The 72,089-nt window shown below is 39.0% G+C and overlaps 1 protein-coding gene across 1 annotated transcript; it reads left to right on the top strand.

Moving 5' to 3' along the window:
- Nucleotides 1-43,605: 43,605 nt before the first annotated feature.
- LGSN (lengsin, lens protein with glutamine synthetase domain) lies at nucleotides 43,606-71,882 on the top strand (the record flags this gene model as incomplete). The annotated part of the gene is made up of 4 exons (XM_081094154.1): nucleotides 43,606-43,635; nucleotides 58,128-58,257; nucleotides 65,670-65,836; nucleotides 70,677-71,882. 4 exons carry the CDS (start codon nucleotides 43,606-43,608, stop codon nucleotides 71,880-71,882), a joined length of 1,533 nt encoding a protein of 510 aa, XP_080950280.1.
- Between the last annotated feature and the right edge of the window lie 207 nt (nucleotides 71,883-72,089).

The following is a 72,089-nucleotide window of genomic DNA, read 5'->3' as shown; positions in this document are numbered from 1 at the left end:
TCTATACCATTCCACTTAAAAAAACTACATGTGTGCACATATACTAGCATACAGCTATAGTTATAAAGAGGGACGATGAAATGTTAATAGTGATTACCCTGATTTATGAGATTATCATTAATACAATGTAAGTTCAGTTGCAGGTAAAAAAAAGATATTCTAGAAAGAAAATTTATACGAGAAGTATGTGCTTACAAGATTATTGTAAAGGCTAAAGAAGCAGGCTGTTGACTGGGTTTCCAGAAATGACTCTCAGACTTGCCAGGTTGGCTGTTTTCTCTGCCATGATCTAGAAGCTGTTGCCATGATTGCTGGCTCCAGGACCAAGTTACCTCAGCTGAGATTCACACCAGCAAAATGGTACAGTGACTAAGCCAGGGAACAGACATTGTCATCTCTGTTACACTGAAGCAGAAAGACTAACACCAGCGGGACTGTGCTGGACAGCAGAGAGCAGAAGTGCAGACACGACCTCTTTCCTTCTTCCAAATATGTGTGGGCACATCTGCTTGGTGGAAGTGAAGCTATACATGGACACTGAACTCAATGAGCCTTCTAGTCCTCAGCTGTCCATCCTCAAAAATGCTGCAGGGTAGCTACAGGGGATTGGAATGGAGTTGTAAACCATTATGTGGTAGTGGACCCAAAGGCTGATTTCAGTCTCATCCTTTGTAATTTGATGTTTTCTAACTTTTTCATCAATGAGCATATATTATCTTTGTGATTGGAAAAATAGTAAAAGTTTATATTAGGAAGTTTCAGTGTTATTACACCGATTTGACAACCATTACTTTTGATAGCTACTTGCTTGGTTCTCCATTGGACAAAAAAATTCCATCTTTTTCCTCCTGCAAAGTGAGATCTATTTCCAAATAGGGTTTCTGTGTTGACATGAAGTTACTGAAAATATTTAAATGTGTATGAAATGCAAAGCAAAAAACTTAACATGTAAAAGGCAAATAGAACTTGAGACAGCTAGAATGAAGATAAAGGGCACACATATTTAGGGAAAAAAAAGAATACAGCTATTTTTCATCTTGGTGCAACAATAAAACACAATTTTACCTTGGTGGCCAACCTGACATATAAAAATACCCCTGCTGGGGAGCACATGAGACTTGGTTGGAAAGTTGGTAAAGAGGACATTCTGAGAAAAGGAAAGCGTTGGAAGGCCACCTGCCTGTTTATCCGAATTCTGACTTAGGGGAGTGTCGAAGGCGGTGCCCCTAATTATTCCTTGAACTTTCCAAACAAATCTGTGCACATGCAGACTCCTAGGTGTTTACTGGAATCTTTATACTTAATCTTTGGGTTTCCTTGCTTAAGGGACATTATAAAAACATGTGTCCTCTCAATATTACTCACCCTACTGATTATATCTGAAAGATAAACTTTATCTCAAACTGCTGCTACAATAAAAGTCTAACAAATCAGGCAATTGAGGCTGCCTGGTTCCTTTAGCCAGGATGTCCCTTAGCCCTCTCTTTCACAGCAAATGCTGTGTCAGAGTAATCCATTCACCTGTCATTCAGGGTCTGCTGGTCAGCTCTGGCATACCCCCTCCATAACTTCCCCATGAGGGCTGAGAAAGTGTGTCTAAAAAGTGAATCTTCTCAAATCAATCACATAAGACTACCTGTCAAACAGTAGATTCAGCTTGGTGATGCTTATGACACCGTCTACCAAAAGACAATAACTTGAATATAAAAATAGGTTTGTGCCCTAGGGAAAAATGCTTTTTCTTTCCTTGTGAGATCTGTATCAGACTCATCTCTATCCAGAATACCAGTTCAGTTTGATTGTGCTGCTTTCTATTCTGTATTTTTGAGATGTCTGCTGAGTGCCTCCCCCTGTGCAATGTGGCACAGAAATTCAATAGTGGGGAGGTAAGCTCTCTGGTTCTTGGGAGAGGTAAGTTGAGACACCCCACATTTACATAATGAGAAAAACTGCAAATGACTAAAAGTCATAGTGGCTTTGCAGATAGAAAATAATTGCATGGTGGATTATTCCTACATTCACTAGATGCAGCGGTTCTCAACCTGTGGGTCACGACCCCTTTGGTGGTCGAACAACCCTTTCACAGGGGTCGCCTAAGACCATCCTACATATCAGATATTTACATTATGATTCATAACAGTAGCAACATTACAGTTATGAAGTAGCAATGAAAATAATTTTATGGTTGGGTTACAACATGAGGAACTGTATTTAAAGGGCCAGAAGGTTGAAAAACCACTGCACTAGAGCAACATACTCCAAGCCTGGCAAATTAAAAATAATACAGCTTTATAGGTCCTACTCCTAGAATTGATTCAGTAAATTGAGTGCATAATTGAGGGCTTTGTATTTTTTAAAAAATCTTCGGAGGAGTTTCTGATAACCAACTAGATATTGACCACAGGACAAGAGGACCTGCTATCATCTGCTTAGACACATTTCTGTTAATGTCAGTCATTGAGAAAATGGAAAAGACATGGTTTTATTGGCAATGTAAATAAAGAAATGACATTAACTACTTATCCATTCTCCCTCCAATTTTCCCTCCCATATGCAAGCAGTTACTTCTGAGGGGTTTGTGACTGACTGTGGATGCTATGCTGAGGCCCTTCTTTAACTGTGATCTGATGGCATGGGGTGTCTACTGGATGTCTAGAGGAAAGGAATGGACATGCCAATAACAGTAGTTTCTCTTTATATTCAGAGCTCAGGACCCATGGTGTCTCCTTCATTTAGTTCTATTTAACAAAGCATGTCTGTGCATGACTGAGCCATCTTTCCCAAAGCTGCTGCATCATAAGTAGGAGCTCAGTTTTTATTGGGGCATTTGCTCTACAAGGCACTCAAAAGCATATGTTTTTTACTGAGGGATGAAGTAAAATCAGTTGTTCTCCTGTGGATCTTAATTCCCGATTAGCTTTCCTTCCATGGTGACTACTCTGAACAACCCCTGTCCAATTAGAGGAGAGGTGAGAAAAAGAAGGGCCAATGGGCCAATGGGGCAGGAAACCCTGCAGTGCTATAAAATAAAGATAAAAATATGAACCCTTGATTATCTTGCTCAAAATTCTTCATTGGCTCTTCATTGCCCTCAGAACAAATCACAAACTATGGAAATATGACTTACAAAGGCCATCAATATCATGACTATACCAGAGACACAGCTCGTATAAACATTCTATCTGCTTTCCTAGATTTCTAGGTCCTTATAATTTTGGGTGGGGGTGGGAGTGGTGTTGGGAAGCGTGTAACTAGTGCTAGCCAATAAGCTGTGGGTATAAGTAATGTATATCACTTCTAGGCTGAAATATATGAGACCATCAGATGTCTCTTTCTGTGCTAAGGTGACCAGGAAAGCCAGGCATTCCAGGTATTACAGCTATGAGATGGTGAGTCTCCATCATCCTACATCCCTAAGTAGCTGTGTGCACCCCACCACTACTAGCTTGACTCCAACTTACAATGGATATGTATCTTGAGTGAGAGATAGCCAGTTATGTCAAATCACTGATATTTTAGCATTTAGTTGCTAACTGAGAATAACCTAGATAATTCTGATTAATATGTAGAACTTGCCTATACTTCTCACTCGTCTTTTGCTGCTCTTTTCCTTACACTTGAGGCTGTGCAGCCAAACTGAATTTTAGGTCCTTTGACCATGCCTACCTCTCAGCCTTTGTACATACTGTTCCCTTTCTAGATTGCTTTTCCAGTTTTTCTTCATTTGTCATCCTTCTTTTCTCAGCCAGGACATCATTTCTTCCAGGAAGCTGTTTTTGATTTAAAAAGTTTCATCCCACACAGTGGGTTCCATGGAGAATTAGATAGATACGCTTTCTAATTAGGTGACCTAATTAGGTCTTCCTAACATGCTATCATCAGCTACTTGAATTTCTCCTGTACTTATCACACCATAAAGTAATTCCCTGATTAGTTATCCTGGTGTTCCTTTGGGCTACAAACAAGTGTGGACAGACACTATATCTGTTTTGACTACCATTGTATTCCTAACATGGAGCCTAGTACCAGCCACATGGTAAGTTCTCAACAAAAATTTATTAACTATTTATCTTATTAAAAATATTTTTATTGATTTCATAGAGGAAGGGAGAGAGATAGAAACATCAATGATGAGAGAGAATCATTGATCGGCTACCTCCTGCACGCCCCACACTGAGGATCGAGTCCACAACCGGGCATGTGTCCTGACCGGGAACTGAACCATGACCTCCTGGTTCATAGGTCGATGCTCAACCGTTGAGCTATGCCAGCTGGGTTGTTGACTATTTATTGAGAACAGGAGGTATGAGTTCTAGAAATGCCAAAAAGAAAATATCATTTTTGGCGGATTATGCATTATGATCTCATACCAGTCAATTCTGGAACATTGCCAACATTTATTATGTAAAGTTACTTGAAATCAGGTATATAATTTATTTTTTTGTTGACATAGAAGGGTTGGATTAAAATATCTGTATTTTTATTTGATTTAATAAAAAATAGTTGAATAAGCGATTGAATGAACAAACTCACCCAGGCTGAGTTCTGGGAGCCAGGACAAAAGGCAGACTGAGGGGATAGCATGGCAGCAATTGGAAGGCTGATGAAAAATTGCCCCCGGGGCACATGGATGATGGTTATCCTTCTCTGCTCTGCTGCCTGCTTTTTTGCTGGGCCTCCGGCTCCCCCCAATTTGCTCTTTCCCTGTTGGCTTGCCATCATTTATCAGAGATGTGTTAGTGTCTATTGGCAAAGATTAAAAAATCCAACTGGTTCCTGAATCCTAAGTGGCAAATGTTTACTATAAGCCAGATGAAGACAGCCTGTTCCCTTAGCAGTATTTTGCTTCTAAGTAAGAGGAAAATTACTCTAAAATTTGATTGCTATAATGTAAAAAAAAAAAAAAAAGAATCAGTGAATATCTGTCTGCTTCATTTTGAAGTATCCTTTGCACTCCAAGTAATTTTCTTAAAATGGGAGCAGTCTGTTCCAGATTAGAAAAGCTGAAAGAAGGCACCACACATAGTATATTTTTCTATTGTTCTGTTTTCTTCAGGGTTTGGCAATCCAGGAACATAATTTCTCCTGCCAAGTGATGTTTCAATAAAAATAGTGGTCATTTCTGAATGTACACAGTGGTTGAAATGCACCCTGTGTATTTTAATGAGTTGTTATCCCAGCAATCTTGTTTTAGCCAGCAAACTCAGCAAACTGATTCAAATGCTGAAAGTAGATGGGTTGATAAAAAAAAACCCCCACACCAAACAAACACCAAATTTCCCACTTTCCCCTTCATTTAAAGCCTATTCTCTAATGTTTTTTTTTTTTTCATATTTAAAATTCTATTGGGCTCAAGTAAGAGACAGGCAGATCATTAGAAAAGTAATTAAAGAGAAGTGCAATGGATAGATGTTTTTTTAGAAGCTCAGAAAAGGCTGAGTGTATCTATTACCATTTACTTGAGTCTATTAGGGAGTTATATTGCAGAATATTGAATACAAGCCTTGTGATTTTTCTAGATGCCAGAGGGCTTGTTCTTCATCAAGACAATCTTTACCCTTCATCAGCTAGCCCTGAATAAATAGAAAGTACTGATGAACAGGAGTGAGGATGGGATTATTTTTGCTGTTTCTTAGGTTTCAAATAGTACTCTTGGGTGCTTGTTATTTGCATCACTCTTTGCGGAGAGCCCCAAGGGTGCGTCTTCAGAAATGCTCTGTGGTTTGCCCTTAGTAATAAGACCTTTGGGTAAGTGAAAATGAAAGATAAAACTTCTTCTCAGCCTTTGAGAAGTATCTGAATTATTACAGAGGCAACACCTAGAAAATTCAAGCATAAGTAGAAAGCAGCAGAGGAAATGGGCAAGATAATTGGGTATAAAGTAGGGCCTGTGGAATAAAGAATCATATAATGCAAAGAGAACATAGCTCAGTGTTTCTGAAATCACTTAGAATGAATGAATTCATAATTTAGAATTAATTACTCACTAACTTAGAATTAATTTATTTCCAAATTCAGTACCTTCTACACCTTTTAAAACTCAAAGTCAATTAATGATATTATTAAAATAACGTACCTGCCAAGTGCAGAGTGCCTTAAATACATTACCTACTTAATCTTCCAAAAGCTTATAAAGTTGGTACTATATGCAAACTAATATGTACATATCCACACAAATGAATGTTTGTATATTTTGTTCCATGTATCAACCTAAAGAATATGAATAAAAATTTTTCTAAGTCCTCAACCTCGTCCATAGGTTCTGTGACTTCATGCAAAATGATGCATAATGAAGCCAATTTTACCATAGGCTAATTGATATAAACAAGAATTAAATTCCTATGATGTCAGGCATTCTTCTAATGTGTGTGTGCATGTGTTAATTTAATATAATTACAGAAAGTCTATACTAACCATGAGTATCACCAACAACCTACAGCACATTTATTGACTTTTTGGGAACATTTCTTTAAGAATTTCTTAATTACTAGCATTTGTATCGTTGGGTCATCTTAATGGTGAAAAAACACACACAACTAAATTATTACTTCTCAGCAACATGTCTCTTTATTGCCCGGCAAATTCAACAATAATAACAATGGAGCCTCAATCAAAAAATGAGCAAAGGACCTAAATAGAATCTTTTCGAAAGAGGACACTCAGAAAGCCAAGAGACACATGAAAACATGCTCAAAGTCACTAATCATCTGAGAGATGCAAATCAAAACGACAATGCGGTACCACCTCACACCTGTCAGAATGGCTATCATCAACAAATCAACAAATGACAAGTGCTGAAGAGGATGCAGAGAAAAAGGAACCCTCCTTCACTGCTGGTGGGAATGCAGACTGGTGCAGCCACTGTGGAGAACAGTATGGCATTTCCTCAAAAATTTAAAAATGGAACTCCCATTTGATCCAGTAATACCACTTCTAGGAATATATCCCAAGAAACCAGAAACACCAATCAGAAAGGATATATGCATCCCTATGTTCATAGCAGCACAATTTACAATAGCTAAGATTTGGAAACAACCTAAATGCCCATCAACAGATGAGTGGATTAGAAAACTATGGTACATCTACACAATGGAATACTACGCTGCTATAAAAAAGAAGGAATTCTTACCATTTACAGCAGCGTGGATGGAACTGGAGAGCATTATGCTAAGTGAAATAAGCCAGGAAGTGAAAGAAAGACACCACATGATCTCACTCATTTATGGATAATAAAGAACATTGTAACCTGATGAACAAAAAGATAGATACAGAGGCAGAGAAGCATGGAACAGACTGTCAAATTACAGTGGGAAGGCTGTGGAGTGTTGTGTGTGTGTGGGAGAGGTAAGAGATCAACCGAAGGACTTGTATGCATGCTTATAAGCATAACCAATGGACATAAGATACTGTGGGGGTGGGGTGAGGGTATGTGCCAGGGGGTAGGGGAGGCTGGAGGAAGGTCAATGGTGGGGGGGAGGAAAGGAGACATATGTACTACTATCTGTAATACTTTAAACAATAAAATTAAAAACAAAACAAGCAAACAAACAAAAAAACAATAGAGCCTCAACAGAGCTCCCATGAAATACTTATTCCAAAGCGTCATATTGTCTTCCTTGAGAGATTAGGTCTTCCTGACATGCTATCATCAGCAACTATTTTTTTTTTCTAAATTTCCAATCACAAGTTTCTGTTACTCACAAGGTCATATGTTTGTTCAGCAATATTTCTTTAAATGAGAGATTGAGAAATCAAGGAGGAACACATGTAATACCCCAGCCATGTGAGGTTTGAGCAAATGATTGAATTGATATCCCCTCCCCTGGGAACTGACCTTTTGACCACTTCACAACCAACATAAGTAGGACTTGTTGACAGAGATACAGTGGCAGGTAGAATAATGGGAAGCGCCCACCAGCCAAGGGATGTAGGCTGAGGAATGTGAGAAAAAGGATTTTCCCCTATAGTCTCTGGAAGGAATGCAGCCCTGAGGATTCATTTTGGATTCTGATTTCCAGACCTGTAAGATGATAAATTTGTGTTGTTTTTAGCCGACTACGTCTGTGGTAAGTAGTTTGTTGCAACAGCAACAGGAAACAGATACAGATACTAAATGGGAAAACCATCATTTGCTTATATCTGGTCTCTCCATTTGGTTATTTTAACTAAAATAGGTCCCTGAAACTAAGATGCACATTTTCCCCATTTTAGCTTTTTAGAGGTTGTGATGCATCTTAAACTCAATGATATCTCACAATTGCTGTCAGCCAGGTAGCAAAGGGTGTGTTAGTCAGACATTACCCACTCTTTTGGGGATCTAAAAGCACCATCAATAATACTTGCAGAATGAGGGCCAACCACTTGAAAGAAAATGCCAGAGAAACATTTTTATTTTGAAATAATTTCACACTCTCAGAAGAATGGAATAAAGAATTCCCATATAAGTTTGATCCTGATTCCACAAAGGTTAACATGTTACCACATTTGCTTTACCCATCCATTTTTATGTAATAATATATGTGGGTTTTTTTTATGGTTTGAGAGTAAACTGCAGACATGAAGACATGATTCCCTTTACCACTAAATAATACTTCAATGTGTATGTTATAAAAATAAGGCCATTTTCTTATGTAACTGTAGCACAGCTACCAAAAAGAGTCCCTTAGCATTGATAACATATTTTACGTACCACCACCATCATCCTGGACATGAGAAATTACATTGCCCAATTACAGGAACTAAAAAGACCAAAAGTCATTAGCATTGCATCATAGCAACACAAATCATTCCATATTTGGCTAACACGTCTTTAGACTGTATTGTTTTGAATGCTGGTTCTCATTTACAGGTGATGTAGAAAAAATGTTAGTGACTACTTCAGCAGCTGCAGGGAAGAAAGAATTATTACTTCCTTCCTTTTTTAGTTCTTTTGAGTTCTCAGGAGGTACAGCAGACAAATCAACACCAGATGGCTTGAAAGGAGATTACATTGATTTTTAAAATTTATGCCCTATTTCTAAAAAGAATTTCCAGAGTAGAAACTCCTAATTGTTCTGGATATAAGTCTCCCTAGGGCAGGGGTGGGGACTGTCTGGCCTGCAGGCCGTATAAGGCCTGAGAAATCGTTTGGCCTGGCCCTGCCATGGCATTAGGGGTGAGTTAATTAAATGTTTGAACAAATACAGCAGGCTAATTTTTAAGTTGATAATTTTATATGGCCCTCCAATGATATTATAAATATCCAAATGGCCCTTGGCAGAAAAATAAAAACGGTTCCCCACCCCTGCCCTAAGGGGGAATATAATTTCCATTGATTTACAAAGCAAACCTTTTAATTTGGTGATTTATAGATGTAGTTTGGTCCTTATATAACAAGGCCCTCTGACTTTGATTGCTGTGGCAGAGACCCACCCTGTCCTGCTCCAAAACACTTAGAACATAGAAATTATTGACCCAGCTGGCTTGAGCATTGACCTATGAACCAGGAGGTCACGGTTTGATTCCCTGTCAGGGTACATGCCTGGGTTGTGGGTTCAACCCCCAGTGTGGGGGGTGCAGGAAGCAGCCAATCAATAATTCTCTCTCACCATTGATGTTTCTAAAACTCTCTTTCTCTGTTGTCCTCTCTGAAATAAATATATATATTTTTAAAAATAGAAAATATTAGAAGAAAAGCATCCAAGACATGTTCTAGGTTATCCTCTAATTTTTTAGAGAAGTCTGGATAGACATGTGCCCACTAGTAGTTTAACAACTTGCATTGTTGAAAAGAAACAATTGAAAAAGATGAAGAGAATGAACTAAAAATTTTGAGAAGTTTCCTAATCTTTCCACTCTGACAGAATCAATCTATTTATCTCATGTTTTCTTTCTGCTGTTTGCACAAAACTTATGTCCAATAAAAATTGATGTCTCACAAGCAGGGACAGCTATATAACTTGCAGAGCCCAATGTAAAATAAAAATTCAGGCTCCTCATTCAAAAAGCAGAGGAAATGTGTTATCTTATTTCCCCAAGGTTTCTTTCTCTACCTGTCATAGTCCCTTGACCTATGTTACCTACAGATCCTGCTGAATCTTGGGTGGAATAACTAGAAAATCGCTGGGTCAAGCTCTCCGAGTTTTATCCATGCAAGTTAGCTCATCATAAGACAGCAGACTTGAATTGCGCTTCCCCTTTTTATTAAGACTTCAGGACACACCCTCACCTGTATAAAAACAAATATATGAGCAACACCATTTTGAACAATTTCTCTGAATTTCCCACAACTGTAATTGAAGATAGTGCTCATTGTGTTAATAGTCAGTTGTGGCCCATCTGGGACAAGCTGATGCCTTTTAATCAACTCTTCTTTAGCACAGATACAGGGGTTGCTGATTGATTGTAAGTTTATTTATTTATTATCATTATTTTTAATCCTCACCCGAGGATGAGAATATTTTTTCCATTGATTTTTAGATAGAGTGAGAGGGGAGTGAGAGAAAGAAAAACATTGATGTGAGAGAGACACATGGGTTGGTTGCCTCTCTCTTGTGTCCCGACCAGACATAGGAATTGAACCTGCAACTGAGGTACATGCCCTTGACCAGGAATCAAATCTGAGACTCTTCAGTCCACGGGCCGGTGTTCTAACCACTGAGTAAACCAGCGAGGGCTGATTGATTGTAAATTTAAATGATCTTTAAACAAACATTCATTTTGCAGTTAATCTGTGCAAGGCATGCTTCTCATGCCAGAGGACATGGGAGTAAATAAAAAAATATAAAAATCTTTGCTTTCACCCAGCCAGTGTGGCTCAGTGTGATTGAGCATCCACCTTTGAACCAGGAGGTCATGGTTCAATTTGAGGTCACTGCTTGATTCCCAGTCAAGGGCACATGCCTGGGTTTCCGGCTCAATCCCTAGTAGGGGGTGTGCAGGAAGCAGCCGATCAATGATTCTCTCTCATCATTGATGTTTCTATCTCTCTCTCCCTCTCCCTTCCTCTCTGAAATCAATACAAATATATATATATATATATATATATATATATATATATATATATATATACACACACAAATATATAAAAATAAATGAGTTAAACATTAGATTGTGATATGCTTTGGAGACAAGAACACAGAGAAGGGGAATAAGGACAGTGGAGGTAGCTGCAGGGTGCAGGGGGTGGGGGTTAATTTAAAATGGGGTAACTGGGAAAGGCTTACTGAGAAGGCAACATTTTAGAAAACACTTGAAAAAAGTGAAGCAGCTCGACAAGAAGGCAAGAGGTGAGATAGGGGCTGGGTGGAGGAGGGCAAAGGGTGACGGGAAATGGAGGACATCTGAAATGATTTTTTTAAAAAGCTATGTTGAAGCCCTAAACCTCAGTACCTCAGATTGTGACCTTATCTGTAAATATGGTCTTTGTAGCTATAGCCAAGTTAACATGAGATTATTAGGGTGGGTCCTAGTCCAACTATGACTGGTGTCTTTATAAAAGGGGAGATGTGGACACAGACATAGATATACATAGAGGGAAGGGCATGCGAGGAGACACAGAGAGAATGCCATGTGAAGATGGAGGATTGGACTTTACACAGACAAGCCAAGGAGTGCCAAGGATTGCTAGCAAATCTCCAGAAACTAGGAGAAGGCAAGGCAGATTCCTCTACTGGTTTCAGAGGGAGCAGGGCCCTGCAGAACCCTGGTTTTTGATTTCTAGCCTCCAGAACGGTGAGGCAATACATTTCTGTTACTGTCAGTCACCCGGTGGCGGTATGTTGTTGTAGCAGCTCTAGGGAACAGACACCACACCACTTGACACAATATACCATTCTATTGTTTAATTTCTGCTGGCTCCTACCACATTCCACCTTCCATGAGGAAAGGGACGTGATCTGCTATGTTTACTTTTGTACCCAAAGTACTTAGGACAGTGCCTGGTATTCAATAAATATTTGCTGAAAGAATGTAGGGATAAAATATTTTACTTTACCCCTTCTTTTCTTGGCCACTATTTTTTTTTTCTCTCTCTCTCTAAAGATAAAGTGAACTCCAGGATTAATAAAATAGGAAAAAAAATTCAGTAATTGTAAAAGAATATAGTGGGAAATTTCACTTTAGATTCTTTATAGTTCCCTAAAACATACTTCTGTGGTAGTAACCAATTCTCTGGCAGGGGGAGTCTTAAACATCTGAGCCTGTCCAGGAAGGCACTCTGACCAGGGATGGAGATGTTGTGTGCCCTGGGGACCCTGTGGGGCCCTTAGGATTAGGCTATCGTGTGTGTGTGTGTGTGTGTGTGTGTGTGTGTGTGTGTGTGTGAGCCTCTTGCCTGTGGATTGTGTAACTCCAAGAAAGCCACAGCAAGTCCTGGCCGATTGCTCCATTTCCTTCCCTTTGCTGTGACTGACCTCTGCTGTCACAGCGTAGCGCCTCCGCCCGCCTCCAGGGCTACTCTCTGATTTCCAACCTGGAAAACATTCAATCACAAACCTCATCATTCTGGAAAAGAAAAACACCCCTCAGTGACGTCTGCTCTTTATCTCCAAAAATGGCTTCGTAGGTTTGGCAGTTCATGGCCAGAACCGCGCACAGGGTCCCAGGTCCTCCGCCTCCAGCGCTGCTGAGAGGGGCAGATGTGGGGTGTGTGTGTGTGTGTGTGTGTGTGTGTGTGTGTGTGTGTGCTCCCCAGAGAAAAGGAAACTCAGGCAGCTTCCGCCTGCTCTGGACCACGGGATGTGCCTTCTTCTTCAACTTGCGGCAAACTCTAGTTATCGAGGTCACGCTACAGCTTTTTATTTATTTTTAAACATTAAAAAAAAATGTATGCATGGCTCAATTAATCCTCACCCTTATCTAATTCAACCACTTCCTCTGGCCAATTCCTGTGAGGGAAAATGATTCTGTCCCTTCATTTAGATGAGCAATCTAATATGACTCATGAATAAAACATTGTAAAGATTAATGATCTCAGCGAAGGCCTTCTGATACGGTAGCAGCACGATAGTCTAAAATAGAATAAAAACAAAGAACGTGTCCGTGCATAAATATTGCTCCTGATTCGTGAGTTTTGGAAAGTCCCATATTTCATGAATCATTAGCCTGTTTTATCTTGATGTTATACAATCATTTCAAAAAATAAGACTGTGTAGATGTTGCCACCTACTGTTTGCCTGGAAATATACTATTATAGTTCACTTTATATAACAACGCTCTTTCCTCTAACTGCATTTCTTTTTCCGCAGTCACCATCTTTATCTCAATTCCTTTTTAGAAAGTAATTCATTTACTTACTCTTAAGTACTCCATCTACAAGGTCATTATAAGAAATTCTTCCACTGATCTACTGGAAAATCCTAAGGATTTGTCTTAAATCTTCCCCAATATGGTGAAATCATTTTCAGGATTGAAAAGACAACAGTATATGTAAATTTTTAATTTTTACGACCCCATTTTAAAAATACACTGGTCTCCAATTGAATTCAAAGAAGTTAAGACAAAATAGATTTCTTTTAGTTTAAAGATTCAAATTCAAGATATTTATGAGGAAAATATCTACTTTTCCCCCCTGTAAATATATTTGTCAGTGGTTGCATGCCAAGCTTTTACTGTTAGGATAAAATACTGCTTACTTTACTTACCAATTGGTTTTCTGAATTGTTTACTTTGTAATCCTGCGATATGTATGGACCACTATTTTAACTATGCTGTTGATTCAAACCAGAAATAAAGTAAAATTTGTAAAATCTTTGAAACCATATTTCAGGCTACTTTAAATGCCCTGAGATAAACAACTATGACTAGACCCAGTAATAATCATCATTGAAATCTGCGAACTACTTGACAGTTTATATATGTCTTTGTATATTTTTGTAAGTTTGGTAATAGTCACAATACTACGAAGTAATTAGTACAGTAATCATTTCCATATTACAGGTACATAGCTATAAAGGAAGTGAGACTAAAAGAAATCAAGGCACTTGTTAAGTATTACATGGTCAAAATAACTCTAAATGTAGTTATCTTAATTCCAAAGCTTATTTACTTTTTAAAAATATTTCTTATGAATTAGTTGAAATTACATGATACTTGACTCTAAACTTTTGCTTGTTGAGTGAATAATTTCAAAGTGTTTTAAAATAACAAGCCATTCACTTCTAAATGTTTGGGCGGGTCTCTAATAACTGAAATGGATTGAAATGTTATTCTTACCTTATTCTTATCCAAGCAGGCCCCCAAATGTTGCCCTTTCTAAGTCCACACTGCATACTTGGTTTAGTAAAAAGCAGGTGCTTTAAGATGATATAAAGTACATTGATATACATTTCATTACTGTTACTATTTCTATTGCTGCTAACAAATTACCACAAACTCGGAGGCTTAAAGTCACACAAAAATATGACATCTCAGCTTCTGTGGGTCAGGTGCCCTGGCAGGATGTCCTGTGCTCAAGGTACGGCAAGGCACTGGGCAGGCTGACTGCTTGCATGAGGACTCTGAAAGCAATCCACTCCCACACTCATGCAGGCTGTCTGCAGAATTCAGCCCCCTTTCGCTGTATGACTGAGGTTCCCATTTCCTTGGGGACAGTTGACTGTGGGCCATTATCAGCTTCCAGAGGACACTCACACTCCTTAACTCCTCTGTTTTCAAAGCCAGTGATAGAAGACTATTTCCCTTTGTCTAACCCCCTCTCATGCTTTGAATCTAACTTCCCTGGCTCTTACCTCTGGCCACAGATTTAAAGGATTCACGTAGTTGGGTCAGGCACTCCTAGATGATTTCTTTATCTCAAGGGCAACTCATTTTGGACCTTAATTACAGCGCAAAATTCCTTCATGGCAACACCCAGAGTAGTGCTTGACTCGATAACTGGAGAAGGTCTGTGTACACCAAGGCCTGGGAATGTGGGCGCTGGTTTAGAATTCTGCTGACCATGCTTCTCATCTGGGCAGCTATGAACATTTTCCGATTCGGCCTTAATATGCCCATGAATTCACAAATCAAAGTGGGCCCCCCAATAAATCTTTCTAAAGCACAGCTCTGATTACATTTAATATCTTGCTTAAATCAATAACAAAACAAGCAACACTTTGAAGGCCTCTTCTTGCATTCAGGAAGGTCTTTGAAAATCAAGATCTGTCCCCCCCGGTTTCTCTCTACCTTCCCTCAGACGTCATTAAATTGAGAAACCACCGTGTGTCCTGTGCACAGCCAGCTCAGGGCTTTCACTCCTCCCCCTTATCCTTCCCTCATTTTCACAAGTGCAAATCCCAATGTTATTTCAAGGCTGCATTCCAATGCTAACTCCTCCAAAGACCTTTGTACTAACCTCTTCTCCTTTAGAAGCTTTTGTTCAATTTTGTTTTAAAAATCTGTATCTCCACCTTGGGTTAAGGTAATTAATAAATGCCACCTTGCTCCTATCAAACGGTGGATTCTTCTAGGCCCGATTGGGATTTGATTCATCTTTGTCTCTCTGCCACCTCCAGGAGTACCATGTAAAGATTTTATGTTTAAAAATATTTGTTGCACCATTAACTCAAAATCAAAATAGAAACCAGAATGTGCCCAGAGTTCAGAGCTCTTCATTGGGAATGCTTAATTACAGTTCCACCTCTTTTGCAGTTCAGGTTGATAGTCTGTGTTCTTTCTTTTGTGGCTTACATTCTTCAAGGTCGTTGATTCCAGAGCTGCTGCTTTAAGTTTCGTTACGGGATTCCAGGGCAGGAGGAATAGGGAAACTGAAGCAGGAAAGTTAAAACAAGGCCAAACCATGTGGGCAATTTACAGCCAACTTGTAAGTAACAAGCCATTATCTTCCCCACCCAAGGACATGAGAGCAGCAGTTAAACAAACAACAACTCCCTAATGAGAGAATGGAGAAAGGGAGGCGGGAAAGGGAAAGGGAAGAAGGGCAGTTTTACTTCCTAAGCCGAGAAGCCAGCAGTACCAAAGTTTGGCAAGATAAAATCGCCAGGTGCTTCTCATGATTTTCTGGGAAGGCCGCAACCAAGTAAAAAGGGGCCTTGAGACTTAATCTGTACCAAAATATTCAGCAGAGGACTCCTGCGATGTATAGACAGGAGGATATGCAATGCCTCAAATCCCCACCCAACTTGCTCTTCAGATGAGCCGAGAGCCTGTCTGCACTTCATAAGCCAAATGTATAGAGTTGCTTGTTTTGCTTTTTCAATAAAGTTGGAAAAGCATGCTTTAATAAATTGGCTTTTCACAGTGCAGCCAAGATGCCTCCTATAAATTCATTTACATGAGAAAACAAGGATCAAGGTTGGCGGCAGCCCTCTCCACTGGCTCAGGTGGCTGTCCTGTCTGGTAACACCTCCCTGGTGTCAGTGAGAGGTGCTTACAACAATAAGACCAAATTCTTCAGTGCTTAGCTAATCACTTTTGAGTTGCAATCAATTGCATGATCAACTCACTTATCTTTTCTTCTATAATAAATGTTTTTTGTTATCTCCTGGAGAAAAATGTTTTCTGTTTAAATTTAAGACAACTTTCAAGGGCTAGAGACAGACTTAGTCTTCTATCTTATTTTCTCATTCACAGAGAAACCTTTTTCTAATATTAGGCACTTTCCAAGTTATTCCTTGACTCGTGGACTCTGCTGTATGAGTCATGTGTGACTCAACAATTATTTTTTAATGTTACCATTTATTTAAACAGGCTTTAGAACATGATTAGTCACCGCAAGATTCAGCTTGTACATTTCCAGGTAGTGACTCGTTGAAAACAAGAACAGAACAGAAATTTACTTGGTAATTTTCCAAATTTTCAAAGGACTTTGGCATTAATTACCTAATTTTGTTTCATGAAGCATGTGTTTCAATGGTTGTGAAAAATAGTACCTTATCTTAGAGACACCTCTAACCTTTATTGGAATAAGTTGTTTTGGAAAAATATGGCTGAATGAGTGAATGAAAAAGTGAATGAACTTATGGAATAATGATAGATTATAAAATAAACTGAAGCAGAAAAAAATAGACTTTAAAATTGAATGCCTTATCAACAATTAAAACCTTACAATTTAACTAAAAGACACAAAGAACTCCTGAATAAATAAATAATCATATCATCTAATTGACAAAATGTTGATTTTCCCTAAATTTTCTACAAATTGATGTGAATTCAAAGTATCAAATTGTTTTGTTTTGTTTTTAAAGAATACTGGCTTTTTCTGTACATCTGAAATTAATACAGAATAATTTGAATGTAAACTGCAATTGGAAAAACAACCTAAAAATAATTTGAAATTAATCTGTAAGGGAAAATACAGAACACAATTCAAGAAACTTGTGAAAAGGAACCATAAAGGAAGACTTGCCCCACCAGATATCTAAAGTGTACTTTAAATTTATGCCAAATAAAATAGCCCAGAATTAGTGTAAGCATAAACAAATAGGTCAACAGACTGGAATATGGAATTAAGAAGCAGACCATTTATTTTGAAAATTTAGTTTATGAGAGGGATGGTCTTTAGTTAAGTTGGGAAAATTACTAAGTAAACTAGAGGCCCGTTGCAGGAAGATTCCTGCAAGAACAGGGCTTCCCCAGGCCTATTCCTGCAAGAACAGGGCTTCCTGTGGCCTGAGCAAAGCAGTGGAAAAGGGAGTGAAACCCGCCTCGCTCCCTTCTCCACTGCCTCACTCCCTCCTGTCTCCCCTGCCTCAGCTCCGCTCCTGTCTTCGCTGCCTTGGCTCTCTCCCTTCTTCGCCACTTTGCTCCCTTCTGCAGCACTTGGCTTCCTTCTACACTGTCTTCAGTCTTCGCTCCACACCTGCATATGCAAATTAATCACCATCTTTGTTGATTGGCTGGTGGGCGTAGTGGAGTGACACCAATTTGCACATTACTCTTTTATTAGTGTAGATGGTATTGAACCAGAGATTGCTAGTCGGCCTGTTCTTCTCTGATTCCATAGTAATAGAACTCATGATTTCCAGCCGGGAGTATGGCTGCCCATAATAAAGACAGTGCTTCTCAGCCACCCTTGCAGCAAGGTAGCCAGGTGATTGATTCCCCATCAATGGGATGTAAGCATGAGACTTTTGCTGTGATCATAAAGTGAAGGGCATGGCTACTGGTGCCCTCCATCCTTCCTGCTGGCTAAAACAAGGACACAACAACTGCTATCCTAAAGCAATTTTGTCCATGTGGGAAAACCTTAATTGGGCTCAGATAGAAGGAACAAGGGTCCCTGACCCTCACTATAAGTCCTGGCTTGCCTATGTTTAAATTTTATTTTTAGAGGAAAATAAAACTCTATTTTGTTTAAGCTTCTATTACTTTGAACTACCCTGTTCTAGTTGAACCAGATGTAAGACTATTGACTATGCATTTAAAAAATAATAAATTTAAAGTTTAAAAAAAGCAAAAAGAGAAGAAATTATAAAGAAACCACCTTATTAAAATCTGTGTAAGAGAAAAGCAAGAATTTCCAAACCCAAGGCATGTATTTTTGAACCTAGTTTTTCATCTATCCATTGCTAATGTAATAATTCTTTAAAGGGATGTCTATTTATTTTTGTGGGATAATGGTGTTGGTTCCCAAAGTTCATTTGGAAGTTTCTTGATTAGGACCTGGAATATATTTTCCTGTAGAAATTAAGTTGTGGCCCTGGCCAATGTGGCTCAGTTGGTTGGAGCAATGTTCTGTACACACACCAAAAGGCTTGATTCCCAGTCAGGGCACATACCTACGTTTCAGGTTTGGTTCCTGGGGGAGCATGTATGGGAGGCAACTCATCTCTCTCTCTCTCTCTCGCTCTCTCCTCTTCCTTTCTCTAAAAAAAGAAGAAAAAAGACAGAAAGGAAGAAAGAGAGAAAGAAAGAAAGAAAGAAAGAAAGAAAGAAAGAAAGAAAGAAAGAAAGAAAGAAATTAAGTTGTAGAATAGTTGAGTTCCCTATGAGCCAATGCTGCAGAGGACAATGGTTGGTTCTGATGAACACGCAGGACTTTGAATTAGAATATTGATAGTAGTATGCACTTCTAGTCCCCTATTGTTCTAATAAAATCCCACTGTTAAGGTTAAAGTATTTTTTGTGTTTATGTTATCCTATACAGTAAAAGGCTAATATGCAAATTGACCAAATGGTGTAACAACCGGTTGCTATGACACACACTGACCACCAGGGGGCAGGTGCTTAACACAGGAGCTGCCCCCTGGTGCTCAGTGTGCTCACGGTTGGCGAGTGCAGTGGTGGTGGTGGTGGTAGCCTCTCCCGCCTCCATGGCAGCCCTAAGGGTGTCTGACTGCCGTCAGTCAGTCGGACATTCCCTGAAGGTTTCTGGACTGTGGGAGGGTGCAGGCCAGGATGAAAGATCCCCCCACTGCTGAGTGCACAAATTTCGTGCACTGGGCCTCTAATCATGACTAGAGCTATGTTTATTGCTCAACTCGATATTATGTTATGATTATTTTTTCTTTGCTGCCTATTTGTTTTCCTGGGGTTAATTTCAGTTTATTTTCTTCATTTGCTTGTCTTTCTTTGTACTAACCATTAATTTGTGCCTAAACTCTCAACCGATTGTCAAAATCTTTTCTTTTCTTTGTTTTTTAAAAATATATTTTATTGATTTTTTACAGAGAGGAAGGGAGAGGGCTAGAGAGTTAGAAACGTCGATCAGCTGCCTCCTGCACACCCCCTACTGGGACGTGCCTGCAACCAAGGTACATGCCCTTGACTCGAATCGAACCTGGGACCCTTCAGTCTGCAGGCCGATGCTCTATCCACCGAGCCAAACCGGTTAGGGCATCAAAATCTTTTCTTAATACCTTCAGACCCACTAGGTGTTCATACAAGGCCCATTATTTTGAAGAATGTTTCCCAGATCTTCAGGACTTCTTCCATCTGGAATGGTTTCTCTTGGGTACAGCTGTCACCCTGGGAACTTTCTTGACATGCCCAAGAGTAGGATCCCCTTTCTTGAGCTACATGATGTCTTACATTTTGGTTTGCTTTCATTGTGGTGGAGCACATCCTATACCTCTCCTGATGATAAAGGATGATAATGAAGGATGTGTTCTTTCACATCTTAGTATATCGTCACACTTTCTTGATAGCTTGACTAGGTAGATGATTTTAGATTTCCTTTCCTCAGAATTTCAAAAGCATTGCTGATTTTTTTCTACATTACAGCTTTGTTCTTGAAAAGTCCAATCCACCCTGACTCTTAATCCTTTGTATTTTCATTTTCTACCACAAAGGTAGGCACTTAAAATAATATCTATTAATTATCTTACAGTTCTGTAAGTCAGAAGTTAGAGTGGGTTGGCAGGACTCTCCGCTTTTAGGGTCTCAAAATACCAAATTCAATGTGTCAGCCAGGCTGGGCCCTCCTATGAAGATTTTGGGGAAAAATCTAATTCCAAGGTCTTTCAGATATTTGGCTAAATTTGACTTAATATTTTCAGAGAGGAAGGGAGAGAGAGAGAGAGATATGGAAACATCAATGATGAGAGAGAATCATTGATCGGCTGCCTCCTGCCTGCCCCTTACTTAGGATTGAGCACGCAACCTGGGCATGTGCCCTGACCGGGAATTGAACAGAGACCTCCTGGTTCATAGGTCGATGATCAACCACTGAGCCACGCCGGCCAGGCTAAATTTAACTTTCATTTGTAGGATTTAGGTTCCCATTTTCTTGCTAGTGATCAGTTGGGGGCTGCTCAAATTGCTTGTCACCTGGTATCTCTCTTCAAGCCAGCAACGGTGCTCTGCATCCTTCTGGTGCTTTCCATCTCCAACGTTCCCTTCTGCCGCCAGTCAGATAAAACACTGTGCTTTTAAAACTAGATTAAGTCCGCCTAGTAATGGCAGTATTTTAAAATCTATAACTTGGGATTTTAATTGCTTTAGCAAAATCCCTTCATAGTCGTGTATGGATTAGTGCTTGATTGAATAACCAGAGGATGGAAATCTTGGGGATCCCATTTTTAGAATTCTGCCTACCACAGTAACCATTTGTACTTTGCAAAAGATCCCTCCCTCTCCTGGAAATTCCGAGACTCCTCTTTGCTGCTTGATTAGGGAATACCCTCCTCACCTTATTCTCGGGCATCTGCCAGTTCAAATTCAATATTGCCAGAGCCAGTTTCCATGAAGAGCAACTAAGAGTGTAAAGAACTGGGCATTTGTAAATAAAGGAATTGTGAAGTGGGTAATCCATTTTTTGACATACACATTACTTAAGTTACATACTTTTGACTGTTCATTTTTATAAACATAAAATTCAAAATAATATGTACTCTTAAATGCCAGATCATATCAGGTTGATTAAAATAAATAGGAAATAATAAACATGTAACTGAAAGCCTACTCTTTTATGTAAATTCAGGTTAAAATGTGAATATGAATCAATTAAAAAGTTATGCAAGCATACATAATGAATTAGCTCACTGTTTTCTTTCAACTATCCTATTGGCATAAAATCATAATTAACACTGTTCCGTTTACTATATTTCTAACTATGATAAGAGTAGGCAAGGCATTACTACAATGAAAGTATAAGACATTTAAAGTCTTTTATATTAAAAAATGTATTATATTAGCAAAGTCAAGATGTGCATCTGAAAATGGCTCTTACATGTTTGAGAAGGAGCAATGTTTTGGTCAATGAGGAGAAACTTTCAACTCAATGAGGGCTGATAAGCCTGGGAGAATGTAGGAGGCAGAGGAGATTAACTCCAATATGTTAAAGGTTGAGAGCTGAAGTGATATCACTGTAAGAAACTTGTTTGATGAAGAACAAATTAGTGCTGTTTGGCACAATCAAACTGATTTAGTCTGGGCCAGAATTTAGAAGGCAAGTAATTATGTCTGATTCTCAATGCATGGTTCTAATTTATGTAAAAAGGGATAGTATTAAATCCCGTTATTTCTCAAGTAATATTTACTTATTTCTTTTTAAAATTCTAATGGAATTTATTGGGGTGACATTGGTTAATAAAATTACTTAGGTTTCAAGTGTATACTTCTATAATACATCATTTGTATATTGTATTGTGTGTTCACCTCCGTTTGCCACCATTTATACTCCCTTTATCCTCTTCTACATGCCTCTATCCCCCTTTCCTTCTAGTAATCACAATACTATTGTCTGCATCTATGAGTGTTTTTATAAATTTAACAAGGACGGAAAAGACCTGTACTCAGAAAATTATCAGACCCCGAAGAAAGAAGTTGAAGGAGATGCAAATACTTGGAAGCATGTACTGTGTTCATGGATAGGAAGAATTAACACCATTAGAAGGTCCATTCTACCCAAAGAAGTCTGTAGATTCAACTCAATTTCTATCAAGGTACCAATGGTGTATCTCACAGAAGTAGAACAAACATTCCAGAAATTTATATGGAACCACAAAAGACACCCAAGAGCCACAGCAATCTTGAGAAAGAAGAACAAAGTTGGAAGAATAATGATATCTGACGCCAAAATATACTAAAAGGCCGTAGTAATTGAAATAGCATGGTACTAGCATAAAAACAGACATATAGGTCAATGGAACAGAATAGAGAGCCCAGAAATCAACCTTTATGATCAATTAATATTTGACAAAAAAGTCAAGAACATACAATAAGGTAAAGACAATCTATTCAATAAATAGTGCTTGGAAAAATTGGTCAGATACATGCAAAAGAAAAAAAGAAACTAGTCTACTTTCTTACACCACACATAACAATAAACTCAAAATGAATTAAAGACTTAAATGTAAGACTCAAAACCACAAACATCCTAGGAAAAAACATAGGCAGTAAAATCTTGGACATTTCTTGTAGCAATATATTTTTTCGGATGTATCTCCTTGGGTAAGGAAACAAAAGAAAAAATGAACAAGTGGGACTACATCAAACTAAAAAGATTTTGCACAGCAAAGGAAACTATCAACAAAATGAAAAAACAACCCACTAAATGGAAGAACATATGCGCCAATGATAAACCTGAGCAGGGGTTAATATCCAAAATTTATAAAGAACTTATATGATTCAACACCAAAAAAAACAATAATCAAGTGATATTTTAAAAAGCTGATTATTGAACTTCCCCAAATAGAATAATACTTCAATGCCTTTAATGAGATCTCATGGACCATAAATATAATGAGATCATACAGTGATTTTCTGTTTGGCAGTTTTTGGCTACTGACATTGAAGTTCAATTGGTTGACTGAATTAAAAAAAAAACATATATACATAATTATATAAGGTCTAATATTTTTCTTAGACACAAAGCATAGCTAATTCTCTGTATACTTCTTGTCGCATAAATCATGTTTATTGAATAATAACACATATGTCATGATTATTTCAAACCCTCTTTAACTATTTAAAATCATCTTATATGTCAATAAATAAATAGTAAAGTTTTTAAAAATTTATTTTTATGTTGAGAGTATTACAGATGTCCCCCATTTACTCCCCTTGACCCGCTTCCACCCTACTCCCACTCCACCCTGGCTTTCACCTCACTATTGCCTGTGTCCATGATTATGCATATAAGCGCTTAAGTTCTTTGTTTAATTTAAAACATGTTATTGCTAATATTCTTTGGACTGAACTAGTTCTAGAGTTACATAAATGAGTGTGTTATTAGTTGGGGTTCTTAGTGACTGAAATCGACTTTGATTGATGTAAGCAGAAAATGAACTTGTAAAGACATTGGACTTCTTGCAGTCATTAGGGGAGCTGAAACTGGCCTCAGGAAATGGAGAGGAACAGACTGAACTATGGCTAAAGGCAAAAATACTCCACCACCGAGCATTGCATGATGTAACCTGTTCCCCAACATCACCCCCTGGCATCAGACCCTGACACTTCTGCTTCACTGACTCAGCTACTGCTACCACCTCAACACACACACACACACACACACACACCCAAACACACACACACACACACACCCCAAAAAAACAAACACACACACACAAACACACAAAAACAACAACAACAAAAAATCCACTTCTCTATCCCTGCTCCTTTGCACCAATGCTTTTGATTGATTGCTCTGTCTGGCTGATCAGAAGACAAAAACCCGTTCCTAGATAAGGCACACACAGGTTGGCTGTGGTGATAGAAATGTAAGAATCTGATATTTTTAGATTGTGTCGTGAGAGCCGGTTTCTTGCTCCCTCCAGGACTCTCAGCATAGGTGTCCTCCTTCTTTCCCCCACCCCAGACATAGGAAGGGGTTTAGATGCTGGGCAGTAAACAAAATAAAACAAACAAAATAAAATGGCACCACCATCCATAATAAGGGGCTCATTATGAAACTAGTTGAATTGCTAAAGCAAGTGGCAAATTAAATATTTGTATTTTTAATATTCACTGGTAATAAAATTTAAAATGACCCTAAACCTAAAAGTTAAATTCCTATGTGGGATATTGCATCATATTCTGAAATATCTTGGTTGTTTCCTTTTTCTTTTGGGTTCTTGAAAAATGATTGGGCAACAGTGAGGGCCTGAAGAGCATATAGTTGCTCTCTGAAGGCTCTACCCTCACCCGCACCATCTCAGTCATGGTGATGTAACAGTACCCAGAATGCCACCTTCTTTATTTTTTTGAGATAATTTTGAACTTACAGAAGAGTTTCAATAACAGCAGAGTTCCAGTATGCTCCTCTCCAAGCTTCCTCTTATGTTAACATCTTACATAATCATAGAACATTTATCAAAATTAAGCAATTAACCTTGGCACAGTACTATCAACTAGTTTCCCACTACTGTCCTTTTTCTATTTTAAATCTCACATTACCTTTAAGAAGGCAATTATTTAAAAAAAAATTATTTCAGATACTCTATACTCAGAAAATTTGCAATTCTTACCTGGCATACTCACTAAAATAGGTGCTTAGTTGAAATTAATTTATGAAGTCAGATTCCTATTATGACAATTACAGCGTGGGAGTAGAAGTCACATAAAACTTGAATACCACAAGGAGCATAAATAAGCGAGAGAACTGAGGGGGTGTCTCCCTTTCTTTAATATTTTACAGACTCACAGAATATTAAAAGTAGGTGGAACCCGAGAGATCCTCTCACCCCAAACCTTGTTTTACACATGAAGGAACCGAGATCAAGAAAATTAGGTGATTTACCCTTAAGGAGCAAGTTGTCATTTAGAACTCAGGCTTTTAAACTGCTAGCTATTTCACTACAGCGGAGGTTCGCAGTGTGGTCCCCTGGAGATCCCCAGACCCTTTGAGGAGACTGTGGTCAAAATTATTTTCATAATAAGACATTATTTGTGCCCTTTTCAGTTTCATTCTCTCTTGAGTGTACAGTGGATTTTTCCAGAGCCTGCATGTCATGTGGTGTTGCAAAAGCAGATATAAGATTCTAGTGATTTTCTACTTCTAGATATTTAAAAAAAAATTGTAAAAATTTAAATGGAATCAAGCTTCGATTACTTTTTTTATATTTTGAAAAATGTAGGTATTTTTCCTTAAAAATATGTTATTTATGTTAGCATGTACTATGTTTATTGTTATTCTATTTTAGAATATGGTAAGCATTGATTGATATAACCCACATAAATGAAAGGTTTTGGGGTCCTCAATAATTTTTAAGCCCTGTGCCAGTAATTAGAATGCTGTCATCAGAAAGAGAAGGAAATATGGACACCAAGTATCAAATCTGTTAAATTAGTGATGTTTTAAAATGTATTCTGTGGCACTTCCCTTCTTTTCCTAAATATAGCTGTGGCTGTTTTGGAATAATATTTAACTCATTACAAGTGAGTGAAAATTCCTTATATGCCTTGGGACTCAGAATTTCATGCTTTCACAGTCATGATTGATTCCATTTAACTTCATGAAGTTTGTGCTAAATACATGAATGCTTGTAGATGTGTGCCAATAATTGAAATGCTAAAGTAAGGTGACTTGAACTCGTTATCTATTTGATCAACTCTGCATAATTGTCATGTACTTTTTCAAGGAGTTACATTGTTTTCTACACGATGCTTAAGTTTATTGAAGGGGTGGATGACAGGAGAAATTCCCCTTCCAGAGCAAATGAAAAGGACAAAACACACGCATGGGCAAACACACACACATACCAAAACAAGACAAAACAGAAAACACTTCTCATGTTCTCTGCCAATGTGTATTTCTGTTCATCCATGAATTCACTGATACTTACTCAGCCCCACCCAAGCTTTTTTTTTTTCTTTTCAAATGATGGATTTTAAATTTCATTCCTGTAGACAGATCTACTGTTTCCTTAGAAAACAAGCTGTTTCTAGGCAGAACTGGGGAGAGGTGGTGCTGGGTATGTGAGGGGACATCTGGAAGCTTTTGTCATTAGCCATTCCAGAACTACCAGGAGAGCTCAGTTACTCTTCACAATTGTTTTGTTACATTCTCTACAAGAAAGGCTGTTAGTTGCAGTCTTCCGGTTGTCTGTCACTACTGGAAACATACGCAAGAGAAGAAACCCATGCAGCTTCCAGAGCAAGCACATGTCTGGAGAAGGACACAGTGGGAGCATCCTTCTCTCATGGCCTATGTTGACCTTGAATCATGCATCTGTGATTGATGGAGGTGGTGAGAAAGACCATTCTTTTTTATGGACTGATTTTGCACAAATCAGTTTATATCCTTAGTCCCATTGGGCATGTTTTATCCTATTGAACTTTGCGTCTCAACATATTGTTTTGTAGCATATAATATACATAAACATGAAATAAAACCCGAGTCATTATGGTTTTATTTTCTCCCACTGTTTCTCCTACAATGAAAGAAAAAGTTTAATCTTTTATTTAATTTGCATCCTTTGCTCCTCCAATCCTGTTAAATAATTCATCAGAAGGCAGTAACTTTGTGTTAAACAACATACTGTTTCCCCTTGTTGGTACTTAGTAAACTTTAGCTTGTGCAATCTGTTCTCATAAAATGAATCCCATCATTTGTTTAATCATTTTAGTCACTCTTTGGATCCATTCAATTAGATTACATATTCAGGCAAGAGAAGTACTTGAGTTTAACAGTCTTCCCATATGCTATCTTGGGAAGTGGTAGACCGGGTAAAGACTTGAATCTTATATTCATGGCTCAATCATTTTGACAGACAGCCTGAATATAGTAGGTTTTGAACAAACGCTTGTGAATGAGAAATATTGAATATGGATTTATTGACAATTTATTCCCTCCCCCAAGCCTTTTACTGACATTTGGTTTCTTGGAAACTGATTTTAAATAACAGTAAGACTTTTAATATATCTCATGTTAATATCATGGATTTGGTTACATACCATATGTCTAGGCACAACCAATGATTCTAATAACTGCTTGTGTAGTTTATGATGCAGTTATAAGCCATGCATATACTGAACTGACAACGTTGACAACATGAATAAAGCAATGAAGAATAAACAAAGAAAGCAGCAAGAATTTTCCAAAAAGTCATAAAATATATGCACATAAATGTGTAATAAAATAGTAGACTTTATTATTCACACGATTTGTTTCTACTTGAAAACTTTTAAGAGTGAAATTTAACATTTTATAAACTCTTAATATAATAAAATTCCCGGTTAAAATGACAATTGTTCTAGAGAATTTGATTCTTGGACCTTAAATAATACATTTTTTTAAAAAATGTATTTTCTTGATTTTTTACAGAGAGGAAGGGAGAGGGATAGAGAGTTAGAAATTTCGATGAGAGAGAAATATCGATCAGCTGCCTCCTGCACACTCCCCACTGGGGATGTGCCCGCAACTAAGGTATATGCCCTTGACCAGAATCGAACCCGGGACCCTTGAGTCCGCAGGCCGATGCTCTATCCACTGAGCCAAACCAGTTAGGGCTAAATAATACATTTTTAATCAATATTTTAAAGAACAAATTATAAATCATTTTGAGGGGAAAAATGTATAAACCTCATAAAAGACACAAAGCATATCAGAAGAAAGGTTATTGCATTTAGCATATCCTGTTGCTGACTCTAAACAGGATGTGAGGCAATATGTTAAATAAGAATTCTACCAGGAATATGGACCATGATGAAAGGAGATTTTATAAAAAAACAAACTTAAGTTTTATTCATGTATCTTCTCTAATCATTTTACATTTATTTAAAAATGGTATATAATATGTATGGGCTACATTACATACTTTTACTTTAATAGAAATGAAAGTAGGAAGTCTCAAGGGAGATAGAAAGTGTAAGTGTATGTATTTGTGGATCAAGTCCTCTCTCTCAGAGGTTGGGGGCCACTGGTTAGTCTGCTGCCTGTTTTGTAAAGGAAGTTGCATTGAAAAACAGCCATAGTAATTTGTTTACGTATTGTCTATGGCTGCTGTCATCCTCCAATGACAGAGTTAAGTACTTGTAGTGGAGGCCACATGACTCACAAAGCTTAAAATATTTACTATATGGCCTATACCAAAGCAGTTTGATGGTGTTCTTGATTAAAAAAAACAAACACCCAGGTTTTCAATCAATGTATCTCTCTCACATTGATGTTTCTCTCTCTTTATCTCTCCCCTCCCTTCCACTCTCTCTAAAAATCAATGAAAAAATATCCTTGGGTGAGGATTAACAAAAAAACAAACAAAAACAAATATAAACAACAAAATAAAAAAAACGCAGGTTTATTTTTAATTTATTTTTTAATTAAAAACATTTAACTACAGTTGACATTCAATATTACATTGGTTTCAGGTGTACAGCATAGTGGTTAGACATTTACATAACTTACAAAGTGATCCCCTGATAAGTCTAGTACCCAGCTGTCACCATATGTAGTTACTAGAAGCCCAATGCACAAAATTCGTGCAAGAGTAGGCCTTCCTTCCCCCGGCTGCCAGCACCGGCTTCCCTCCGGCACCTGGGACTGGGGCTTTTCTCCAGCCGCTGGCAGGCACCTGGGACCCGGGCTTCCCTCGCAGGCCCTCCTTTGTCTGGAAGGTAGTCCAGTCTAATTAGCATATTACGCTTTTATTATTATAGATTACAATATTCCCTATGCTGTGCTTTACTACCAATTGTACATCTTAATTCCTTCACATTTTTTTACCCATCCTCCAACCACCCCCTCCCATTTGACAACCATCAACTTGTTCTCTGTATCTATGAGTTTGTTTCTGTCTTGTTTGTTTATTTATTTATTTATTTTTCGATTGCACATATAAATGAAGTCATATGGCATTTGTCTTTCTCTGTCTGATTTATTTCACCTAGCATAATACTCTCTAGGTACATCCATGTTGTCACAAATGGTAAGATTTCATTCTTTTTTATGGCTGAGTAATATGCCATTGTATATATGTACCACCTCTTCTTTATCCAAACATATATTGATGGACACTTAGTAAGTTACTTCCAAATCTTGGCTATTGTAAATAATGCTTCAGTGAACAGGGGTGTGTATATCTTTTTGAATTTGTGTTTGGATGAATACCCAGAAGTGGGATCACTGGGTCATATGGTAGTTCTATTTTTAATTTTGGGAGGAACATCCATCTGTTTTCCATAGTGGCTGCAGTAATTAGCAATTCCACCAACAGTGCACAAGGGTTTTCTTTCCTCAGATTTATTCTTAAAGTCACATGTGCATGTTAATTATATTTCAATAGTTTCTTTTAAACATTTTTTTACCTTCAAGGATTTTTTCTTTCTCTTTGAAATACTGAGAAAAAAAATCAAATTAACAATTTTTGAAGAAGATGAGAAAATATATGAAATACATATTGGTCTCAAATTCTTTATAAACATCATTCTAAAGTTTTTCCTATTTCCTCATATCTTCAGTTATCACCAACTTTCTACAGATGAAGGGCCATGATTATTATTAAAAAAATATTTTTATATTTTTTTCAGAGAGAAAGGGAGAGTGAGAGAAAGAGAGATAGAAACATCAATGATGAGAGAGAATTATTGATTGGCTGCCTCCTGTACGGACCCCATGTGCCCTAACCAGGAATTGATCCGTGACCTCTTGCCTGGTTCATAGGTGACACTCAATTACTGAGTCACACTGGGTGGGTGAAAAACCATTATTGCTTTTATCTGAAGTCCTCAGTATTTAGGAATACTAAATATATGATATCAAACACCACTCCTAAAAACTATAAACCACCTGTGCCTTCCTAAATTAGATTGACAATTTGATTTTTGCTGCAAGTGGTCAAGTAAATTCCTCATTCACATCAGAGAATTTTAGACCAAGAAATAAGACCAAAAGAGTTTTCTTTATTCTGTGTGACATCAGACAGGTTCTCACAAATGCAAAAGGACAAGGGTTATTGAAGTTTCCTCATGTTATTTCTGTATATATTTATGTTTTCTTAGGTGCTGCATTTTTTTTAAAGCATGAATTCCCTCTCATCTTTTTTTTTTATATATATTTTTATTGATTAAGATATTACATATGTGTCCTTGTCCCCACGTTACCCTCTACCCCGCCCCCCACTCATGCCCTCACTCCCCCCCCCCCCCCCCCCGTTGTCCATGTCCATTGGTTAGGCCTATGTGCCTGCATGTAAGTCCTTTGGTTGATCTTTCCCCCTTACCCCCACCCTCCCCTACCCTCCCTCCAAAGCCCGACAGTCCAATCAATGCCTCTCTGTCTCTGGATCAGTCCTTGTTCATCAGTTTATGTTGTTCATTATATTCCACAAATGAGTGAGATCATGTGGTATTTATCCGCTCTCCCATTCCATCCATGCTGTGGCAAATGGTAAGAGTTCCTTTTTCTTCTTCCTCTTCTTAAAGAATACCTTTCAGCATTTCATATAATGCTGGTTTGGTGGTGATGAACTCCTTTAGCTTTTTCTTATCTGTGAAGCTCTTTCTCTGACCTTCTATTCTGAATGATAGCTTTGCTGGATAAAGTAATCTTGGTTGCAGGTTCATGCTATTCATCACTTTGAATATTTCTTGCCACTCCCTTCTGGCCTGCAAAGTTTCTGTTGAGAAATCAGCTGACAGTCAATTGGGTACTCCCTTGTAGGTAACTGACTGTCTTTCTCTTGCTTCTTTTAAGATTCTCTCTTTGTCTTTGGCTCTTGGCATTTTAATTATGATGTTTCTTGGTGTGGTCCTCTTTGGATTCCTTTTGTTTGGGGTTCTCTGCGCTTCCTGGACTTGGAAGTCTATTTCTTTCACCAGGTAGGGGAAGTTTTCTGTCATTATTTCTTCAAATAGGTTTTCAATATCTTGCCCTCTCTCTTCTTCTGGTACCCCTATAATTCTGATGTTGGTATGCTTGAAGTTGTCCCAGAGGCTCCTTACACTATCTTCATATTTTTTGAATCTCTTTTCTTTTTCGGTTGGATATTTTTTGTTTCTTTGTATTTCAAATCTTTGACTTGATTCTTGGGATCCTCTTGTCTGCTGTTGGATCTCCGTAGATTATTCTTTATTTCAGTCAGTGTATGCTTAATTTCTAGTTGGTCCTTTTTCATGTCCTCCATGGTCTCACTATACTTATTGAGGGACTCATTAAATTTATCGGCGGTTTCCATAAAATTCTTGAAAAACCTTATAAACGTGGCCTTGAACTCTATATCCAGTCGTTTGCTTTCCTCCATTTCTGCCATTTGTGACCTGTTTCTTTGTCTCCGCATTTTGGCTGCTTCCCTGTGTTGATAGAGTGGCTTTGTGTGCTAGGTGTCCTATAGGGCCCAGTGGCTCAGCCTCCCTAATTATCTGAGGCTGACACTCTTGGTGCACCCCTTTGTGGGCTGTGTGCACAGTCTTGTTGTAGCTATGCCTTGGTTGTTGTAGGATCACTGGGAGGAATTGTCCTCCAGGGCAATTGGCAGTGAGAATCAGCTGTGTCTGCAGTGGGAGAACTTCTGTGCTGGAGACACCCTTCTGGGGCAAGACTTGCTTCAGTGGGGCTTTGGTGCTCACTGAGACTGCCCCCTGAGGGTGTCCCTTATGGATCTGAGGAGTTGTGATCTGGATGGTCCCCCTCTGACCACTGGGTACAGTGGCTCTTGGATCTAAGGAGGTGCTAATTTAGCCTCTGCCTGAGGTTACACAGCAGGAACTAGGAAGAGAACTGCAGATTCCCCTTCCTTTTTTTTTGGAGTTTGGAGGTGCCCTGATGATGCTCAGCTGTGTAGCAATGCAAGCCGCTGTGGGGCCTTGGGCCTTCTCTTGGAAGTTCTGGGTCTGTCTGGCCTGGCTGTGGTTAGGTAATTACAGGTTGCAAAGGGCCGGGGCATTCATATGCAAAAGCCTCTGCCGCAGCCTGGGCGGGGCGGGGTCTCAAGGAATCAAAGGGCAGAGAGAGCAGCTATGGCGGAGCCTCAGCCCTGCCCTAAGGAGTCGCGAGTCCCAGTGTCCCGGCAATGGTTGCAAGCACCTCTGAGGGAAAGCCGCTCTCAAGCTCGCCCGCTGCCAGACAGTACAGTTTCTCCCCGTATGAGACCTGGGTCCCCAGAGACTTCCCGGAACCGGATTTCAGAGCCGTCGGGAGCTTGTGTCTCCCTCCGGATTCAAAAAGACAGCCGCGTCCTCAGGTGTCAGACCCTTTCCGCGCGCGCGAGCCCCCATACCTCTGCACTCCACCTCCGCAGCTCCTCCCGCTCTCAGTGTGCTTTTCTTTCCTTCTAGTTGTAGAATTTACACTCAGCCAGCCCTCCTGTAGTTCTGGATGGTGTCCACCTTGTGTTTTTGATGCATTTATTGATTGTTGTGGGAAGCAGCAATTTCCCGGTGTTTATCTATGCCGCCATCTTAGTTTCTAATTCCCTCTCATCTTGTCCTTCTGGTTGAAAGTATGGACTTCGTCCAGCCTATAGGACAGCGGTTCTCAACCTGTGGGTCGCAGCAAACGACCCTTTCACAGGGGTCGCCTAAGACCATCCTGCATATCAGATATTTACATTATGATTCATAACAGTAGCAACATTACAGTGATGAAGTAGCAACGAAAATAATTTTATGATTGGGTCACAACACGAGGAACTGTATTTAAAGGGCCAGAAGGTTGAGAACCACTGCTATAGGAGTTCAGATCCTCATTTGCTGTGGGGTGTCAGCAAGACACTTAAACTTTCTGTTAGCACATCTGTAAAATGGGAGTATTAATAGTAGTACCTCATTGATTTTTGGGAGGTTAAATGAGTTAGTACCTGTGAAGCACTTACAAGTTCATTTGTATGCACTAACCACATAAGTGTATACTATTTTACTTACTACAATAATGTAGTAGTACTAAATACTTATAAATTTTGTAAAGCTTTTGTTGTAATTACAAACTTTTACAAATAGAACAGAGGAAGCGGTGTGGACATTCCAGCTTTATCTAGGTCACAGTTCAAAGTGAAGATATTGATACGCATTGTCTTGGCACAAGGACTTTCACTGAAGCTCAATTAATGAGTCAAAGGAAGTTATTTTTGAAAAATTTTTCATTTCTTTTTCTAAAGTATGCTTGTTTAATAAAGACATATTACTTTAAAATGTATGATGACAACAGAAGTTTATTTGTGATGTAACATAAAACATACCAATGGAAATGAGATATATACTGTTTAGATTATCACCCACCTATCCTTATTATAGCCAGTATATAATGGAAACCAATTTTTCAAATGAGCTTAGGCCTTATTATTCTAGTGTATAATATACTTATTAGATTTTTTGTTTTATTTTGCATATAGATTATAATTCTCTCTGTTTTACAGAATAAAATTATTCATAAGTTATCTAGAGTCAGGTAGAAGATACAACTTATCTTTAATTCTGTCTTTTATCTAGGAGGAAATGTGGTGGGAATATTGTGTTTAGCTTGTGAATTATTCTTTCTTTTTTTCTTTTGAGTTTTCAAATCTGTTTTTATTTTACAAATGAAGAGTCACATTCTGCTTAAAAATTCAAGAGGCATTTTTCCAAGATACAAACAAGAGGAAGTAAAGAGACACAATGAAGAAGATCACCAGGAGGTTCAGAGATCACTTACAATTTCTTCTTAAAACACTATTTAAAATTATGGGTAACATTCATGTCCTTCCATACAAACAGGCGAGAATAATGGATGGTGCAAAACTCAGACACTTTCCAGACTGTTTTCTCAGAGTTTCTATTGTGCCCTTCCCTTCCACATTCTTTATGTATTAAGTGCTCCATGTGAATTATTCTGAATTGAGCAACCCTAGACTGATTCTCAACAAACCTGAAATAGGCGTAAATAATATAGATTACGTTCTGAAATCAGCAATCTAGTCAGAGAACATTTAAGTGTTTGGTATATAAATTGTGTGAAGGGTTCTGACTCTACCTAAAAAAGAACCATGAATATAAATTGTTATTTATGGGTGAAGATGTCTGACAATAGATGTTTCAGTCCTTTATCTAATAGAAAGGAAGCAGTCATGTTAGCTTCAGTGGCTGCGCCGATTGACAGGAGCATAGCGGATATCACTGGACGCTAAGCCATCATAAAAATTTGATTTAGGATGGCATACGAGACTATATGTTCTTTGGCAATACATACTTAATTCTTATAATAGAAGTCTGGGCATTTTTTCCCAGATAATAAATTTAATCTCTCCCAGACATCATTCACTCATTCAACAGAAGTATATTGATCTCTTACTGTAAAACAGGCAGTGTTCCAGGTGCTTGAGTACAAAACAGAATCAAAACTCTCTAGGCCAGTGGTTCTCAACCTTGGCTGCATATTAGAATCACCTGGGAATCTTTTCAAAATCCTGATTTCTGGGCCTCATCCTCCGGAAATTCTGTTTCTTTGTTATGGGGTGAGGCCACAACATTAGTAACAAAGAAACAGAACTTCCGGAGGATGAGGCCCAGAAATCAGGATTTTAAAAAGATTCCCAGGTGATTCTAATGTGCAGCCAAGGTTGAGGACCACTGCTCTAGGCATTCATAGCTTAGGCGGGAGAAATAAAGACGGGTAAAAAACAGCACAATATGGTAAAACAGTACACTGTGTGAAGTGTTGTGAAAGCCAGAGGATAGAGTGACTAACTGTACATTAAGAAATTAAATATGACATTAAAAAAAAGAAAGAAAAAAATCAAGTAAATACAATAATAGAACTTTTTGAAGAAAGAATATAAACAATTCATGTCCCTCCTTCCATTTTCATGTTTATTAAAGTTATATATGGCCCAGCTGGTGTGGCTCAGTGGTTGAGCATTGACCTGTGAACCAGGAGGTTGTGGTTCCATTTCCAGTTAGGGCACACACCCAGGCTGTGGGCTTGGCCTCCAGTGGGGGCCTGCAGGAGGCAGCCAATCAATAATTCTCATCATTGATGTTTCTATCTCTCTCTCTCTTTCCCTTCCTCTTTGAAATCAATAAAAATGTATTTAAAAAATTAAAGTTATATTTGCTTATAGTTTAAAGAGTCAAATTTCCTCACTCTACCACCATTCCCACTCCCCCCTGCCCAAGGCAACCCATTATCAATTTCTTTAGCTGTATTTCTTTGTTTTAACTCAATATCTCTAAAAATTATACCTACATTACTATTATTGACTTTTCACATTGAATTAATGAGGCTTTAACATGTTTTCCTCCCTCTTCCTTGAATGCACTTGCACACTATCAATTATCTTAATCCTCCTAATAAAATAATATTGTAATTTTAATATGATCAATATGTAGTATTTACATTATTATGATTATGTAAAGCTATTCACAGTTGAGCCATGTAGTATTATTATATTATTATTTTTCCTTGCCCATGTCATATTTTGGTTTCCATGGAGTTAAAAATTACCTTTTATCCAGTTACTTAGTATCCTATGTATATATTAGAAAGTTAATCTCAATTATTCCCCAAACATTCCAACATAAGAGTTATTTTATTAACTTATTTTTCTTGAAAAATATTTTTTGGGCCTTTTGTCCTGAAAATACCTGACTACTTTTCTTTTAGTATTCAGCTATTGTTCTGAGATTCCACTTTATCAATTTCTGAGGGATTCTCTTTAATCTCCCCATGTTAGATCTCCTGGCACTTGGATCTTTGGCTTTTCTTTGTATTAGTTTCCTATTTTGGAGAACCGTATTCTTCATTAGTTTTCTGAGAAAGGGTTTAGGAGTGGTATCTGAAATATCTCTCTCTTTTTACTTGATTGAAAGTTTTGACTCAGTATAGAATTATGTGCTAAGTATTTTCCCACAGTATTTTGAAAACTTTTCTCTGTTGTCTTCCAGCTTCCAGCTTCCAGTGTTGACATTAAGAAGTCTGAGTTCATTCTGATTCCTCATTCATTGTATGGGTTAGTGTTCTAAGATTTTATGATGGCAAACCTTGATGTGGATTAATTGTAATCTTTTCAGTTTGGCACTGAATGTACCCTTGTGTTCTGGAAACTTGTGACCTTCAATTCTGGGAAATTAATGTATTTGAATATTTTCTCCCCTTTATTTTTTTCTCTCATATTTGTCTGAAACTCCTATTATTCATATGTTGGATCTCCTAGACTGGTCTTTTGTTTTCTTTTCTTGTTTAATCTCTTATTTTGGATGTTTATTCCTTTTCTTCTTTTTTTTGGTCTTTTTTTTCACTTATTTCTGGGAAGTCTGTGTTGTACACTGCATTGGTTCTTGTGTGTTTTTTTTTGTTTGTTTTTTTGGGGGGCGTGCAGTCAAAAGTTAGTGCACGTGTTAAAATCCGACACCTCTCCCCAAAGGGCTCATCCACTTTTTAAAGAAAAGTTTATAAAAATAAAGAAGCTGTTCTCCCTTAAACACTCAGGCAAAAATTTGATTGGTTAATCAAGAAAGCCAGCTGAAATAGGAAATCATAAAAAAGAGTACACCCTTTACACATATTATTTTAAATTAAGTCATATAATTTGCATTTATTAGTCAATGTATTGATTTTGAACAATGCCTCTTTTGACCATGCTTCCATTGATTTGAATCCCATATTGTCTTTTCTTTGTATAAACTGTTATCGTAGTGCATCATATAAGAATAAGATTTTTGTAATTTTTTGTAATGAAAAATCATAAAGACCATTGTAAGACCATCTGAAAGAATAAGCCTTAATTAATTGTCTTAATTTTTTATGATTGTATCATCTAAACGGAATTTAACAACAATTACTAGACATGTATGGCGATAGAGTCTATAGCGCAGGGGGCGGGCCTGTTCCCTCCTCTGCGTGCGCACTGGAGCCGGGCCGAGCCCAGGCGACAGCAGTCCTCCCCAGCCCAAGGACTCTGCAGCTACAGCTGTGCCCACGCTGGCGCCGGGAAGAAACAGCGTTCAGGTGGCCGGTGGCCAACGCCAGGGGCAGGGGCAGCCCCCTGCAGGCTCCCATCGGCTCTCCATCAGCCCAGCGCACAGCTCCACGGGCTCCAGTCCTCACACTTTGCAGAGAGCTGTTAAGAAACCTGCTCCAGCACCCCCGAAACCAGGAAACCCACCTCCTGGCCAGCCCGGGGGCCAGAGCGCCCCACGGACAGCGCAGCAGGCACCCAGCTTGTCACCGAAGCCAGCCACGGGAAGTCCATCTCCTCCTGGCCCGCGCGCAGGCCCAGCTCCCGGGCAGCCGTGCGCCACCTCACAGCGGTGTGGGCCCCGGAGAGCCTCAGGCAGCCTGGCTCCTAGGCAGGCACCCAGTCACCCTCCACCGCAGCCCCCATGCCGGCGCCGCAGTCACAGGCCAGGCCGGGGGAGCAGGGACTGGAGCAGCCCCCACACCGGCGCCGCAGTCACAGGCCAGGCCGGGGGAGCAGGGACTGGAGCAGCCCCCACACACCCCACCCCGCGCCCTCCTGGGGCCCACCCAGCGGCGGATGGCAGCCTCTCCAGTGCAGTGCCTACTGCCTCCCAAATAGTGACGGACGCCCATGCGAGGGTGTCAGATCCGCTTCGCAGCGTCTCTCCTGACCTGCGCTCAGACTCAGACAGCAAAGGCGCGCCGGGCCGCCTCTGGTTGGACATGGACCATGATACAGAAAGCACCGCCTTGGGAAGAAAGCCCCGCCGCGGCCCTTCCTCCCGGAGAGGGAGCAGGGCAGGCGGGCGGATCTCTGCAGACCCAACAGGGAGCAGCTTTCCAGGCAGAGAGCGAGCCTGGCCCCGCAGGACGTTGCCTGTGCGCCCGCGGCAATGCCGCCACGGAAGCTGAACGGCCCGTGTCTCGAGGAACTTGGCTTTCTTTACGTGGGAAAGACATCACGCCACACACACCAAGCAGGCCTAGAGGAGGCAGCGCTCTTGCCGCGCTCCTCCCTTCATCAGTGCGGCCCTGGCGGCCACTCGGGGTGAATCAGAAGCGGCGCGCGTGACTAGTCCCTTTAATAACACGTTCACTGTGCAACTGGCCTCCTCCCGGCTCCTTGGACCGTCATTCTTGCTGCAGAGTCGTTGGCATGAAGTGCAGTCTGTCTCAACCCTCATACCATGAGCGCCGATGGTGGCTGCTGGGTCCACCACCTCCGCCAACTGGATGTCCTGTGCCTTGCTGGATTGCCAGGATGTAGAAAGAAATGTACTGTTCTTTAAAAACTATGTAATTGCTACTTGATAAGCACCGACATTATTCTAGTTTCATGTTTAATTTGAATTAAATATATTCTATTGTTTATATGAAATTAAGAAAAAAAAAAGGGCCACTGGTGAGCATGACCCACTCCGGGGACAGTGCCAGTTTATAGTATAGACGGAATCCCTCATGAATGGGATTAGGATCCTTATAAAAGAGACTTCAGAAAGCTTCCTCACCTTTTTCCCACAGAGTACACAGTGAGACACTGAATCTGCTGGCACCTTCATCATGGACTTCCTCACTTCCAGAGCTGTGAGAAATATATTTCTGTTGTTTATAAGATACCCAGTCTACAGGGTTTTTTTTTGTTATAGTAGCTCAAACTAAGACATGCATCATTTTTAAATCTTTTTAAACATCGAGCTTAGTTTTAAAGAATATTCAATGTATTTTTTACGGAGGAGAAACCAAGATAGCGGCATAGGTAAACACCGGAAATTGCTGCCTCACACAACCACTTCAAAAATACAACTAAAAGACAAAACGGACGTCATCCAGAACCACAGGAAGGCTGGCTGAGTGGAAATTCTACAACTAGAAGGAAAGAGAAAAGCACACTGAGACTCAGAGGAGGTGCGGAAGTAAAGTGCAGAGGTACGGAGGCGGGTGCGGAAAGGGCTGGCAGCTGAGGATGCGGCCCACGTGGAAAGGGCTGGCAACTGAGGACACGGTTGTCTTTTTCAATCGGGAGGGAGTCTCAAGCTCCCAACTGCTCTGAACTCCAGTTCTGGGTGAGTCTCTGGGGACCCAGACTCATACAGGAGAAACTGGACTGTCTGGCAGCGGGCGGAACTAGAGGGCAGCTTTCTCTCAGAGGTACTTGCAGCGATTACCAGGACACTGAGAAGCTGGGCCTCTTAGGGTAGGACTGAGGAGCAGCCATAGCTGCTTGCTCCACCCTGTTGATCCCCTGAGACCCTGCCCCCACCCAAGCTGTGCACAGAGGCTTTTGCATATGAAAGGCCTAGCCCTTTGCAATCTGAAAATTACCTAACAAACTGCAGCTGGGTCAGAGAAACCCAGAACTTCCAAAAGAAGACCCAAGGCCCCACAGCAGCTTGCATTGCTTCACAGCTGGGCACCTGCTGGGTAGCCTCAGGCAGAAGCTAAACTAGCACCTCCTTAGAGATCCAAGAGCCAGTGTACCCAGTGGTCAGAGTTGGACCATCCAGATTACAACTCCTCAGATCCATAAGGGACACCCTCAGGGGGCAGACTCGGTGAGCACCAAAGCCCCACTGAAGCAAGTCTTGCCCCAGAAGGGTGTCTCCAGCATGGAAGTTCTCCCACTGCAGACACAGCTGATTCTCACAGCCAATTGGCCTGGAGGTCAATTCCTCCCAGTGATACCTACAACAATCAAGGCTTAACCACAACAAGACTGTGCACAAAGCCCACAAATGGGTGCACCAAGAGTGTCTACCTCAGGTAATTGGGGAGGCTGAGCCACTGGGCCCTATAAGACACCTAGCACAGAAAACCACTCTATCAACACAGGGAAGCATAAAAAATGCGGAGACAAAGAAACAGGTCACAAATGACAGAAATGGAGGAAAGCAAACTACTGGATATAGAGTTCAAAACCACATTTTTAAGGTTTTTCAAGAATTCTCTAGAAACCACTGATAAATTTAGTGAAACCCTCAAGAAATCTAGTGAGACCCTCGAGGTTATGAAAAAGGACCAACTAGAAATTAAGCATACACTGACTGAAATAAAGAATATTATACAGAGTTCCAACAGCAGACTAGAAGATTGCAAGAATCAAGTCAAAGATTTGAAATACGAAGAAACAAAAAACACCCAACCAAAAAAAACAAAAAGAAAAAAGAATCCAAAAATATGAAGATAGTGTAAGGAGCCTTTGGGACAACTTCAAGCATACCAACATCAGAATTATGGGGGTGCCAGAAGAAGAGAAAGAGCAAGATATTGAAAACCTATTTGAAGAAATAATGACAGGAAACTTCCCCTACCAGGTGAAAGAAATAGACTTACAAGTCCAGGAAGTGCAGAGAACCCCAAACAAAAGGAATCCAAAGAGGACCACACCAAGAAACATCATAATTAAAATGCCAAGAGCCAAAGACAAAGAGAGAATCTTAAAAGCAGCAAGAGAAAGACAGTCAGTTACCTACAAGGGAGTACCCAATTGACTGTCAGCTGATTTCTCAACAGAAACTTTGCAGGCCAGAAGGGAGTGGCAAGAAATATTCAAAGTGATGAATGCCAAGAACCTACAACCAAGATTACTTTAGCCAGCAAAGCTATCATTCAGAATTGAAGGTCAGATAAAGAGCTTCACGGATAAGAAAAAGCTAAAGGAGTTCATCACCACCAAACCAGCATTATATGAAATGCTGAAAGGTATCCTTTAAGAAGAGGAAGAAGAAGAAAAAGGTAAAGATACAAATTATGAACAACAAATGCACATCTATCAACAAGTGAATCTAAAAATCAAGTGAATAAATAATCTGATGAACAGAATAAACTGGTGAATATAATAGAACCAGGGGCATAGAAAGGGAGTGGACAGACTATTCTCAGAGGGGAAAGGAGTGTGGGGGGGTGCGGGAAGAGACTGGACAAAAATCATACATCTATGGATGAGGACAGTTTGGGGGATGGTAAGGGCAGAGGGTGGGGTGGAAACCGGATGGAGGGGAGCTATAGGGGGGAAAAAAGAGGAACAACTGTAATAATCTGAACAACAAAGATTTAATTAAAAAAAAGAAAAAAAATATTTTTTTACATTCGTTTATATAATATTTAATTAAACTTTTATTTGCAATAACCAGTGTGACTAGAATAAGCAATTGTGAAACAAGTACAATTGATTTTTAATAAGTATACAACTAGACTGGTGGGAGAAGAAGTTGGTGGACACTTGTTTAAAACACCTAACCTTGAGGTTTTGAGTCAGGAAGGAAGGAGTCCAGTGATAATGAGGAGAGGCTAAAGGCAATTGGATTAGGAGGTTAGGGATGATGGGGTCCAGGTCCAGGGAGGACCACAGAATTAGAAAGATGCTCAGTGAGGAGGTTCACTGGAAATGAGTATCTCTGACTTATGATGTGCATGCAGCTCAAGCCACTAATACACGGACAAGAGTTTTGTGATACGAAAACTCTTCTAAATGAGCAATAAATAAGGCCTAACAACTTATTAAGATCTAACTGTTTAACTGATTTGTTTGTCGGAAAAGTACCAACCCCATGTTATATGAAAAACAATTTTCCATTTCATCTTAAATATTAGAATTAGGATTCATTATTAATTTAGAGGATCAAGGAAAGACCGTGTGGCTGTGGATGCAAACAGCATTTAGATTGCCGTGTTTTACATAAATAATGTTGATTATCTGGAAACTTCAGCTATAATTTTTTACTTTGTCTTAATTGTATAAAATAAATAGATGGGTTATTAAGTTTATAAAAGAATCAGCATTTGGATTTTGATAAAATTATGAAAAATCACCTGGGTGAATAGGTAAATAAGGCCAATTTAATTTTTTAGGTTTCAAGAGAGAATTGAAAACTTTAAAAAGACTCAGTTTTGTGATTAAAAATAGAGAACAAAATGGAGAACATTATGCTAAGTGAAATAAGCCAGTCAGAGAAAGACAAGTACCATATGATTTCACTCATATGTGGAATTTAATGAACAAACTGAACTACCAGGCAAAATAGAGACAGACTCACAGATAGAGAGCAGGCAAACAGCTCTGGTGGAAAGGGGGTGTTGAGGTGGTAGGTGGAGGGATTGAGCAAAAAAGGAAAAAAAACCCAGAGAACTCATGGATAACCAGTGTGGTGACTGTGGTATGTGTGTGTGGGAGGGTGGGGGCGGGGGGCAGTGGTGGTGGAGGTGTAAGAGGGCATAGAGGGCATAAATGGTGATGGAAAAAATAAAATAATATAAAGAAAAAGCGAAAGAATAGAGAACAAAATTTGTCAGCAATATAGCAACTGCTATAAACAGTATGTTTGAATTTAATATTTTGGTTTGATTGGAAGGAGACATGGAGGGAAAACTGAGAAGAAATTGAAATTCATCAGGTAGGAAAGAGGGACAAAGGGAGTGACAGGTAGAAAGATGAACAAAGAAACAAAGGAAAAAGCAGAGTTGATTACAACCAACATAAAATAATGACTCGGCAATTGCAGAAATAGAACAAGACCTGGCTGAGTGGCTGGAGTGTTGGCCTACCTTCCTCAGGCCTACAAATCCCGGTCAGAAATGACCAGCTATGGAGCCTGTACACTCATACATGAAAAATGCTTAGAGGATTTGATTTGATTCAGGAAAAACACCTCTCCCCTCCCACCCCTCCTTCCCCTCCCCTCCCCTCCTCCATCAACTGTATTTGAAGTCACAACTTCAAACTCCCTTTGAGAAGCTTTCCCTACTTCCTCTGACTGAGCTAGGATTGTTAATGGGACCATGTAGGGCAGCCTGTAGATAATTCTATGCTCATTGTGGCCAGCTGGGAAGGGCTGGGGCTTGTCAGAGACTAACATTTGGAGAATTGGAAAGGCTACAGAAAGGTGGCTGCAGTTATATAACGAAGGGCCAGAAGTAATTTAGAAGCCGGAAGGGACCCTGAAAAAGCAAATAAAAATGGGAATTACAAATGAGTAGATTTTTGCCACTGGTAAAAATCTGGGTCACTGACAGCTGTATTTTCCCATTTGTGCTTTTGTCTGGGACTTTGATTGCACAATTGTCTAATAATAAGTGTTCATCATCGGAGTCTAACAATAGATTTCATTCCAGAATACAATTGTTGTATAACAAAAATTCAATGTGTTGGAGAAAAAGTCAATCAACACAGTTTCAGGCTTTGTATGCCTTTGTTTGTAGGGAGTCAGGCATAAAGGAGCATTTGTCATTCGACTTTTCTAGTGCGTTTCCAGCATACTGTGCCTTGGGCATGACACATCAGAGTCTGGTGTTCATCTTTTATTACCTGCCAGTCCCCTCTGGAAAGAGCCTCCATGGAATTCATCACCTACAGTGTTTGTTTCAGGTATACATATAAATACATGTGAATGCATTGGTTGGGGATATTGTGGTTTCCAAGGGCAACTTGAATAAAAAAGTGCGAGATGAATAATGAAGGGGACCTTCTGCAGGAGGTATGAAGTTAATAATTAAAATGTTATTTACCAAAATACTGACAGCAAAGCTTTCTGTTGTTGTCTGTCAGCTATTTGACTGTCAGTATGAATAAGGGCAGCATGGTTATACTTGTTTTATGTCTGCTTTGGAGAAGTTTGTGATGAAATGCTCTTCTCTACTTCACACTGAGTTTATAAAATATAATAAAAAAAAACTTAATTTAGAATTTGCATTTGGAAAGCTCGCTTAGTTTTAATAATCATTTCAAATAACTTCATTAGGCACTGAGTTTCAGAAGCATGAGGATGCTATAAAATTTTTATGCCTGTTTTGATTGTTATTAAGAGCATCATCTTTGTTTTGCTCAAAGTGTTTGTCTCATCCTAATAAAAATGTTTGAGGTTAAGTGATTAAAATTGAGAGCTGTAGAGAATTAAAAAAATTAATACTCTTCCTCTCACCTTCTAAGTTCTTCTAGCTGGGCTCGTAATCAAATGAACAGAGAGATTAACAGGAGAATATCAAATTTTAATACATGCACGTAAGCATGAAAATTCCAAAACAGTGATGCAAAATTGGGTGTATATGATATTTTGGACAAAGAGAAAAGGTGAAAAAAAGGGGTATTAGTTACAAAAGTGATAATGGGCTGGAGCACACTTGGCAGGCAAGTTATTGTTAGGTAACCCAGAAACAATGGAACAAAGGGCTTATCTAGCTGTCAGGCCTCTGCCTGAAGCCCTCCTGCTTGCTTAATTCAAATGAGGCTAAACTAAACCCTGAAATCTCTTTCCTGAAGCGGGTTTCTTTATCTGACTCTCTTGGGCAGGAAAAGGGGAAGGGCCAAGGTTCTTTCTGCATCTTTTTGTTGTTGTTGTTTCCTCTTAATAAACAGCTTAAAATCAGTATATTAAAAAGACAGCTTCAGAGTGGCAAAACTTTGGTCCCTTTCAGACCGCAGTTTCAAATGTTCAGCATTTTAAATAGGACAGCCTACTCATCTGCTCTAGAATATATTAAAACACTCAGTTGTCAATATGTAGCATTCTCATTATGTGTAATGTATCTGAGTTTTACTCTTGTTTTTCAGACAGATTATTCTGAAAAGCTGAAATGTAGACTGGGAGGAGTGCTGTGTTCAGGTCTGGGAGAGTGTCAGTTTTCTTTAGATGAAGTTAAGGAAATATAAGGTAAGAAGCACACCTCCGATGTATATGGCACAGTGGTAGACCAATACACTGTTTGGAATAGTGTCATGCAGAGAATAGACCTGGTCCTTACTGCTTCTTCCTCTAGTGGAGAAGACCAATAAAAACCTAAGGAAACCCTGGCCAGTGCGGCTCAATTAGTTGAGCATGTTCTCATGCAACAAAAGGTCCCAGGTTCAGTTCCTGGTCAGGGCACTTGCCAGGGTTGCTGGGCTTGATCCCCAGTAGGGGGCTGGTAGGAGGCAGCCAGCTGATGTTTCTCTCTCACATCCATGTTTTCTTTCCCCTCTCTCTCCCCTTCTTTATCTAATCAATAAAAACAGATGTAGAAAAAAACCTAAGGGAGAATGAGGTCACTGACATGTATACTGAGTATAAGCAGTGTGCTTTGGTATGGAGACAAGTGCACTTGCCATGAAAAAAGTGGGTAAGTATGTGAAGAAGGGATTCACTGGAGTGATAAGCTGTGGCTTATCAAGTAGTGACCTATCATTGTCAGAGGCATCAAATGATGCATATGTTTGTGTAAGACAACCAATTTATCTGAAAGTAAATTTGTAGCTGTAAATGACGGCTTAGAGAAAGAGAGTAATTAGTATGTACATCATCAGCTTTTTGAAATTTTGGTTTCTAATTAAATCGGAGTAAGTTTTGTTACTCCTGAGCTTATGGTAGAACTGTATTTTCTCCCCGACCCCATACAGTTTTAGCCAAGGATTCCAGGCGACCCAGCTTTTGCGAAAACTCTTAAGAGTCATGCTATCTCCAGATCAGTCTAGATCAGTGGTTCCCAACATGGGGCACAAGTCCCACGGGGGAGGGAGGGATTTGATTTTTAAGGGGGGGGCAATTAGAGAACGAGATATTAACAGTGAATTTTTTTCATTTCTTATGGTTCTAGGGGCCTCATATACAGTTTATAAATATATATTGTGACATATTTATGCATTTCAGTTCTCCATTATATGTTTTGAAACTTTATTTGCTATTTTTTCATATCACCTCATATTATTATTATTTAACAATTTCTTAGTGATTTCTTCCTCAGTACTTCAACTGTCCTTCCATTCTTTTATTTTTCTCTGTATGGATGCCATGTTCTTTGGAAGCTTGTTTAGACCAAATTAATGGCCTTTTAGGCTTCCTCCAGGTGCATAGGAGTTCACTTTTTGAATAATAAGAATTATATAAGGATTTTAGAGATGCTTAGGTGGGGCATGACCAAAAAAAGGTTGGGAACCACTGGCCTAGGCCAATGTTGATGAACCCTTAGGGGAATAGAAAAGTAACAGTATGATTTTAGGGTACACGAATTTTCACAGCAAGAGACATACTCCCTCTCCTTGGTAACTGGGGTGGAACATTATATTTAATAGATGTAATAAAGGTGAGCCTTGGCGTCCGCCTGATCCGACTCTCCACTGAATAACCTCCTTTGTGCTCTCCTGAGTAGGGCCATATTCTCAGGAAGAGAAAGTACATGAGAGGAGGGAAGGAGATGGTGTGTGCCATTCCCAGTTAACTAATGTCTGGAAAAGGGCAAAGACTGTGTTCCATACCAGATGCTCTGGTAATGTGGGCAGCAGCAGCATGCGCTTAACTGCAAAACACGGCAGCTGAACAAAGGCTCAATGGATTCAGAAGGGCAGATCGTGTGTGTGAAGAAAATCCGCTAGGATGATCACTTCCCAAGCAGAACAAATTCATCGGCAAAAATCTCCCATAAAAACGAACAGTTATTAATCTTAGATTTGGTATTTCAATACAGAATATTTTACTGAGCTTCCCTATGCAAAGCAATGTCATAAAGTCATGCATTCAGCCAAATTCTTAGCAGTGCTGAACAGAAAATAGATTAAAAAACACATTCTTATCACCAAAAATAGAGCTTATGGGTGTATGAGATTGTGAAATTGAGGGAGATGGCAATGTATCATAATAATTAAAATCTATTTATCAAAAACCTTGTGTGTGGCACTGAGCTAGCTGATATGTCAAGCAGGTTGGGTAAGATCTGTTCTCTGCCCTGTAGATGTTTATGACTCATCCAGAAAACACCTGCACAGGTAGACACAGAGAGCTGATGCTTCCACAGTGCAGGGGGAACGGATGCCACCTGGGGTGAGACCAGAGGTCCATCCTGCTCTGCAGCCTGTATCTGTCTGTGTGCCAGGGTGCCGGGAGCCGGTCCATCCTTGCTGTTTCAAGGGACCTGGCATATATGGCATACTGTTCTTAATATGTTTGCTCACCTTCTTGGCACTATGTGTTTTAACCAAGGTCACCTCTCTGAGAAAGGTTGTTTCCCCAGGTAGGGATTTTCCCCTGAAGTTAGGGAGGGAATAAAACCCCTTAACTAAGTGCCAGGCGGGTAATTAATCACTTTAACTACGAACAATCATGCTTAAGCTACATAATCTTTACTCCCTGGAATGGAGATAAGAAACACCCTAACCTTTGGAATAGAGATTGATAGGATTGGAATCAACTAGTATAAATACAGATGTAACAAGACAACAGGACACAGAACCTAGACACAGAACCTACACAGAACCTAGAGACAGAAGAACTTCACTGGAGAGAACATGGCAAAAGATCCTGGACAGAAACTGGCCACAGAACCTGGAGACAGAACCTAGCGAGAGAACCTGGCTGAAGAACCTAGAGACAGAACCTGGCTACAGAACCTGGATAGAACATGGCAAGAGAACCTGACTAGAACCTGGTGACTGAACCTGGCTGGAGAACCTGGACAGAACCTGGCTGGAGAACCTAGCAAGGGAACATGGCTGCAGAACCTGGCTGGAGAACCTGGAGAACATGGACACAGAACCTGGCTGGAGATCCTAACCAGAACTTGGCTAGAGATCCGGGCTAGGCTGCTGATCAACTGAACGCTGTCTCTGTGTCATTCCTTCTTCGCCGACTCCGTCCACACCTTTGGGGACCCCTGGACCTGCTGGGGTTGGACCCCAATACCAGGGCACTAATGCAGCTCTGTGGGAGTCTATGGCCCCAACTTACCCTACTTTCCCTGCTTTATGCTATTTTCTGTGCAACTCTATAAAAACTTCCCGATTCTATTTTTATATTGTAAATGTGTTTTGTCTCTTAGGATTCAAAGTTTTGTTTTCAGATCTCAAGGTTTTTAGTTCATTTCATATTAATTTTTATTTACCTTAAATCCACCTTTTGTGAGTTCAAGTACCTCTCTCGATGTTAAAAATAGGTTTCTGTTTCATGTATAGTGGTTAAAAGACTACTCACTGAAACCAGAATGCCTGTGTGTTGTGTTGTAGACTGGCCAGTAATATCTCCAACTAAGTTTTCATTTTTATAGTCTTAAAGAGTTTTACACTTTTTCTTTTGTATAGTAAAACTTTATTTGCCTTTGGTATAATAATGATAACAATTATATGTGGTATACATTTATATAAACCCATATCCATTCTTTTATAGCCCATGAAGGTTTTCTTAAGGTACAGTGGCTGGAACTATATTTATTATTCTAGTTCTGGGCTTATTATATTTTTAAAAGATAGAATGCCTTCTCCCATCATATTTAAAATATTCTTTTTGATGAGGCCCAGTATTTCTATCTACAGCAGCCCATTAGTTGATCTCTTTACCGACAATTCTGTTTTTGCATCTTATTTCACAGAACCCATTCTCATAAATATATATTATATACTTTATGTATATTTAAAAATTTCCACAATATCTTAACCAGTGTCACCCCAATAAATTCAATAGAAACTAAAAAAGAAAAAACATTTGCAAGTCTTCCTTACCTTTGAAGTATATTTGTTGCTTTTCTGCCTATCCACAAAGCTTTCAGAAATCACTTTGATCCTCTCTATACAAGATAAATATAATTTAGCTGCAAAATCTTAATTTCTCTGAAAAAAAATATAAGGATTTATTATTCAATTTACTGATGAAAATGCTAAATAAGACCAGGGCTAATACCAAGCTCAGGGAATTCACCAAATTTTTAGCATCCTTTGTTATTTAGCTTCATCTTATGTAAATAACATGGTGCTATATCTGTAGAAAATAAATCTTTTCTCTTTTGTGAAATGGCTGGTCAGGCACATTTTCTGATACAGAATGTTCTGTGCCAGACTTTGCATGGCCTTGCCCCAGAGGTGGGATTTGCCCTGGGCTTGGTGCTCCTACTGTGTATTTTACCATCTTGCTGGGATGGACAAGGGATCCATCCCACCATTTATCATGTGGCACTTCTTTCACACAGAGGCTCTTTGTAATGATAGCTTCTCAATAATTCTAGGATGGATGTGGATATATAGGTGGAGGAGGGTCCCACCTAATCTCCCAGCTTGGACCTAGGTTATTTTATGGTAAAAGTGCTGGCATCTCTGGTGGTAGAACTGGAAACCATCTGGCGATCCCTGACATTGGACTATCTCACTCATCCACAGATGTGCTTGAGAATGAGAAACATGACACTTTTCCAAGTAGCCCATCCTTTTAATTTCATTTCTTAATGTTTATAAAATTCTCTTTAAATATCATTATATTTAGTAAAATTCTGATTTCCTGTAACTTCCAAGAATTTTATCTGTATTTTCCTTGTGTGCTTAGTTTTACCACAATGGAAATAGATTCCACTGAATGCTAAATTGAAGTGTAAAGTTAAAAGACAAAGGAGTTGCATTTCCTGCTGCATTTTATGTAAAACTGCCCTGCCTTTAGTATTCCTAAAGGTAACATCTTTAGTTTTCAGTGTTTTGTTATCTGTAAAGTTTGTAAGTAGCATGAAGAATGAAAGAAGAGTTTCAAACCATCCGTTTGGATTCTGTACTTTCTAGGTGTGAAATTAGGTGAGTTACCACATCTTGGTTCTGGCAGTACATTCCTCATTTATACAACACATGCTAACACACCTTTTATTTTTATTTTTTTTAAAAATCATTTATATAACACATGCTAACACACCTTTTTAAAAAAATTATGTATTATATTATGTTCCATGAAACAGCAAGTAATTCATCTTTAGTTATCCTAAAGCATCTAGTATTCTAGGTATTCAGTTGTTGAATAAATGCAAGTAGAGTAGTCCCAGTAAGTCACTTGTCAATAAGAGGTGTGAATGTACTATAAATATTTTCTTCAATTTCTGTTTTTGATATATTTTAAAATGTGTGTGGTCCCAATCAGTATTGACACAGTAAATATTTACTACAAACAACTATTAAAGAATTTATATTAGAAAATGAGCCATTACAAGAATTATTTATAGTAATAAGAATCAACTCTTTCTGAAAATATTTACTTGTCAAAAACCTAAAGGTTATAGGAAAATAAAGAACTTTTATTATTTTATTTTTAGTTTTCCATTTTACTTTATGAGTTTCTGTACCTTTTAATTTTTTTTTCAATGAGGATTATTACATTTGTAATAAAAAACAAAGAACAACAAAAATCTTCAGAGATTCCATGTATTCAGATGGAGCCTCCTAAAATGCAATAGACTTTAAGGTTTACAATTCTTTAAAAATATACAGATGAAGGTCTAACTTTCAGGATAAATAGCTCTGTGGGTAATGGGTCCCTAAGAATATCTTCATTTTCTGTAAGTTGGAAATTGGTGGCCTTTTGGGTCCTTGTGCATAATGATCTCAGAGATTTCCTAATTTTTGTATGAGACTAAAGGGACTTTGCAGAAACAGTTTGGTTGAATCACTTACTAGGGCATAAATAAGTGTTATATGTTTTCAAATAAGCTCCAAATCATGTTTACTTATCTGGCTGGTGAACTAGATATGTAAAAAGGAGAATAGTTTGGGCAGGGTCTTGAGTAAGATGTAGAATAGATCAGAGTCTACAAACATAGTTAATTGCCAGGACTGAGTAAATATTTTGTAATTGGTTCTTTTCAATGTTTCTTTACTATCATTCCTTAATGTTTAGAAAATTCTCTTGAGATATCAGCATGTTTTAGTTATGCTATGAGGAGATGCAGGAAATAAGATTTTGCCCATGTCTTAAAGGAAATAATCATATGCCTGGTGATAAGTTGTGGTTTAGAGGACAAATAGAGTGACCCCCCCACCCAACCCCGCCACTAAGGAAAGGTGAAATTAATGAGGTCAAGACACAAAGTTGTTAGGGGGCAGCTTGTCATCAGCAGAAACTTTTCTTTTTAAAAGCCTTTCCTGAGAAAAGTTCAAAGGCGTCCATGTAATATTTTCTCTAGGAAAGTTGTTTTGATTACATTAGCTTATTGGGTTATCATCAGATCCTATTGGACAGCCAAAGAAATCTCATTTGGAATCATTTCTGAAAGAGAGATCAGAGTCAAATGTCCCTTCTGACTTTGTATTCCAACATGGTAGGGTTTAGTTGCCATTCATTCATTAGAAAATATTTATTAGCCCTAGCTGGTTTGGCTCAGTGGATAGAGCGTTGGCCTGTGGACTGAAGGGTCCCAGGTTCAATTCTGGTCAAGGGCACATGCCTGGGTTGTGGGCTCAAACCCCAATAAGGGGTGTGCAGGAGGCAGCCAATCAGTGATTCTTTCTCATCATTGATGTTTCTATCTCTCTTCCCTCTCCTTTCTTCTCTGAAATCAATAAAAATATTAAAAAAAGAAAATATTAAATTTCCATTTTATTCTAGGCAATAGATTAAGCACAAGGGTACATTTAAAATGCCACCTTCCAGAAATCCCCAGTCCGTTGATTAGGTTTGCCCCGTCAGTCTTTTCTGATTTCACTTCCTAGTCCATCTATCTTGGATTTCTTATTTTATTATTCTAGTCTCTTAGTTGCCAATATCTTCAACTTACTTTGTCATTGTCTTCCTGAGTTTGTATCCTCACAAACCTCAACCCTGTGTTTTTAACATCTCAAACAGAGCTTTGCTGGAGAAAAATTACTTACCTGTGTGGTGCGGATTGGTGCCACCACAACTTTAAAGTCTCCAGTTCCTGTGGGACACTCAACATTTTTGGTTCTTGAGTTGGCTCTTTCTCATTCTCTGCTATGACTATGTCAAACCAGTTCCATCCTCCTTAAAAACTTTAGTTTTCCATATCCCTCCTGTCTGAGGCTTTTCCACCTGAAAGACGAAATTGAAGGCTCCAGAACTGTCTACCTTTCTTGTCCACCACTTAAGCGACCTTAATATTCCTGAGGCTCAGTTATGTCATTTGAAAAGTGATCATTTAATGTTGACATTTTCCTTTTTGCTAATTCCCCTCTTCTTCCTTCCTCTTTCTTCTAACATTCTTCTTTTCTTTCTCTTAGAGAGGAAGATATAGTAAAGTTTTGTATCGAGTGAAGCACCAAACCACCAAATCTACCTCGCAAATATCTGGAATATCTTCATTTTTTTTTGCCCTAGTGGATATTGGGAATCCTACCTAGTTCCTTGGTTTATTGCTGCAGTATTTTTTACCTCTAGAAGGGGCACCTAAGTATACTCATGGTATTTAAGGAATCACCATACTTGAGTTAAACTAATTATTGGCTTTTGATTTGGAGAAAAAAGTATGTAGATGAAAGAAAGCTACTTTAATTATACTGATAATCATTTTACAAAGCACTAAATAAAATTTCTAATAGGAGACTAAACAGTTTACCAATTGTGATGAAAAAGGCAATAATTATGATTTATTTTAACAGGCTACAAAGTTTAATAAGAGATCTACTTTTACTGGGGATTTAAGAAAAATAATCATCTTCGAATAGGGTGGCTATACCAAATTGTCCAGAGAGTTGGGTTAATTTTGAGGAGTGGCCAGAATAGTAGATAATCAAAAATAGCCTGGGCAAGAAGGAAACAATATTGGCCACAGAAATGATAAAACCAGTTTTGTCAAGATGGAGATAGAGTTTGTGGGTGAAAATAACCAGTTATGGAGCCTGGCGGGATTGGTGAGGCTGGGTTATGCAGCATCTTAGGTAATACTAATTCGAATTTTTCCAGAAGGTGCTGGGAAATTGTGTAAGTGTTCTAAGCAAAGAAATAACAAGACCAAAATTGTGATTTAGAGCAGTAATTCAGGAAGTAGTCTAGACTCTAGAGGATAGCAGAATGGGCACACTGAAAGTAGGGAGAACAGTTTGGTAATGGCTATGTTAATCCAGGTGAGAAAATGGGAAGTGACAGCACTCAATTTTACTAGTAAATGGTGGGTTCACTGAACAGAATTATCACAATGTATTTAACTCATCCTACTTTAATCTATGCTGCTTTCAAGTCTTCACTATTATAACAGAGGTGCACTGGACATACATGTAACTTTACGTATTTTGAATTATTTTTCCCAGACAAGGTTGCCAGAGTAAGAATAAGAGTTAGTAGGCATGGATACTTTTAGATCAGTTGATGCAAGTTTATGATATGCTCTTTGAAATATCTCTTCTGTGAATATTTTAAATAAATTTCCTCCCATTTTCTTTGAAGAATATACTTTAAGAAAACTGAAGACACATTCTTTTCAGTTTGACATATTCTTTTGATAATCATTAATCCCTTTCCCCCCATTATTTCTAACAGAGATGAAAACTTGTGAGATTTTCTTGGCTTGCTTTCTTTTTTTGTGCACCTTTGTCTTTAACAAAATCCAAGTGTATGAAGGATTATACCTCAGACGATAACCAATATATAGGGGTCAAAACAAAGTTGTTTATTTTTAAAGTATTGGCATTAAAAAGCTAACTGTTAGAGAAAATTAAAAGTAAATGAATAAAATCAGTGATATTTAGAATGTAAATAACACTGGTTACTTTATTAAAAGGAAACTTAATAGGTCAAATTAGGGTTTATATTTAATGGTTGGCAGAATCCCTTTAGGTTAAGCCTCTTTTAGTTAATTTGATCAAACCATGGATTTGAAATGCAAAATGACAACCTTTTATTAATCCATATAAGCAACTTTCAAAAGAAAACTATGATGAGAAAAACATGCATTATGAAAATATTTTGTAATAGAAAGCATTCTGTAAGGTCACTCCTGTGTATGAGACAACGGAGCCATGTGATGGAATGATAGCAGAAACATTTCTGAAGTGGGAAAAGCTTCTCTGGTGGAAATGTCAAAAGAAATCAGAATCAACCTGTTGTAGAATTTTGAGATCATCTACATTAAGCATGAATCAGATTTGCATATTTATGCTATTCGATCAAATAAAACTGAATATCTGTGCTTATGCTCATGGTTCCTCCAACCTGGTTTACTTCATCCCTCTCTATCTTCGGCTCTTATGCCCCCTTTTCTGGCCTTGTTTCTCTGGCTTTCTGATGACTCTATGTATAAAATATCCTGCCTGTTGAAGAATAGCAGCATTTAGAGTCCAAGTACGAGAATGTTGGACACACTTTCCTTTCTGAGAACCCTTAGACTACTTGACATGACCTCACCTGAGTGGTTCCTGTCATTTATTGAGTTCAGAATCTATAAATGAGTCTAACTCAATGGGAGCCATCTCCTGTAAGTTAGGGGCCCATGAGGTAACCTAACATAAAGTATTCTCCCAATAGAAATGCCCAGTAATGCATGGTGCCTGGGTAATAACAATCAGGACTAACATCTGTTTAGTACTTACTAGGCACCAGGCACTGCTTGTGCAGCATAAACGTGCAACCAAAAGCTTTGTCAGCTGCAACTGCATTGCTGACTGCTTGAGAAACGTTTCCAAACTCATAGGTAACAGCTGCAAAGGGTCCCCCCAAACCCTCCAAACGTCTCTAGCTGTCCTACTGTTTCCCTCAGGCCCTTGGTCCTGTCTACAATCCATGCACTAAATAGTTAACACCTGGTCCTGCAGAGCTCTCTTGAATTCTGCTCTAGCCTCCCAGCACTGCAGCACCCCAGGGGGCAGTCTTCCTGACAGTATTCATTTAGGGAGCATTAAGTACTTGTGCTCTAGTGCCAACTGCCTGGGTTCAAATCCTCACTCTCCTATTTACAAGATATGTGATTTGGGGCAAATTAATCTTTCTTTTTCACTCAGTTTTCTTCACCTCTAAAATGGGAGATGATAATGTATCTATCTCAAGGGATGGTTTTGAAATTAAATGCATCAATATATACAGAGCATTTAGAAGAGACTTGACTCATAGTAGGTACAATAAAAGTGTTATCACCTGAGGATATTTTTCCATTGATTTTTAGAGAGAGTGTAAGGGGGAGAGACAGAAAGAGAGAAACATTGATGTGAAAGAGACACATCAATTGGTTGCCTTCTGCATCCTCCCCAATCAGGGCCTGGATTGAACATGCAACCAAGGTATGTGCCCTTGACCAGAATTGAAGCCAGGACCCTTCAGTCCGAGGGCTGACGCACTATCCAGTGAGCCAATCTGGCCAGGGCTACAATTGTATTTTTTTTTTTTATAACTCTTTCTTGTAGAAGGATTAAAACCATCTTAACTCCCCACCAACTTAAATTTTATCAACCCAAATAATGAGGACTATGGATAACCTGCTATGGATGAGGCAAAAGCAAAGACATAAAAACAAATAAAACACGATCCCTTTCATGAAGAATCCTATAAAAAACCTAATATGCTAAGTGACTGGTCATCTGGCCATCTGTTTAACCAATCAAAGTGTAATATACTAATAATATGCTAAGGCCATTCAACCGCTCACTATGATGTGCACTGACCTCCAGGGGGCAGACAGTTGACTGGTCAACCAGTTGCTATGATGTGCACTGACCACCAGGGGGCAGACGCTCCAACTGGCAGGTTAGCTTGCTGCTGTGGTCCGGCCGGCAAGATGTGCCAGACATGCCCTGGAGCCCTCCCATAGTCCCTCCCTGGCTGGCCAACCTCCCGTGTCCCTCCCTGGCCCTGATCATGCATCGATGGGGTCCCTCGACCTGGCTTGCACCCTCTCGCAATCCAGGACCCCTCAGGGGATGTTGGAGAGCTGGTTTCAGACTGATCCCACAGGCCAGGCCAAGGGACCCCACTGGTGCACGAATTCGTGCACCAGGCCTCTAGTCTTACAATAAAGTACTGTGATGGAATTGAAGGCTTCCATGTGGTAAAGAAAGTGATTCAGGTTGTTCAGGGATTAGCAAACTCAAATTCCAGGCAGATAATGGAGAGACATGATGGGCTAGATGGTGAACACCAGAGCTGACACCCCTTTCCAAAAAGGAGCCAACATGTGTGATGCCAGTTTTCCAAATCTCCAAAGAATGCCAGAAATCTGGATTTTTATGTTAAATTTTATAATTTTTAAATATTGGTAATTCAACTATAAAGTAGAGAGTAAAGAAGAAAAGAAAGTTTCTCAATTACCACATAGAAGATCTCAAAAAGACTGGAATGCTGCTCAGAGTACGCAGAAGTTCTAGAGGGCCCCTGGGTAGAGTATTAGTTGTAATGACCCTAATTTTTCCCCAGCAGTGGTATCTAGAATGATATTGAGAGATGTTGGTTGAAATATTTAACCATTAGCACAGCTAGTAAAAATAACAACAACAAAAATACAACTGTAAAAGAACATATAATTGAGGAAGTTGAGTGAACAAGTTTTTATGAGTCACACAGATAATATTAGAATTGGAACTCCATCTAGTTCAACTGTCAGGCTGAGGTGATGTGGGAAGTTCCTTAAATAATTCCCATTCTTCCTTGGCAGTTATATGACCTCGAACAAATCACGTAACTCCTGCAGACCTATTTCTGCCTTGGCAAAAGTATAGGTAATAGCAAATGTTCCCTGCGTGTTTTGTAAGTACTAAGTGAGACATAATATTGTCTGGTTATGAAATGCTAGTAAAATGTTAATATACTTGCTGAGTATGATTGTTTTTATGGTGGTGATTCTAGATGAAAATACAAAGGCTCCAGAAGGACTTGCTACATAGTTGAAAAGTCAGAATTAGAACCCAAACCACATGAATCCTGGCTCATAGGTTTTTTAATGAAACATCATCTATATTGTAGCTGACTGTAATTGAAAGATTAAGGAGAATAAAAATACTCCACTTGAGGCAAGATAAACCAGGGATTCCCCTAAATTTGTTTCAGTTATTATAGCTATGCCTATACTCTGATTATCCTAGTATAGAAGAGAAAGTCAAAAGACTGAACTAAAGGTATTCTTCATTTGATAAAAACTTTTGATTTGAATGTCTATTATGGAGTTAGAGGCATGTTCTATGACTTAGTTCTTGGGATTTTGCTGATGCAATTCTCAGGTTAGTAACTAGGTGAATTGTCTTTGTTGTTTTCCTGAGAATCTTTTCTTTTTGGTCCGGATTACCTTAAGACAGGTGAATGTTACAAAAGTAAAAATTGTACCCCCTCTTTCAGTCTCCAGAAGCTGACTTGCCTTGGCTTTATTGATAAATGGGGACAATTGTGCCTCAGCAGCGACTCTGGTCATGTATTTATATAACTCGCCCCCAGATATGAAACTTCTCAGGACATGCTCTTCAAAAAAGACAATAGCTTAAAACATTTTAGAATGTAGTTTTTGACCCTGACTCTGCCACTTTTCTTTCCTCTGAAACCATAATGCTATTGTATAACAACATTAAACATACCAGGGTTAGCTTAAAAAAGCACAACACTTCAATTTTTTTTTTGTGTCCTGGGACTCAGGGGTGATTCTGTCCGCTGCTGGTATGAAAACCCTGAAGCTCTTCACCTCTAGCCCCTGCTGGAAATAGGCCATGCCAAGTCTATCAAGGGATCCTTGCAAAGATTATAACTAGAGTGTAGGAGGTTTGGTTATTTTGTTTAAAAATCTTTTTCTTTACATATCAAGCTATACAACAGTTTAGGGATGACAGTTTTACACTGTAAAACACAGTTACAGAATAGTATTTCATGAAGTTCTTTTTTGAAGTAAAGTAAATTTTGATGCAATAAGTTTGAGGTAAGAAAAAAGAGAGAAGAGAATCAAATCTCAGGTACTTATGCCTCTGGTCAAAGACATTAGAGATGCTAAAAAAGAAGACTTTTGGGTTGAAATGCAAAATTATTAAGGAATAAATAATGTAAAATACTCCAGAGTATAAAGTAAGAATAGAAATCTTGACTAGTTGGACAAGATCTTAATTTATTTCATGATATTTCCCAAACCACATATGTAAGGTGATATAGAATATCCAGCTTGTCAGCAGAATGTTGGGCTTTGTAATTTTAAGTTATTCAATTGGATGTGGAAATGACAAAATTTACCTCATTATAAAAGTCTCCTATATTAATTTTAAAATTTAGCTCTCCAATCATCATACTTTCTTGACAACCAAATTTGGTTGTGTGCATGATTTGTGATTGGACTTTTTGTTTATTAACTATTACAGGATTCAAGAGATGAATGTAATGTGACGGAAGGCAGCAGGATGAGTAAATTAAGAAGGACAAGAAAGAAAGTCACTAAATCACATATTTCTTCAACTGAAATAGGAGAAATGGATATGTCTATCTCAAAAGGTACTTTGTACAACTGTTCAGCTAAGAGCATGAGACACTTAATCTCAAATATCTTGCTACCATTATCTCTCAAGAATATGTCATCAATGACAATCTCTATTTGGTCCACATTTTCATAATACATTTGCTTTTCTTCTATGGAAGAAGCAAAAACAAATAAAATTTATTTGTACAAAGTCAACATAAAAGATGGCAAATACAGGGTTACAATGTAAATATATAAAAACAATCAGCCAAAATATTCAGAATTTAAAGGGGGAAGAATGAGGAGATACAGTGGGATAAAAAGAGAGAATATAAAAGAAGCAACACATACGTAAGAAGAGAAGCACATTTCTGTTCTGAGAATGAGCACAAAGATCGTTACTGAAGATTGGGGAGGGCACAGTAAAGGTGGGGGCACGTTTTCATACCACATGTTGGAATCCCAGCTAGACTCTCATGGGCCTGAAACAGTGCTGAACCTAGGAGTTAAACTGGACAACAGACTCCATTCTAGGAGCAGTGGTGTTTTCCAAGGCAGGTCAGTAGGAAAGGGCAGTGCATGGCAGCAATCAAAAGCAGTCAGACTTTCTATAGATTTTTAAAATTATTTTTAAATTCTCTAGAGACATTGCACCCCCTTATGGCCTGCAACCAGGGTGTACTATGCTCACTGCCCTTTATTTGGCATTTTACCGCCTAGGAATAAATTATTTCCTCAAGCATTTCTCTCCATATCACATTGGAAGACAGCTGAAAACAATGGCAACATCCCTTAACATTTTTCTGTATTACTACAGAAAGGATCAAAGAACAAACGGTGTGTCACACATTAGGGGATACGAGCAACCCAGCTGTGGGACCTGGCTCTGATGAATTGCATCCGCAAGATGACAAGGACTCCCAGGATCATACAGCAGAGATGAAACCCTCACCTCTCAAAACATCAGCCAGGGCTCCTGGTAATGAATTCAACCCAGACTCCAGCTGTACTGGTAAGGACTCTGGGACAAACTGGCATATAGTTCCAGCCACTAGTCCTAAATGTGTATGTGAATTAGAGATAATGTGATGTTGGTTGAGGAATGCTAGCCTGGGAGTCAGAATACTTAAAATAATTTATACAGCTATCATTGATAAAAGTGCTTTACAGTTTTCTTTACACACAAGGCTGCTCATCTAGAAAATGGAAAGGTTGTAATGGATGATCTCTCAAGTCTTCTAAAAGTGAAATTCTGTTATTCTAAATTTATGGCTTATTAATAGGGATACGGCTAATTCGGACTATGAATGTATTGGTTAAAAATCTCTGAGATCCAAATGACAGAAACTAATTAAAAAGAGGTATTTTTTTTCTCCCCATGAGGGAATCAATGTTGAAAGGATTGAACAAACAGGTTTGGAAAGTAAGGAAATAGCTGTTTGTGACGTTAGAGGTACAGTATCCACCAAACAACGCTTACTTCTGACACTAATTGCATATTTGGGAATTCTCCAAAATTAGTTTTGATAATTCACTATAAGGACTCACAGAACTCACTGAAAGTGATTATACTCAAGGTTATGGTTTATTATTGTGAAAAAATACAGATTAAAATCAGCCAAGAGAAGTAACTCATGGGGGGAGTGCAGGAAAGTTCTAAGCATAGAGCTTCCACTTGCCTTCTCCCAGTGGAGTCATGGACAACACTATTCTCTCGGCAACAATGTGTGAGTGTTGTAACCAGGGATGCTCACCTGAGTCTTGATGTCCAGAACCTTTATTGGGGTTCCACAGCCAACTGGCCATGTGACTGACCTGAGTCTTCAGTCCCGCTGAGGGTCAAGCTGATACCCCATGACTCAACAATAAATGACATTGCTAGATATTCTAGTGGGGCCAGAAGCTCCCGGTAAATTACTCTTGTCAGGCCGGAAATTCCGAAAGCTTAGAGATGACTTCCCAGGGACCAGAGGTAAAGGCCAGTGCTCTTCTTGGGCAAGGGGAAATTCTTTACTACACACAGGGCCTGAGGAGGAAGTAGAGCCTGGGAGTGAACGCTATCAGGACTCCATATACATTAGTTTTCTATTGCCAGCATAACACATTACCACAAACTTAGCATCTTGAAAGAACACAATTCATGATCTCAGACTTCTGTATGTCACAAGTATGGGTTGGCTGAGCTGGTTTCTCTTTTACAGGTTTTGCAAGGTCAAAATCAGAGTGTTGGACCTCTAGCTTCTTAGCCAGAGACTCCAGGGACTATCCACTTGCTGTTCATTGAGGTTGTTGGCAGAGTTCATTGAGGTTATTGGGAGAATCCAGTTCCCTACAGTTGCAGGACTGAGGTTCCTATTTCCTTGCTGGCTGCCAATTGGGGTGGCTCTTAGCTCCTAGAATCCTCTCTCTGTTTCTATATCTCTCAGCCAGCAATGCCTCAAATCCTTCTCGTGTCTGGAATCTCTCTGAATTCCCCTTCTTCCGCAAAATAATATTTTTTTCTTCCTACAATTAGAGAAAGTTCTCTGCCTTTAAGGGCCAATATGGATAATCCATAACAATATTAATTTTTAAGGTTTGTACATAACCTTAATAACATCTGCAAAGTCCATTCTGCCATACAGTTTGATGTAATCTACAGGTTCCAGGGTTTATAGTCTGAAAGTCTTTGGGAGGCCTATCACACTATCTCCCATCTCTGCATTTCTCTGTGCTTTTTGGTTTCATGAATTTCTCCATGAAAAGCATGAGCACTGACAGCCCCTAAGCATCAGGGATTATCAACACAAGTGGTACAGGGGCCAGGTAAATAATACAAATGCATGAGGTGGGCTGGTATAAGAAAACAGGAAGCGGGGCTGGCTGTGAGAAACTAGAGTAGAGGGTGACAAACGATAGCCCACGGGCCAAATTAGCTTGCGAGCTGGTTTTTGTAAAGAATCTTTATGTATTGTCTATGGCTGTTTTTGTGCTACAATGGCATAGTTGAGTAGTTGGACACCATTTGGCCTGCAAAGTTGTAAATATTTGCTATCTGGCCCTTTATAGAAGGTATTTGTCAATCCATGAATTAGAACATGCATACACCATTCCAGGCTACCTCAGAGCTCCAGCCAATGGTTGCTATAAAGACATATCCATCTAGTATTTCAAATCGAGTTTTATCAAGAAAAGCTTGAGCTCAAAATCTTTATATGAAATTTTCTGATATTTGAGTGTCAACTCATTCAAAATATTTTTCAAACATTGGGAAGACTAATTCGAAAACATCTGCCAGCCACATTGGCTCTTCCACAGCAATTTGTAACCTTCAGCCAAAAAAGGGGGATGGAATTTTTCATTGCTTAGTCTCAAGTCAAAAAATCTGAGGAAAGAATTTGTGTCATTTGTGTCATGAGCTGTCTCTGCACAAATCAGCGAGGTGCTTGGGTACCATTACTGACATAATTTAGTTAATTCAGAAGCTCCCTCTCTGGTGCCGGGCAGGATGAAGTTTTTAAAGCCCTAAGCACCAAAAAGTTTACAAACCCAAACAAAACACATTCATGTGTATTTTAAATTAATTTAAAATTAAATTAATTTAAAATTAAATTAATTTAAAATTAAACATAAAAAATAACCCCCCAAATAAGTGCAAGGAATTTCAACATTGTATTTTCTTCTCTATAATACTTACTCTGAATTTTCATATGTATATGAAAAGTTCCTCCCTCTCCCCCACCCACATTTCTACATTTTATTGTTTCTGTCCCTGCTTTGTACCAGGTTATTCTGCCATCTGGGCTTTCCAACACTGTGGGGGCTAGCACAAGGGTGGGGTACATTTGCACTAGCAGGGTGGCTCTCAGAGGGGACATGTGGGTAAAGAGGAGCAGGCCCTGGGAAGGGAGCGTGGCAGATTATCCCCGGCATTCCATAAGCTGAATGCTTATGGAGTGCACTTTCTGAACTAATATTTCTGAAAGCCCACATGCCTAGCTAATCTGCCTTTTATAAGTGACTATGGCTTGCTCACTACAACTGAACTATGTCCTTGTTGTCACTGAACACAGTCTTCTAGTTGCTACAGAGCTTGGAGGTTTTATGTTTTTTTGTATGCATTTTCTGATTTCTTCCCCCTAAACATTCACACTGGTAAAATTTCCTCTAAAAAGCACACTGATTTAATTTATTAGTCCTCTGAGGGGATGGAAAAGGAGAACACCTCCCAGGAACCACACTGTAAGAAAAACAAATGAGACCCTGAACTAGCAATTATCTGCCTGCTATTCATCATGGGCATCTGGGAAGGGCTGACCAAAAGGTTTAATTGTAACTAACAAGTATGATTTATTTGAAGAAAAGAAATTCAGACAATGATGCAGCAAGAGTAGTTACTGCCTTAAAAGTGAAATTAGGTTGGGTAGGGTTCTCATAGTTGGTGAAAGAAATGAACTTTCAAATGAAAAGTGGATACTTAGGATATATGCCAAAATATGTGATGCCAATTTTTGCTTCTTAATTAGACAAGGTCAAATCACACAGCATGCACTGATGAGTGAATGAATGAATGAACTGACTCACACACCTGCTTATGAAAGCCATCCAGTGCCTATGCTATGCCTGTACTGCTACAGGTACTAGGGTTACAGCAGCAGGTAAACCTCAGCCCCTGGTTTCTTGGAGCTGACATGCAAGTGGGAAAGACAGGCAGTAACATGTGTCATACAATATGCAGGTGGTGAATAGGACTCTGAACGAAACTAGATCAGATTTGTTATGGACTAAATTGAATTTCCCCGAAATTCATATGTTGAAGTCCAAGCTCCGAGTACCTCATAATGTGACTGTACTTGGATATGGGATTTTAAAAGAGGTAATTAATGTTGAGTGAGTTGTGTAGGGTCTCCCCTACATCCAATATGACCGGTGTCCAGTATGACTGTGTCCTTATAGGAAAAAGAGATGCGGACACACACACACACACATAGAGGGAAGACCATGTAAAGAGGACATCTGTAAGCCAAGGAGAGAGATCTTCAGAAGAAACCAACCCTCCTGACACCTTGACCTTGGACCTTTACCCTCTGGAGCTGTAAGAAATAAATTTCTGTTAAAGATACCTGGTATTTGTTATGGCAGCCCTAGCAAACTAATACATATACTCACTATCCAGCCATAGAGAAACTTGGTGATCTTCAACCGAATAGATGGTTGGACCTGTGCACATTGTGATCAAATCCCATAGAACTGATATTCTAGGTGATTATGTTTTATTCATTTTTCACCACAAATTATCTCAGCTTTGCATTCAATGGCATGTTTATTGTCTACAGTTCCCTCATTCAATAATATAAAGCTGTATGAGGGTAGGGATTTTTCTGCAGCTCCCTAGACTATGTCCCGAATAAATAGTAGTGGTAACTAAAAAACAACAACAATCTATCTTGAGTGGGTTGATATTTTTATTTTTTTAAAATAACACATTTATTGTAGAAACTTAGAAGATACAGATAAGGTAAAAGACTAATAGGATTACCTGTAATCTGACATTCTAACTTTTTATGTTGTTAAAATATGGGAGTGGGGAGAAGGAGAGGTCATTGGGGAAAAATGAAGAAAAAAAGGGGAACATCTGTAATACTTTCAACAATAAAGATAAATTAAAAAACAACAAACTAAATTTGTAGCTTTTATGTAATTGCTCATGATGTTTAGAATACCGATTATCTGAAAATTTCCATATTTTAACATGCTTATAAATTTTATTTTCTTTAAGGAGAATTATTTAACTTGTGCCGAATACCCAATCATTCAGAATGGGTTGGGAACACAGCAACTGCTAATTTAGCATGAAATACTGTAATTGCTACAGCTTAATTGTTTGTGTTAAATGGAAGGTAGTAATAAACCCTCAGGAATCACAGTGTAGCCAAATGTATCAGTAACAGGACATTATCTCTAATATATTTGCATAGGTGAAACCAGTAATTTGTTTTCCTCATGCTTCATGTACTTTAAATCTACTTGATCTATATTTTAAACTGTCCATCTTTATGCTTATTTTTAAAGCCTAATTATATGTCAAAAAGGATACTCAGGTATCACTTTAAAATTAAAGCTGCTCACTGTCAGGGATGTGACAGGTTGATGGGTATTCGATTCACATATGATCACAGTACCATTACTAGACTTACAGTAATGGTGCTCACTCTATGCCTTTAAGAAGCACTGATATGGTGTTTACTATCTTCCAGGAACTGTTAAATAACTTGTCATAACAAGCCTGTGCTATAGGCTTTCATCATCATAACAAGCCTATAGGTGTATTGTATCAATGGGAATGCTGAGGCACAGAGAGCGTAAGTCTTTGGGGTAAAGGCAGGATTTGGAGGTTGGCAGATGACCTCCAGTGTTTGTGCTGAATCCCTACAGTCTGCTGCCTCTCCAAAGGTGCGGACGGTAGATAACATTTGTGATGGGTACTGTGTGCCTGATCCTTCTATGTGCTTTATAACTCATCACCATAACATTATAGATTCAGTCATTTTATGGTGATGCGTTACCTACTGGAAACCAAAGGTTCAGATTTTGGTTTCAATTTTGGCAATGAACTGGGAGTGTGATTTGGGGCACCTCATACCTCTCTGGGACTCAAGCTAATGAGTTGATTGGATTAGATTATTTACCTCCAAAGTCTCTTCTAATTGTAAAGTTTTAGAGTTTGAAGACTATTTAATCGTCTTGAAAAGAACAAAAAACTTTTTTGGCTTCTAATTTTAGTGATTATTGGTAGGGGGGGGGGGTCTGCCTATACCCCTTTTGTCATTCCATCTTTTGTTTTCTGGTTGCTCTAGGTTTCTAATGTTAAAATTGAGTACTCAGTCTAGATCTTTCATCTCCTACACTCTCATTCTTGAAAAATTATTTTGTTTGCTTATTGACACAAATTTTAAATTTGACAGAAAGATGTAGATGCCTTAGATTCAGATGACATTTTAAAGATATAAAGCCCTTTTGGCAAACAGAACAGAACAAAACAAAACAACCCCAGAACTTTTAATTTAGATATTACCAGTTCAAGGAGCTCAAAGTGTTTTCTTTTCAATGGTAGTCATCTATATACAGATTTACATGATGCCAAAGCTGTCTAATTATGCAAATATATTCTAATTTCCATAAGCAAAGGCATTTTCAGTAAGTATTTACATATGATATTGCTATGTACTTATGCAAATGACGTTAACTTTCACCTAGTCCCAAGTGATAAACAATCTCCTAGGTCCTTTAGAGACAATGTTCTTGGGAATACGTAAGGTCAAGTAAGAAAGGTAAGATTTCTAGCTCTAAGCCAATGACACGAATGTCATAGTTAATAATCATAAAGAATAATCCACTGCTATCCAGCCTCCTTTTGCTTCTCATTTCATCATGGTCTAATGCTTTAGAACCATTCTCTGTTTTACAGATGACACTGGGGACAGCACACAAATTCTGAAGGTACCTCAACTCTCCTCTAGAATGAAGCACATTAAAAAAGAGATGGCCAAAAATCACCTTCAGTTTGTGCGATTTGAAGCAACAGATCTCCATGGGGTGTCCAGGTCTAAGAGTATCCCTGCACACTTCTTCCAGGTGAGTTTTACAAGTAGAGTTATGACTGAATGTAATTTCATGACCATTAGCAAGCCAATGGTCCTTATTACTCTTTCTTATTTTATTGTAATCTACACAGCAAGTTTAGCTGAAAACCAATACTTCATTTTGTTTCTTCTCTTGTTCCTTACCAAACACATTATTGCTCCCCAAGGAGCTGAACACATAATTTCAGCTCCCAAACAGCCATTCCTTTACCCAATAGAAATATAAAACTAATTAAGACTGGTAATTTTAGTCCTTCTGCTTTGAATAATTTCCCTCTACAGAATTATCTTTTCTCTCTTACTGCAATTATGAAGATTATATTTTGTTTGACATGAGAAAATTGCAACAGAAGACCCAGGAGCAAATATAAAAGGGGGGAAAAATAATTAAATAGAAAGAATTTGCTAGATAAAAAGCATATCCCTTTTGGCTTCTATTTCTGATAAGAAATACTCTATTGTTGGATGACTTAATGACTATTAAGTTCTTTAAAATAGTGATATTAAGAAATATTGTAGTTTTGGATATGTTCTAAGATTTTAAGATTTTTTTCAGTTTATATCATGTCTTCATTTTAATGACAGGTATATTGTGCAACTGAAACATTACTTTTTAGGAATGAGACATCAGTCAATATTATATAAAAAAGATAATTGTTAAGCATGCTCTAAATTAAAAAATATGTAATTGTTATCACTGTGATATCAAATTGTAGTTTTTCTCATAGGCTTTATGCTGGAAAAAAACTGGGTGTCTTCAAAACACCTTTTAAAACAATTGTTAACAGATTCAAATTTGTTTCGTAAGAAATTACTTAGATCAGCCTGCAGATATTGTTTCCTCTTTATCCAGGCAAGAGCAAATGTTGGTTACTTTTGATAACAAAATGTGAAATTTACTGTGGATAGGCCCAGGATCTAATTCACGGGACTTCCTTTCAATCAATAAGAAACCATAACTGGCACTTCAGGTACTTGCCAGAGACCTCAATATAAAGCTTTTGTTACTCAATTTTTGCCAACTTCTAATCATTTATTCTACTAATGGCATCTGAAACTACATTTTTAAAACCTTACTTTAGTTCCTCAATGGAACTCCTTTATGAAAATATAATTTAATATGTTCCCTGTATTTGCTGAGCATTGATACAATTGATGTACAGAGAAAATTTCTGCATTCTATTTTTTTTTATTGCTATTGAAAATATTTTCCATTATCTTATTCAATGTCTCACATATAAGAACCACTTTTATTTTTCTGGAGTTTAGATAGGGCAATTGCTATTTATTCTTAACCCCAGTTTTCTAATACATTTCATTACCATTATTATTATTTAATGATTGTACAGTAGTTTTAACAAAACAACTCAAATTTATTTTGGAACTTTTGAAGGTATAAATGAGAATGAGTATTTATGTGTAGCATGAATATTTATACTTTAAGATTAAATTGATTTTGGAACATTTATCATGACTACACATTAAAAATAGGTTAATCTGTGCAAACCAATGTTTACATTGTGTGTCTGTCCCAGGTGGCATGGCTCAGTGGTTGAGAGTTGACCTCTGAACCGGGAGGTCATGGTTCAATTCTCAGTCAGAGCACATGCCCAGTTTGCAGGCTCAGTCCCCAGAGGTGGGGGGTAGGGGAGAGGGGCATGCAGGAGGCAGCAGATCAATGGCTTGTCCTATTGTAATCCCCATAGTTAACTGCCTCTTAGAAGTCTACAGTAAAGAACTGGAAGTCCTTCTCAGTCCTACAATACACACCTGAGCAGCCAGGTCTGCTCACCACTGATGTTTCTATCTCTCCTCTCTCTTCCTCTCTAAAATCAATAAAAATATATTTTAAAAAAATAAACATTGTATGTTTGTATATATATATAAAGCTACCTGTATATATATAGACATACAATTCTGTATGGGAAATTCATTAAATAAAGAGTGGAGTCAATAATTTGAATTTGCCAATGGCTTAGAGAAAAGTAATTTTAATCTTTATAAAGTAGTTAAACTTTTTTTTTTCTCTTTGGGGAAAATAAAGTATCAATTTGAGAGTTATTGTTAGACCACGGAAAGATATAACATAATCTAATCCATTGACTTCATTTATAGATGAGGAGAGTAAGGCCCAGGGAGTTAAGGAAAGCTTTTAAAAAAATAGTACAGGCAGTTAGTGGTAGAGCTGGGACATTAGTCAGTGATTCTTCTCTTCAGTTTCCACTGCCTCTTTTTTTTTTTAACTGCACCTTATGCCTCGAGCTCTGCTTTTATATTTCCTTTTATTGTTAATTTGAGCTAAGTGTTCTTTCTTATAAAATTGAAAAAAAATTGATTTTTTTTAAACAAGCCATCTACTAAGAGTAATGGAAAAGACTGTTATATAATTGGAAAAGGTCAAATGGGGAACCTCTGAAAATGATGGTATCTACTTTTTAGAGAAAACTCACCATGTGCCCGGCACTATGCTCAATGCCGTACAAATATTAGTTTATTTAAACCACACAACCAACTTATACTATCTGCTCTATCAAAGGATTAGTTTTTGTTTAAATTGTATGCAGATTCTTTCTATCTTTGACTTAATCAAAACATGATATAGAACTCATGATTAATTCTTTGGTTGTTTCAAAAGGTGACCTTTAATATGGTCCAAATGTCAGTGATCATAGAGATTGGAGCTATTCTGTAAGAATTTTTATTGATTCGCTGGTGATTTATATTGTGGTGTGAAATTGCCCTACTGTTTATATTTTTAAACATAATGTAAGATAACAATTGTCATGAACAAAGTCTGTGTGTATATACTTATGTATTTCCCACTACTAAGAAAGAGTAGTTTGCATTCTGAATGTTCATAAAAGAATAAAGAAAATGACAGTTTAAAAAGAGTGCTCAGAAAAACACAGATTAAATAACCTGAAAGGTAAAGTGTTACTTTTTACTATTCTTTAAATTCATGAAGAGTAAAATGGTAGCAAGCTGTTCTCTATTGTTCACAATCAAGTGCATGCAAACACAGGTTTAAATTGCAGAAACTCTTAGAAGTCTCATGAATAAAATACATCCCTCCTCATTTTAGATACAGTACTAACATACAGATTTTCAAACTAAAAAACTGACAAGTTCGGGAAATCACATTATTTCTTACAGCGAAAATTTGAATGAAAGGATTTCATACTAAAGTACTCTAAAATCCCATAATGTGTGTTTGTGTGTAAAGTTTATATAGACAAGTCTATGAATGACTTAAAAAATTAGGCAGCAGATGAATAGTGCTCACCTTACTCAACATTATTTTTATTTATTTATTTATTTATTTATTTATTTATTTATTTAAATATATTTTATTGATTCTTTACAGAGAGAAAGGGAGAGGGATAGAGAGCCAGAAACATCGATGAGAGAGAAACATCAATCAGCTGCCTCCTGCACACTCCCCACTGGGTATGTGCCCGCAACCAAGGTACATGCCCTTGGCCGGAATCAAACCTGGGACCCTTCAGTCCGCAGGCCGACGCTCTATCCACTGAGCCAAACCAGTCAGGGCCTTACTCAACATTATTACTGCTAAAAGCAGTTTTGAATCAGCCAAGTCAAGTGGCATTTGAAAGTATGTGTAGAGACAGTGGAGAGTGAAGGAGGCAGTGGCTCACAATCAAAGGCAGAAGAGTGGGTTAGTAGATTGTGTCTGCTAGCACCAACACCTCCTTGGTAGCCACGCTCTTGAGGTTTGGAGGTAATATAGGAAACAATCTGGCTTGCAGAATGGCAGTACGTTTTATTAACCTCAAAAGGCTCACTGGCATCATGGGAACCACACTTTCTAGTCAGCTTTTTCCTCTGTCCATTAATGTAAACCTCCACACATGAAGCCTTGTTGATATTCCTATTACACCATTTCTAGAAATTGGGTTTTTGTGTGGGTCTGTTTGACTTTATAACTTCATCACTTTCCTGTTGTTTGGCACATAGCAAAAGTTAAATAAATGACCAAATCCATGGAACGCAAGAGGGTACAGGGCTAAAAAGTGCCTTAGCTATCACCTAGTCTAGCTTCTGTTTCATAGACACGGATGCCGAGGTACATAGTCCGAGCTGCCTAACTTCACACAAATAATTAATGGAAGAGCCAGGACTAGAATCAGATTTGGTGAGCCCCAGTTCATGCTGACTTGAAAGCTACAACATTTTGGAAGCAGTAACGGTGGAGATACAGGTCCACATTCACAGGCAAGGCTTCTGGGACTCTGTGCGGCTGTGAGGTAGGTAGCTCATTCTTAGAGGGATGTCAAAGTGAATGAAGAGAGGAGTGCAGCTGCCAGCAGACCTGGCTTCTCAGGTGTGTGCTGTAGGACTGACTACACCCAGCTCTCTGAGGACTTCCAATTCTCTGCTGCAGACTTCTGAGAGGCAGGTAACCATGGGGATTACAATAGGACAAGCCGAAGGAAAGCCTTATCCGAAGCGTTAGGAACTATGCCATTATATAAAAAGAGCTTTGGAAAGTACTTTTGGTCACGACCATTTCAAATAATTCCATAAGGCTTTACTTGACCTTTGTCATTTGCTCTAAAGGCATTTTCCTAATCAGCATACCTTTTACGTGTGACGGCTATTTTCAGATTCCAGAGCCTAGGAAGCCTTTCAAGGCTAACAATAATGAGTTGTTTATAAAAGCACCATTGGGGATTTCTTTCAAAAAATTAAAATTAAGTTAATGTTAACTAATAGATGTTAAACACATTTTTTCCCCTCCGTCACCCCTCCCTTCCCCATTTATGTTTGCTTTCAAGTTTCAAAACCTTGATTTCTCTATCCTTTAACTTTAGGAAAAAGTGACCCACGGAGTTTTCATGCCCCGAGGCTATCTCGAATTGATGCCGAGTCCTAAGGGCCACGAAGTGGATCACATAAGAGCCACATGCTTTAACAGTGACATCGTCCTGATGCCCGAGCTGTCCACCTTTCGGGCGCTGCCATGGGCCGAGAGGACGGCGAGAGTGATCTGTGACACGTTCACGGTGACGGGCGAGCCCCTGCTGACGTCCCCGCGGCACATGGCCAAGCGGCAGCTGCGCCAGCTGCAGGGCGCGGGCTTCTCCCTGCTCTCTGCTTTCCTCTACGACTTCTGCGTTTTCGGGGCGCCCGAAGTGATCAATTCCAAGACCATATCCTTTCCCGCTGCAACCTTGTTCAACAGCCACGACCAGCCCTTCATCCAGGAGCTCGTCGATGGTTTGGGCCGCACCGGAGCCCATGTGGAGAGCTTCTCCTCCTCGACCAGGCCCGGGCAGGTGGAAATCTGTTTGCTGCCCGAATTTGGCATCGGATCAGCCGACAACGCGTTCACCCTCAGAGCAGGCGTCAGAGAAGTGGCCCGGAAATACAATTACATCACCAGCTTTTTCATCGAGACTGGCTTCTGCCATTCAGGAATCTTGTCTCACAGCCTCTGGGATGTGGGAGGGGAGAACAATCTGTTCTGCAGCAGCCCCGGCCCCGGGCCGCTCTCCGCCACCGGGAGGCGATGGGTGGCCGGACTCTTGAAACACGCGGCCGCGCTCAGCTGCCTGCTGGCTCCTGCCGGCAGCTGCCGGAAACGCTACTCCAAGGAGAGCAAAGGGCAGCAGGAGAGCGTGCCCACAACGTGGGGCTACAATGACAACAGCTGCGCCTTTAATGTCAAGTGCCACGGGGAGAAGGGCGCCCGGGTAGAAAACACGCTGGGCTCAGCCACGGCCAATCCTTACCTGGTGTTGGCCGCCACCGTGGCAGCAGGTCTGGACGGACTTCAAAGCCGCGATGGTGCCCTGCCTGGCCCCGAGGATGATGACAGCCCTGAGCTCTACCTGTCAAAGCCTCCTGAGATCCCTTTGAAGCTGGAAGATGCCCTTGTGGCGCTGGAGGAAGACCCATGTCTGCGACAGGCTCTCGGAGAAACTTTCATTCGGTATTTTGTTGCCATGAAGAAATATGAGCTGGAAAATGAAGACACAGGTGCGGAGAGAAATAAATTCCTGGAGTATTTTATTTAGCATGGATTCCCTTCCGGATTCCTTTAGAGATGTGGGTTTGTGACTTCAGTAGCCGAGCTAGCAGAAAGAAAAGATTGCGCGTTTGTAATGAACAAGAAGATTACAAGTGCTGTCGCTGTCCTATTTTGTCGCCATGGAACGGCTGACAGACGAAGTGGGCTGCTGAGAGGACGCTGATGACAATAAAGTTGCCGTGGGGCTGTGCTA

This window comes from Myotis nattereri (genome assembly GCF_964212035.1).
Source record: "Myotis nattereri genome assembly, chromosome: 6".
Lineage (NCBI taxonomy): Eukaryota > Metazoa > Chordata > Mammalia > Chiroptera > Vespertilionidae > Myotis > Myotis nattereri.
The sequence above is the reverse complement of the archived record's forward strand: the minus strand, read 5'-3'. Positions and strand labels throughout refer to the sequence as shown.